The sequence below is a fragment of the Corylus avellana genome, chromosome ca7 (genome assembly GCF_901000735.1).
Source record: "Corylus avellana chromosome ca7, CavTom2PMs-1.0".
Lineage (NCBI taxonomy): Eukaryota > Viridiplantae > Streptophyta > Magnoliopsida > Fagales > Betulaceae > Corylus > Corylus avellana.
In genome coordinates, this window is record NC_081547.1 from 5,524,612 (window position 1) to 5,581,973 (window position 57,362).

The following is a 57,362-nucleotide window of genomic DNA, read 5'->3' on the forward strand; positions in this document are numbered from 1 at the left end:
TGAGTGTTTTTCGCATTTATTTTTCTGTTTTGTTGTTTTTCTGTTTTGTATTTCCTTTGAGTTCCCCTGTACTTGGTTTTATTTGCTGTAATTTCTTTTCCTGCATTAGTTTTATTGTTCACTTTATTTTCCTGTATGGTTTTATTTATGTTTGTAATAAGGCTTTCTCCTCCTGCTTTGTTGCGCCCGGTTGCTGCTCGATATTATTGATCCAAACCTTTGGGTTGTGGATGTGAAATTTATCCTGGCTTTCGAGTCGAGAAGGATGAGTATCGGCTTGTGGGTTTTGCTCTCAAGGCCAAGGAATAAGTGCTACCTATGCATTAGATGGTGTATGTTTGATGCAGATCTGAGTTTTCAACCTGATATTTAGTCATAAGTTAGCGGATGCTGTGTTTTGGTTGATTTGGTCTGTTGTTGATGACTATATCTTTGGATTCGGCTACGGTTTATTTTAGAGTTTTTTGCTCTATTTGTAAGAGCTTTAGGCTCGTAACTTTTATCAATGAATGAGTATGATATGTTTAAAAAAAGAAAGAAAAAATCTACTTGGAAGGAAAAGAAGACGTACACATGACAAACGACAGTCTACGAGCAAACTTTCTGAAGAACAATTATGAAGTAGAAAAAGGAGGAGCAATTTATGACAAAGTAAATGAAATAGTACTATAGCCCACTGCCCACGTCCCAGACATTACTATACCCTTATATTCTACGACATAGGCAGTTAGGTAAAATGTTATTGACCTCAACCACACTGATCGCAGCCGAAATTTTTTTCAAAGTGGTGGGACATATTTTAAGGTGATAGTTTGACTTTTTAAATGAAAATTCTCAATTCTATTAAATGATGTTACGATGGACATGGGTTAAGCTATGCTCTGGTCAAATTTGAAAGAGTACTTTCTTACCATTTATGTTTCTATACGATTCTTATCTATTTTATTCAATTGAACTTAAAATTGTGAATATCGAGAGAGAAAAAAAAAAAAAAAAAAAAGAGTTGAGATTATGTTTAGATTGTTTGAAGAATATAATATATAACAACAATAAATCAAATTAAAATATATCTATATATAAAATGGGGTGATTTTGAATCACCATAGGGGTGGCCAAGCCACCCCCAAGGTGTCTGGGGTGGCGCGCTGGTTTGGGGGATAGATCGGCCACCCCGAGACTCTTAGGAGTGGTCCGGTTACCATTCCTAATTTTGTTGATTTTTTTTTTTTTAATTTTTTAATTTTTATTTTCTTGATTTTAAAATTTTTTTATTAGTTGGGTTAAAATTTTTTGAGTAAAATTGAAATATTTTGAGTTGAGTTGTGTTAGTACTATCAAATCAACCTGAAAAAAGAGAAACAAAATTGAGATAAGTCGGGAAGAATGGGCTTCCCAAACAAGCCCCTCTCTCGCATACCTTTCCTATACTTGTCTAAAAAAACTCAAACCACATTTTGTTTGAGCTTCCACGTGATGCTTGGAGTTGTATGTTCGAGCTTCAATTACTCTAAAAGTGGCTTCGCTTAGTGCTTGAAACAGCTTTTTTTTTTCTCTTCTTTTAGTACAAAGTAGCTTGCAAACCAAACACCATTAGCCAGGACGTGCCAAACAGATTTGGGGCCTCCGCACGAAGCGATAAGCCATTTTGGTCGGTTATGAAACATGTCCCAAAAGCGTAAGGTGCGCAGCGCGGCGGCAAATGCCAACGTTTCTCACGTGAGATTGGTCTGGAGTGGTCCTGCATATCTATTAATTAATCCACGTGAAGTAAGCTGTAGAAGTAAAGTTTGCCTTTCGCACGACAATTTTTTCGGCTGGAGAAAGCACTATTTATGTTCACATGGAGTGTTGTGTAGGTGTGACACTGTGACCCTTTAAAGTTGGGGAAGCTAATAATAATATAATAAAGGCATGCTAGAGTATCGACCTAATTATTTTAATCCTTGATTATGTGTTTGACCTTGAATGAAAAAAAATATTGTTCTTCCATTAGGCATGGAAATTGTTTGTGAGTGCGAGACTTAGTTAATTATGTTTTGGAGTTAAATTCACTTTATCCCCTTAAGTTTTAGAGATTTTTTAATTTAAATCTCAATGTTTAAAAATTTCAATGTACTCTTTAATGTTTCAAAAAATTTTAATTCATACCCTTCCTTACTAATTTTCGTCTAATTGGACGGAAATCATCCAACATGCATCTCACATAAAATTTTGATGCCCTTCATTCCAATTTTGTCATCATTAAAACCTATGAAATTATGTAATTACTTTCAATTTCATAGATTTTAATGAGGGTAATTACGTAATTTCATAAGTTTTAATGAAGGCAAAATTGAAATAGTTGGCATCAAAATCTCACGTGAGACGCACGTGGGATGATTTCCATCTAATTAAATGAAAATTAGTAACAAAGAGTTTGAATTGAAAATTTTTGAAACATTAGAGGGGTACATTGTCAATTTTTAAACATTGGGATTTGAATTGAAAAACTTCTGAAACTTCAGGAGGGTAAAGTGAATTTTTTCCTATGTTTTAATATTTCACACGAGTGTTTATAGCAAGAGTTCATTTTCACAATAACTATTTCCTTTAATTTCCCTCCCCTTATAATTGGGGTCATAAGGTTAAAAGGCTTAATCACGGGAAACTCAATCGGTCACAACCTTTTTCCTCTTTTTTTTCACATTTCGTGAAATATAATTTTGACCCGTAATCTAATTTTCTTTTTCTTTTTTTGTACATGTTATAAGTAGCCGGCCACTGCATCGCCACCTATCCATCACTTTTTTTTTTCTTTTTTTTTTTTCGTACGATATGAGGTGGCATTTTATGACTTCTAGCCTTGTTAATGACGTGACAATCAACTTATAAATATGATGTAGCATAGCGGGACGAAGGAACTAATTTGACATAGGATTAAACCTTAAAAATTGATGAATGGTAGTTGATATCATTTAATTTCGACCCAAGTGGCCAAGTTGCTTATGACAAGATCGATCATGAAGAACCTCTCAATCACTTACTACATCGTCAGGTACCGGAAATTAGGTCAAATATCACACTCACTACTGTATATTGTAATTATCCATGTCACTTCTACATTAAATCTCAATACAACGACAATTTTTTCTCTTCCCATTGAAAGATGACACTGCAATAGAAATTTACACTTGCTTCAGCCTCATATTTTCTATTTTTGCGAAGATGAGTGCTTAACCATTCTTGTGATTGGTATTTGGGTAAAAGAACAGTCCCTAATAAATTTATCGATGACGTCTAATGACTAAATTAACTTAGATCTTCCTCCCCTGTCCTTTTCTATTATTCAATTAAAAAAAAAATTACTTAGATCTTGAGCAGTTGCATTTAGCTAGTTCTATAGCAAAAAAATTCTCAAAAAAACTCGACGATTATTCAAAATAGTTAAGGTAAGTGTTCGTAAGTGTTATTTTGGTTTTATCTCTTCTTTGGGAGTAGTGAAAGTGGATAAAATAAAACTAATATTTTAAATTGAATAGTTAAAATACGAAGTCGATATAAATGCTTTGAACAAGTTGGTAGCTAAAATTAAAAAAAAAAAAAGTGTTCTTTAGTTAAATTTTAGCTAAATATTTGCTGAGCGGGATATGAATGCTCACATTTTAGGTAACCAAAATAGCAAATTAATAATAATAAAACTATAGCTTTCAAGAATTGGTGAGCATTGTAACTCAACAATGCATAAGTTAAATTAATAATAATAATAATAAAAATCTCATTTTCTCTCTTATTTGATAATAGTGAAAGTAGAGAAAATATATATATATATATATTAAATGAAATAGTAAAAGTAGATAGTTAAAATGATCATGTAGGTACTTTGGAAAAGTTTGTAGTTAAAATAGAAAAGCGAAATGTGATATACCACATTTTTATCTTATAACTATCTCACAATGCTGATGTGACGATTCTAATCAACTCTTAAATTATTATTTTTTTAACAATGACTAATCCAAAGGTTGGTTGGGACTACCAAGTTAGTATTGTAGAATAAAAATATATTTATAACATTACTCAATAGAAAAATGAGTTACTTAGCTAAATTTTAGTTATACCTCTAAAAAAGTCCTTAGCAGAAAACATCCCCGCAAGCATATGGTGCAATTATGATTGGCTAAGTGCCATATCATGGCTCGAGGAAGAAGAGGATAAAGCTATTTTGGAATGGAAAATGACTTTTGAATCTTTCATAGCCGCTTGGCACTGAGTTGGAACCAGTTCGATCCACTATCTCCAGCTCATTATTATTATATCAGAAAAGAATAAATATAGTCCCGCCCATTAATTTGCTACATGGCCAATGGCCGCAAAAAGGTTTTTCCTAGCCCTTTTGAGTGCATCACAAGAGGTCGATCGATCATGGCATTTCCTGGCAGCTTCAGAGTCTTTGGGGTGGGGGGAGGGTCGTTAAATAACTTCTTTGAGTTTTTGTCTCTGTTATCCAATAGCTTTCCCTTTATTTATATTAAACCAATGATCATTTTGAGCATATTCCAAGAACCCCAAGAGCTTTCTCTGCATCCAAAACTTTATAATCTTTTTACTAAAGGCCTCCAATAATTGGATTAGACAATGCATTTCTACTATTTTTTGCTCCCTACTCTCATCAATAGAAGTTGGTTTGGCTGCTTCAAGCCAAACATGGGTCCACGTTGGCCTCTAATCAGAAAAAAATTAAGAGGACGAGGAATAATTTTATATTGCCCGTGGACAAGATATTGGGCATATTTATAAAGAATGGGTAACCATTTCCTATAGAACTAGTTTTATGAGATGAGTTAAGCTCACGAATTCCGCCAAAAGCAAATTTTTTTACTTTCTTTCAACAACATCCATATAGAATCCAAATTAGCATAAGTGGCCTGGTCATCTCTATTTATTTATTATTATAATTTTTTTTTATACTCTTTATTGATTACTTTTATATTTGATAGAGCCACGTAAAAAGAACCAAACACTATCTAGGGTGATGGTTCAATGACCCAATTTTTTTTTTTTTCAAATTGATTAGTGTAAATTATCTTGGTTTCATTGATGCATTAATATCTAGGTAGAGTTGGATTAAATTATGGCTCATATATATATATATATATATATATATATATATATATAAAAAAAAAGAAAAGTCCAAAAAGAAAAATTACGGGTTTGAAAGGAAAAGGATCTTATCATAGACAGAAACAATTACATCAATAAAATCGGTGGCTCTGCCATTTGGCTTCTTATAACAATATCCCTGTCCAACTCCTCGGACCCCATGTTGTGAAACATTTGCTGGGACATTTGCAAAATAATTTCCCATTTGCAGGAAGGAATTCAGCAGACAGATTAGGTGTCCATGATGAAGGACGTACATTTGATGTCAACAGAGCACTGATATATATATAGCCCAATGATTATATGAAATTATGAATCCAGCACATGTTTCACTCAACCAAAACGTTTTAAGGATAAGCCTCATTGTGAGAAGATCAGCCAATCTCAACATCAAACAGAAACACCATGTGATAAAGATGCTGATAAGGACAAAGGTTAGCTAAAGTTGATTGAGTTGTAGCCTCAGTGCTACAATGTTGTAATCTTTGTTAGGATATATTAAAATAGGAAACTATATATATATATATTTTACTCCTAAAAGTTTCACAACTTTTTTCACTTTTACCTTAAATGTAATCCATCCCTTAGCCATTTTCATCTTCTCTAATAGAAAATAACTTACATATGGCTGCATAAATCAAAGGATATATCCGTTACTAATTTCCTTATTTTATTCTCTGATGTAATGTCGTAATCTTAGCATATCTCTTAAGATCTCTCTTGCAATCAATGCAAAGATAATGAAAAGTATACATTGATCTGAAATATAGTGATCATGGAACGACAACCGCACACAATTTTTTGAAAAGAGTATTTATCTCAAAGACTTTTGATCAGTGCAAGATAATGAGAAGTATACATTTAAGTTGTGTGGGTTGGAGTAATTTTAGAAATTTTTCGAGTCTCTCCAAGAATGATATGACTATTAAAATTATCATTGGGCTTGTAATTGATCGATGTGACTATTAAAATCATCATTCGATCAAAATCTAATAATGATCAATTACGAAAAATCCCAAAACCCTAGCAGAGCTTAAGGAAGTGCCGCATAGCTGAGGGGGAGGGGTTTCTCCCCCTCCCCCCCTCCTCTCTTTCCTTGATTTGTTCCCCACTCTCTTCCCCATTTTCCTTCCTCCCCTCTCTTCCTCGATCTGTGTTTCTTTTATTTTTTGTGTTTGTTTTTGGATTTCACTTTCTTTTCCCTGTTGTTGTTCTTTGTTTGCTTGTTTATTTTTTCTTGCTAGGTGTTTGTTTGGGCACACTTTGTGGGTGCCGCTCATGGGGATTCACTCAAACTTCCCTCCAATTTTTTTGAGTGCGCCGCCGATCTCCTCCACACCAGCTTTGCCGTTTACTGTCTTCTGCTGGTTCTTTTCACGTGTCCCCACCGCGATGTGCTTCCAACGCCATCTACGCATCGGTTTTCGGCAAGCACACGATCGGCTTTTCTTCCGGCTACTGTCATCCGCCTAGTGTGCTCCTATTTTTAAATTTTTAGTTGTATTGCTTTAATTTTCCCTGTATTTTCTTGTTTTTCTTGCTGCATGTAATAAGGCCATGTCCTCTTTCCTGATCTCCTCGCTTGTTATTTTGGTCTAGACCCCTGGGGTTGTGGATGTGAACGATATCCTGGCTTTCGGGTTCAGGAGGATGTGTGTCGGCATGGGGTACTTTTGATCTCAGGGTTGAGGAATAAGAGCTACCTATGCATTAGTTTGTGTCTGCCTAACGCAGATCTGTTATTCCAACTAAAGATTAGTTATAGGTTAGTGGATGTTTGGCGTCTTTGATGCGTAATCTTTTAGTTACGACTTTGATCTTTTAGCTTCGGCTAAGATTTTTCAGAACGTTATGTTCTGTGATTATAAGAGTTTTAATGCTCTTGATTCCTCTATTAATGAGATAAGAATGATTTTTCTTCAAAAAATAAAAAATAAAAAATAAAATAATGATCAATTACAAGTCTAATGGTGATTTTAATAGCCAAATTATTCTTGGAGATACTCAAAAGGGACACAAGAGGAACTTGTAGCATTCCTCATATGGGTTGGCTTAGAAAAATAAAAATAAAAATTTGTGTGGGTTGAATTTAATTTTCAGCCTATATAAGGTCAACCAAGCTAATAAAAATGAATGAATTTAATAATTTAATTTATATTTTATCAACAAATGTCTGTCGCAGTTGGATTTAAAAGAAAATGCCCCAAAAACAGTTTAAAAAAAAAAAAAAAAAAAGTTGGAGCAAACAAAACCATCCCTTAACCATTTGAGGGTCGCCGGCCACCTCCGTTTGGCCACCCTCAAGGCATTTGCTCTCTTTTTTTTTTTTTTTTTTTCCACGTGACTGCAACAGACGTTTCAAGCAAGAAGGCATCTCATCCGCAACAGACATTTCAAGCTACATTGGAATTTGAATTTCCATATATTCGCATCTTCTTTTTCTTTTTTTCATAGTGGTAGTTTAAAGGGGAAACTTCACTTTGAATTATTGAATTATTATCTATTTGATATGTTCTCTCAAAACTTTAGAACTTTTTAATTTGGACCCTGAACTTTTAATTGCAATTAACTTGAACTATTTCATCAATTTTTTTCGTTAAAACCTTTAAAAAGACAAAATTACTGTTCAATTTTCTTGTTATTAAAAAAAAAAAAAAAAAATTTAAAAAAAAAAAAAAAAAAAAAGGTCACAAGGTGGCCCAATGTGGGTCACCTTGTGATTTTTTTTTTTAATAATAATTTTTTTAAAAAAATTTTAATTTGAAATTTTATAAAAAAGTCACGGGTATAAATGTTATTATCTAACTTTCAACGTTTAAAATTCAACAGAGGGATTTACAATGATAGAAATTGAAAGTTCAGGGATCCAAAATGAAAAATTTTAAAATTTAGGAGAAACATATCAAAACATGTGGTAATTTAAAGATTCAAAGTGAAGTTTTCCTACTTTAAACATGCATCTCCTCCCTCCTCTCTATGAAATGAACACCTGCTCTGTTTGGTTTTTCCAATTTTTTTTTTTTTTTTTTTTTTTCTCTTTGATGCTCGCAAGTATTGTTGAGAACCGCGTTGTCGTTTTCACAGACAAAGAAAAAAAGGAGGGGGTTTGTTGTCGTTTTCTCAAAAAGCCATTGACTCTGGTATAGTCCACTAATGCCCAAAATGAATAATACTTTTTTGGCCAAAAATTATTTTTTTCCAATATCCCCTTGAAGTAATTTTTATTTTCCGATCGAGAACACAATCTCTATAATTTTTATGAAAGCTCTGACGATTTTAATGAATAATTCCTTTTGCTCCACAAAATGTTGGAAGTGGTTGCTGGTGCAGACTCCATAAAAGACGCGTATAATTTGGCATGGGAATTTCTGAGCTCCACAGAATACGAGGTGGTTCCGTTCCGTGTGCGGACTCCGAAAGAGACATGATAATTTGCTATTTGAAAATATAATGGTTTGTATTTGTAATGTCACTTTCGATGAAAATTTTCAATATATTGCGTTTGATCTTCTAAAGATTCTTGCCCAAATTCATAGGTAGCCCCGACAGTAACAGTGTAGACCTGCCAACCATTGGTTGTAAAGACAATTATACTTCGTGTTACAAATAAAATATTGTATATACCTATATGCCGTCACATAGGTCCGACCATCATTTTTCAGTTGAAAATACGTGTTATATTAAAATTAGAAAACATATATATATAAAAAAAAATTAATTGACCCACCCATGCACGGCCATAGTGGGTCACAAATACCCACAATTATTATGATTTTTGTATTAAAGAGGTAACTCAATTGGTTGGGGTCATTCCTAATGAAACGGAGGTTACTAGTTCGAATCTCCTTCTCCTTCTTGTGCAGACATGTAAAAAAAAAAAAAAAATCATGATTTTTGATCTTCTTGAATTTATAAGGGTATTTGTCTTTTTGAGAATTTTTTTTTTATCTTTTTGCGAGATAAAAAATATAAGTTTTAGAAGATATTATGTGTATTTTTCTCTTTCTTTTATTATATACACCTACCATGACTGAAGGAAATGGAATGAAAGACTATTTTGATTCATTTTGTAAGCCTAAATCACTAGTAAATGCCATACCATTTTAGTAAAATTATAATACACATACATATTTGGATACTAATATTTGAACAACACAGTTCACTTCTATTTCTTGAAGGAGCCGCTTGCTATTGAAATTGAATAATTGGGGTGGAGTGAGGGGAAATGACAAATGATGTCACATCTAATGTCCATGTTTGCCATAATTTGTAGGAAAGATGCCTCGTTAAAGTTGGATCACTCTGTCTCTTACAAAAAAAATAAATAAATAAAGTTGGATCACTTTTAGTAGAACGGCCGCAAAAGATAGGAAGAATCTTTAGCAGCTTGCCTGTCTTTTTTTCTTTTTTTTTTTTGAACAGTGATTAAAAAGAAATTGCCAATCAAGCCCAGTTTTCTCCGTGAAGTACAAAGCAAATTATTCACTTGTGACTCGTGTTTAACTTTTACAACTAGTTCCAACTCAACTTTCGTGCTCTGTCTCTCTCTCTCTCTTTCACTTTCCCCTCCTTTAATTAATTTATTCATGGACTCTAAATTTAATTAATGGCTTTTTATATTTTCAACTCTTTTGATTCTTTTCCATCTCATCATTTTTTCCTCCGGGAGAAAACGACAGCACACTCGTGAAATTTGTAATGGGAGCATATATATATATATACATACATATAGTTTACATCGCAAACAGTATAAACTTGAGTTTGATTGAATGAGCTGAGGTTGATTAGAAATTTAAGATTGTTTGTTAAACTACCAGAACTTTTTATAACATGGCTTGATTTGTTTAAGGTTAGATAAAAGTCGCATAACTTTATTTATTTATTTTTTTTAATAGTTTTGTTTTTAGAAAAATGTTGGTTTTCATCTTTTGCTAATTTTTTGTTTATCTCCGTTTAAGAGATGAACAAATCTATCATTGAATTTGTAAGACTACATGTAAGTCTCATAAATTTAATGGTGGAGTTGCAAAAGAAATAGACAATAGATGAATGGGTAATATTTATTTGGTTATATTTACTTTATAGTGAGAACATCTTAAATATTTAAAAGGGAAAACTTTACAAAACCTTATGAACTTCCATGCGTTTTGAAAGTACTTCCTATAAGTTAAAAAACTCTCACTTAAGAGTATAAAACTTTCAATTAGCCCCTTCTGTTTGAATTTTCGGTTAAGTATTTTCAAAGTTTCTAAAATACCAATGTTTTTCATTATAAAGAAATAAAATAAAAAGATTTAAGTGTTTTTTTTTTATATATATAAAAAAATATCTTTGCAATTTTTTATTATTATTAAAAATTGGGTATTTTGACCAAAATTAATGAAAAATCCTAATGGAATTGAGTAAATTGAAAATTCAATACCCTTAATCGAGAGTTTTTAAACTTTAGAGGATAGTGTTAAAATAAGTGAAAGTTTAAAGAAAATTTTTTAAAATTTTTCCCAATTTAAAAAGATAAAATAAAATTCTTTCTAATAAGATAGATATAAGATTCGTTTAATATGTGAAATGATTGTGATTGTGAGTCTCGATATTAATATGTGTGTGTAAATTGGACTATTTTAAGATTTTCGATAAGATTATAAGATATAGTATAAATAGTTTTGATTAATGCGTTAGTGTATTTAAACAAAATCGCAATCAAATGTTTGATGACCCATTTGTAGTTGACGCAAATTAGTCATGCAAATAGTTGTTACCAAGCAAGGCGAGTGACGTGCTACTGTGCATTTGGGTGATCATTAATTCGAGTCAAGAATTCCAACATATTTCTTTGTTTAATAATCATAATTATGAATTATCGGCAATATTTTCAAAAAATGGCATTCCCTACTCAAGAAAATAATTAAAAAAACATAAATTGAAAAAAAAAAAAGATCGTTTTCTGTATCACGTTATCCCGGAAATGCTCTCCATGTCAGCTGACCATCAACACGTGTAGTGGCAAGCTTGGTCGTAGTCAAAGACTGACAACAGTCGCTCCCATTACCGGTCTCTTTGTGCCATCAAATAAAGTGGCCTTTATTTATTAGGGTTTTGGTTGTTGGTGATGACTTAGAAACCACGAGAGAGACTTCTATCCAATTCCACAATTTTTTTTTTTTTTTTTTTTTCACTGGTCCATAGGAGCCCATTTATTATTACTCAATAGACTACAAATAGTTTTCTAGCTATGATTACGAATTATTATAAATTATATTCCTTTACTTTCAAAAATCCGTAACGACCAAAAATTGTACGGATTTTATCTTTAATTTAAATTAGAATGGTGGACTTGTTTCATTATAAATATCACGAAATCCGTTTATTTGAGTCTTCACTAAGCCGATACACGGTTTTTGTGGATGAGGTCGTGTAAAAAACCTAAATTAGAAGAAGAATTATTGAGATAATATGATTTACTCTTTACTGTTATAACATAATATGTTGTTGTGTAGTTTATAGTCGTGTCTAATCATGTGGAGTGGTTTTTACATACGCAACTAGAGTCTGAAATTTTGTAATGTGATATTCTCTTTTAACATGCCATAGAAATTGCTTACTAGCTTTTTATCACTTGAAAAATTACTTCTTTCATAGCTTTCCATTTGAATAGTTAACGGAGTTTTTGCCCAAGTCAGTCAAGTCACGTGTAGTTACCTAGTAAATTAAGAGAAATGTTACATATACTCTTAAGTGCTCACTGGTTAATTAGAAAAACCTTCTGACGTGTCTCAACGGTTAAAAGGGCGAGTGTCAAAAAATCCAAATTTTTGATGTGGCATTTCACTACGTCAAAATTTGTTTTGACATGATGAAATTTACCGCGTCAAAATTTTTTTGACGTGGTGAAATTCACCACGTCAGAAATTTTTTGATGTGGCAATGTTGTCATGTCAAAAAAAATTTTGACGTGTCACACCATTTGACACGTCAATATATATATATATATATATAAAAAAATTTTGACGTGTCACACCATTTGACATGTCAATATATATATTCTAAATTATTTGGGTTTATATTCAGATTTACGTATTAATCTGATATCCAATACATTCAATATATATCTAATATATCCGATATACATTCAATTTATTCAATATACATTCAATTTAATACATTTAATCCAATACATTGAATATACATCTAATGTCCAATACATTCAATTCAATTTAATCCAATATCTACATTTAAATTATCCAATACATTCAATTCAATCCAATATCTACATTTACATTATCCAATACATTCAATTCAATCTAGTCCAATACCTCAAACATATCCAATACATCAAATTAATCAAATACATCAAACATGTTCAATACATTAAACATTTTCAATACATCCAATTAATGAAATATATCAAACATATCCAACCCCATTTCAAACATATCCAATTAATCCAATACATCAAACATATTCAATTAATCCAATACATCAAATCAATCTAATACATCAAACATATTCAATACATGTAGTAAGGTTATTGCATGTGAACCTATTTATAAATTGTTTAGATGATTATAATTGAGAACGCAAGAGACTGTATATTAATCTAACATGATATTATGGGTTTAGAGGAATCATGTCACTATCCCATTTTGGTCAGACAATGACTTGGTGTTCTTCACCGCCACGTGTTTTAAAATCCAATTCACAGATAACTACAAGGCCCAAGTTGTGTTTGATTCATCGTAAAATGGATTACGATAAAAAAAGGTTTTAATCAAAAATAATTTTTTTTAAGTAAAATCATTGATTTTACAAGATTTGATTGAGACCTTGAAAGTAATATAAATATTTTTTTTTTTTTCTGTGTTGTTTGCTTTGTATAAAAAATACATTTTTGTACTAAACCTGAAATCCAACCGAAAAACTATCCAAAATTATCAGACAACGCCAAATACCGCTGCCGACAACCTTTTTTGTTTTTTTTGTTTGAAAAAAAAACGCAGAAAACTTTCAACTTGGGAGAAGCCGAGAAGGAAATTCGATGGAAAAGAAAGCTAGAATTGTTGTTTTGTTTTGTTTTTTTCTTTTTTTTTGGCTGGGGAAGTGGGGTTGGGAGGGAAGCCGTTAGGGGATAGGCCCATCGTGAGGAGTGAATGGAAAATGTCGTCATTACGGTTAAGATTTTGAGTTAAATTCGGCGGTAAATGGGTAAAATGGCCCTTATATATATTCTTAGAAATTTATTAAATTATAAAATTACCTTAATTAAAAAGAAAAAGAAAAAAAAAAAAACACACAATTGTATCCCAATTTAGGTCACAAGGTGGCATGTGCATTTTTCTTTTTTCTTTTTAATAATTAGAATTTTGAGAATTTTTACCGCTTTTGTTAGAATTTAACAAAAATATCTTAATGGCGAGTGTTATTACAAACTTTTGGATCATCCTTTTCGTTGTGTGTTAGAATTTTGATCATCCTTTTTGTTGTGGGATTGAAATTTTATAGGATAAAGCCCATATACCTTCTCAAACTATTACTCAAGTGACAATGTTCTCCCAAACTTTTAATCGTGATAATGTTCCTCTCAGACTATTAAAACATTGTCAATGTCACCCCCCAAAACTAGCAAAAAGATAAAAATGCCTTTATATATTCCTCAAAAAGACAAAAATACCCCATATAAATTAATATATATATATAAAACAAAAATTTTAATTTTAAAAAAGTAATAATTTTCTTTTAAACACAGAATTTTTTTTAAATCGATTTTTTTTTTTTAAAAAAAAATTTATTATAAAATGGATTTTTTTTTTTGTAAAAAAAAAAAAACAAATTTGGCCAACCCTTGATTTTTTTTTTAGGTATTTTTTAGAAGTTTTAGTATTTTTTTTTTTTTTTACTAAAGATAGTTTCATTATTAATTAAGTAGTAGTTTGAAAGTGTACGTGGACTTTCTATTTTGTTGGTGTATGCCTAAACACCACACTTCCCATACTTCCCTTGAAATGGGGGCATGACACTCATCTCCTTCCAATATAGCCCCATAATTTCATCCTCCCCAAATCATCACTCCCAAGAAAGACAATCTTCCCATATGATGTTCTTTTTTGTTCCTATGAAGCTTCTTTAGCCTCCATTGTTGTCTTCACCAAGCCTCTATGGAACTCCAATCTTCTAGATTTTCCTCAACTTGGCGATTAGACCCTCACCATGCTTGAAATTAAAAATGACACCATTTTTGAAACTGTCTCATCAGTAGAACCAAAGTGAGCTCTTGAGTAGCATTGATTCCATTTAGTATGCTTGAAGCAATGACCCATATTAGCCATCTAACTTAGCGGCCCAGCTTCTTGCCTACTTGGCCTTTAAATGCAAATTATTTACCAAGAGAAAGCTATGCGACAACAGCCATTTTTACCTTCTAATCTCCGATTAAGGGTACAGATTAGAAGAATAAATAATATAATCAGAAATTTCTAGTAAAACAAAAAGAATCTAGAAAAACAAAACCAAAGGGGGAATCTTTGCGTTCGCACGAGGGTCCACATAAATCCTGCCTTTAATCTCGACCATTTCTGTAACTTCCGCTTTTTGTCATACAGCGATAAAAAGCCAGAAATGGTAATCCCAGACGCCAACGCACAACCACGGTCCGTAATTCCCCCACAAAACCCAAGCCCACGACCGTCATTTCACGACCGAACGCTCACGACCGGTCGGCGTTCCCGTAATTCCTGCGCAAAACCATGGGCAAAAACGGAACTTGCCGTAACGCTAATGCTGTCATGCAAATAAGTGGAAAATAAATAAATGAAATAAAATAAAATAAATGAGAGAGAAATCTGGACGGCATTGGGCAAGTGAAAGTAACGCTTATATTGTTATATATATAACAGCGACTCGAGGAAGAATCTTCATTCAGCTTCCAAATCCTCCATAGCCATATAAAGCGCATCGAGTGTCTATAAGAAGCACTTCTTCATCAACGGCTCTCTAACTTTCTGTGCATACTTGGTACTCACAGAGAAAAGAGAGGTTGGCACTGAAGTCGATGACTCGTTAACGCTCTCTCTTAACCGTTTCCTCTTCGTTGAGATCGAAACCGCTCTCTCCTTTCTTTGTCATTGTTGTGTCCTCTCTCTCTGTGCGAGTCAGAGTACGGTTTCAGGTAAAGTTTCTAGTACTGGGCTCCTAATTTTGCTAATGAACTGTCAGTGATGTTTGGAAAGGAGACGAATTTTGAATTTCAGAGCTTTTGCTTTGCTTTAGTTTTTTCCGTGTTTACTTTCCCGCGAGCCAAACGGAGCGCAAACCGGTGTTTCTTTGTTCCGGACTACCCTCTGTAATTTTCATCTGTTTCTATTCACTTCTCACAATTTGTGAATTGGGTTCATTGCTTTTCAATTTCGAAGTAGTGTTCTTTCTCCAAGAGCCACTCTCTGTCCGTCTATTTGCGAAGATCTTTTTTTTTTTTTTTTTTTGGACAACTTTCTAACTTCATCCTTGTTGCTTTTTCCCTGAATTTTTCAGTCAATTTCAAGTTTTGGAGTTTATATAAGCTAGAAGTTTAGCTTTGAGGCAATAATAAGATCAATCGATTCATCGTTCTGTTTTATTTATCTCAGTTGTGTTTGATTCAATCGACGTACTTGTTGCTTTTAATTGGTTTTCAATCTTTGGGTCTCTCTGTTCTTTCCGAGCATCTGCTTCCGAGGAAAGTTCTGGTAGTTGACCAAGTTGACTCTTGTCAAAGAATAAAAGATGAAACCTTCGAAGCTTCGTTGTGGCTTTGCGCTTTGGGGAGACTTGTTCTCAGGGACTGGTTTTCGGGTTTGGTAAAACTCCTTTCTTTCTATGTGACTTTTCAATTTTTGAGTCGACAACTTACACACTTAATCACTTTTTTTTCCAATCTTTCTCTTCCAATTTCCACGGTGTAGCTGTCCAAATATTATTATTATTGTTATTATTTTACTATTTGTTGACTTTTAGCTTTTGCTAAAGGATTGCAAATTCATTTAAGAATTTTCATTTCAACTCTGGTTTGGTTGCTTGAGAAGCCGAGGGAAGGAAACCATGAGAAAATAAATTTGTGAGTCTTAGGTTCTAAAATTTTAGATGCTATGCTTTTTTTTTCCTATTTAATTTCCACTTTCTGCAAAAAATTTAATGACCAGACCCAACTCTACCATGCCAGTTGGGAGGAGCAGTAAGCTTTATCGACTGGAGGTGTTGCTTTTCGGGAGAGCCATATGTATAAAATTGTTTTCTTTGGCTTTTTCTAACATTTCATATGCAACCAAAAGGAGGGGTTTTTCAGTCCGCTTGGATTCCTCATCGATATTTGATACACGCTTGGAGCATGTGCTGGGGCATATTCGATGAATTTTGTTCTTATTTATGCAGTTCAGTGAATGCCTTTGATGTATTATAACATGTCTTTTCATTTTCTTTTTTAATTTGGTGTAGTCAAAGCTTTGTGAGAATGTTAGAGAAGATGGCAGATTTTAACCAGGAGAAGGTGATAGAGGAATTTGAAGCAACAACAAAGGCTGCTGAGAGGGTTCAGATAGATACCCTCAAGAAGATTCTGGAAGAAAATGGATCAGCAGAGTACTTGCAGAATCTTGGTCTCAATGGAAGAACCGATCCTGAGAGCTTCAAGAATTGTGTTCCCCTTGTCACTCACAAGGAATTAGAACCTTACATTCGGAGAATTGCTGACGGTGACTCTTCTCCCATTCTCACCGGAAAACCAATCACAACCATCTCACTAAGGTATTCTGATTTGACCTGAGTTTTAAATTTATGCTAGCTAGAGAAGTTTTGAGAATAAATGTTTAATTTATGTTGCAGTTCTGGCACTACTCAGGGGAAGCCAAAGTTCGTACCTTTCAATGACGAATTGATGGACTCCACCATGCAGATATATCGGACTTCTTTTGCCTTTAGAAACAAGTAATAAACTCTTATTTAGTGAAAGGGATTCTCTGTTTATATTTTGTTTCAGAAAACCTTTTTGCCAGTTGATGAGCATAGACTGTTATACCTTATTGGACTATATTATATGATATCCGCGCCCCCTTTTAACCTTCATATTACGCTTTTCATTGCATGAAGAAGTTGAAAGAATCGTTTTCTAGAAAAAGGGAAAAAAGTTGGAAGAATCATTTGATAATAAATAAATTCATAATTTGATTAGGTATCATTGCTTTTCTGCTGATGCAAAAACCTTTACTATTATTCTGCAGAGAATTTCCTCTTGGGAATGGAAAGTCTTTACAGTTTGTTTACAGCAGCAAGCAGTTCAAAACAAAAGGGGGTCTACCAGCTGGAACTGCTACTACTAATCTCTTCCGTAATTCACAATTCAAAATGTCGATGAAGGCAATTAAGTCCCAACCCTGCAGCCCTGATGAAGTAATTTTTGGTCCTGATTTTCCTCAGTCCTTATACTGCCATCTCTTATGTGGGCTAATTTTTCGGGATGAAGTTGAATTTATATTCTCTACTTTTGCCCATAGCATCATGCATGCATTCAAAACCTTTGAACTTGTTTGGGAAGAACTATGCACTGATATTAGGGAAGGGGTCCTCAGCAGTCGAGTCACTGACCCATCCGTCCGAACAGCTGTGTCAAAACTGCTCAAACCAAACCCTGAATTGGCTGATTTGATATCCAATAAGTGTTCAGGTTTGAGTAATTGGTATCGATTAGTACCCGAGCTTTTTCCTAATGCAAAGTACATATATGGGATCATGACGGGGTCAATGGAGCCTTATTTGAAAAAATTGAGGCACTATGCAGGGGAGCTGCCTCTCTTGAGTGCTGATTATGGGGCCTCTGAAGGATGGATTGGAGCAAACGTTAATCCAAAATTGCCACCTGAGTTGGCCACTTTTGCCATTCTTCCTAATATTGGATTTTTTGAATTCATCCCACTGAGGGAGAATATTGAGGATCAGGAGCCCAATTTCCTCTGTATGGAGCCAAAACCAGTGGGTTTAACTGAAGTCAAGATTGGTGAAGATTATGAGATCATTGTCACCAATTTTGCAGGTACGAAGTTCTTCTGATAGGGTTAAATTCCTTTTTGAAAATGGTAATTGAGAAATATATAGTTTGCTCCCTCCATCTGCACAATGCAGAGAATTGCTTATAAAGTAGAAAATTAATGAAATTCACAATAACCTGTTTCGGTCCCATATCTTCTGTTATTTAGAATTTTATAGTTGGTCTCATAGAGTTTTATTATTTTCTCATGCACTGAGCCAGTGATTTAATTGACCTGTTGCCTTTTCTTCCTACCATACATTTAATAACCCAAAATTGCTTTGAATGCTCACCATGTGACTGTAGGTTTCAAGGAGAACAGCTTCTATCCTTATTCAGTATTCCTCCTCCCCATACTGTCTTTTTTATTTGATTATTTTCGTTGTTTATCTGCTGTGTCAGGAAACTTTTTTTTTTTTGATGAATATGCAATGTCAGGAAACATATTCTTCATCCACTAGTTGACAATACCAAACCAGCTGGCTAAGACATGCATCTATAATTGTTTGAATTAATCATATGATCAAAGACATATTCAATGAATTGAATCTTCCAAGGATTCCTCAGCCATAGCCCTTTGTAGGTTGTGTTGGCATCTTTATTATCCACATGTAGAGCACGACAATAGGAAACTGATTAAATCCTTGTGTACTCTACTTTACATATCAATGTTTCAAACATCAAGTTTTATTAAATATGCAACACTGTCATTTCCTCTATATATACAGAGACATTAGACATTTTTGTTTCCCTGTTCAGTATGCATGCCACTAGTTTATCAGATAATCTATGATATTGCATTTATTTACTCAACTTGTTTTTTACTTTACATGACTATTTTGTTTAATGCATTTTTGTTCTCAATGCTTTCTTCTTTCATATCTAGTTCGAAACCCAATATTTTCCTACACTGTTTAGCTATTCATCTAGGTAGCACAAGTTGGTTCTTGACGAGTAATTTGATTCATTCAATGTCTCGTAAACTCACACATGGCTCACTTAAACATATTGATTTGAAAATGGTTATTATGTTTGTGTCAAATAGTAGTTGAACTATTTGCATCTTGTACTTGCTGAAGAAAGTAGGAAAGATGGAGAAGTATTTATGGCTGTAGGACGTGTATTATGAAAAAGAAGAACCCAATGCCTTAATTTTCCAGTTGTTGGCTAATGTAGAATGGAAGTAAAACATATCTACAAAATGGTACTGTACTTAAAAGGATGTTTGGTCATCTTCTCATATGTGTGCAACAACCTCTGTACTTCTATGATATTGACACGAGGGATTAGTTATTAGCCACTAAATCCTGGATTTGCAAGATCATAATGTATATATAGTCAACTTTGGACCTTGACTTTTTCTACCCTTTTCTTTTGGTTTTTAGTTGTGATGCATTAGCATATTCCTTTTTATATTTAGTCACATAAATTTGTGCATTTTATTAAAATTCAGAGATTTGCATTCTCTCTCCCTCTGTCTCTTTCCTGTTGTCCAACTACCAAGATAGCTTTAGTATTCAGTTTCTCTGATACTTTTTGAAATGCTCCTTTGACCCTTTGGTGAGAAAACTGACTTGGATAAGTTGGAGAGACATATGAAATGCATAATTGTATATACACACACACACCCATGTGCTTGTTCTCAATGGAAATATAAATGACATTTTATTTTGAATGAAATTGCAGGTCTCTACCGGTATAGATTAGGAGATGTGGTAAGGGTAATGGGGTTCCATAACTCCACCCCAGAACTTAAATTTGTCTGCAGGAGCAATCTTCTGCTCAACATCAACATTGACAAGACGACTGAGAAAGATCTACAGCTTGCTGTGGAAGAAGCAGGCAAGGTGTTGGGGGAAGAAAAAGTAGAAGTTGTTGATTTCACCAGCCATGTTGAGTCATCCACAGAGCCAGGCCACTACGTTGTGTTCTTGGAAATAAGTGGTGAAGCAAGCGAGGAGGTTCTCAAGGAATGCTGCAACTGCTTGGATAGGTCTTTTCTGGATGCAGGGTATGTCAGCTCACGGAAGGTGAAAGCCATAGGGGCGCTGGAGCTCCGAGTTGTTCGGAGGGGAACTTTCCAGAAGATTCTATATCATTATCTAGGATTAGGGGGTGCTGTTAGCCAGTTTAAAACGCCACGTTGTGTAGGGCCGACCAACAATTTGGTGCTGCAAATCTTGTGTGGCAACGTTGTTAAGAGCTACTTCAGTGTTGCTTTCTAGCTAAGAAATCATGTTATTATATGGTTGGAATTGCAATTTCATCTTTTCCTGTTTTAAATCCATATATATACGCTTCTTGGCGGCAATTATATATATTTTATATCCACATCACACATATATATATATAGTCCAAAATCTTCGTTAGGTGCGGGCAATGGCGCTATGCTGCCCCACGCTTTGACTTTTGTACCAGCTATAGCTGCCCGGGGCTGGCCCACTCGCCCGACATCACCCCTTCTCTCTCTCTCTCTCTCTATCTCTATCTCTATCTCTTCAAAGAATACTGCAAATTACATGATAATTAAGGAAAATTTAACTACTCTTCCCTATATAAATTAATAAATCCACGGGGTGACGCTTGTTTGTAAGGAGAAAGAAAGATACAAGTAAAATAAAGTATTGGGGTGAGTGGCATTTTGTTGAAGGGAGCTAATGAATAGCAGGACCACGTCTTGGAAGAGACAAAAAAGGATGCGTAGATCGAAGAAGATGGAATCTGACAGAGATCCCACTCAGCTCGATCATATGGTTGGTTTGAGATATGAAGACCTAATATTAATAAATGTTTATCCATCCATTACGTGTTTCCATCTTTCTCTCACCCGTGCCATCAGCGCTTCATATGGTATGCATCTTTTACGTGTCATGTCATCTATATATTTTCGTTTAAACAAATCTAACGTTATCAGCTTGCGAGATCTTAAAATTTGCGTTGACGACAACCAACCAACAAAACACAAACATTAGTGTCTCCTGGTGCAGAAGTGGTATCTATCTCCTGTCAAATTTACATGGATAGATACCACTGCTGCCCCAAGAGAAAAAATGGGTGTAATAGCAAGATCACGGAGGCGCTTAAAAAATGGGTTGGGGAGGTTGATCTTGGGCTGTGGACCTGTGGTGGAGCAAACTATTTATTATTGTAGGGGTTAAACTTGATAAACACAACGGTAATACTTTTTTAAATGTCAATTTCTATTGTTTCGAAAAATGGATTAATGGTTTTTAACTTCCTTCCACGTGATTCATGAACCTAAATTAACAGTTCTGCGTGGTTAGTAAAAAAAACAAAACTACTCATTTGTTTTACACAATCGAGAAAGCATGAAAAGACGAATTGGGGTCTCTCTCTTAAAAGTAATTAAAAAAAAATAGAGACCAAGTGGGCCTTTCTCTTAAAATGACAAATATGTGAGGACCATTAGTAAAAATCCAAGTTTTTTAAAGGGGTTTGTGGAGGCACGACGCAAACTGGCCTCCATGGGCTCCCCTCAAATGAAAAATAAAAAATTAATATATATATATATATTTTATTTACCTATTAAATCATATCTACAGTGTGCTTTTACGGTTCTTTGTATCAGTCCATATTAATTTTGTTCGTATTCAATGGCGATGACGGCATGTCCAAGATATATGTAATTTCTTCCACAAATAAATCATTGCTCCATCGCGCATGCGAGAGTTCGTGGTTTGAAACTAATTTTAAATATTTTTTTTTATTATTATTATTTATCAACTTTATAATCTCATTAGTGTGGGAGTTAGTTGAACTTGAGTCCTCAACAGCCAAATGTGACACGTAATTGAGAGAGCCCATGAAGAAAATATTAACTTTTTCAACCAAATCGGGTATTTAGTGGATCCTTTAATTAGAAGGGAAAACTCTAGAAATTGAGTACTAAAAGATAGGCACTTTTTGGAGTGGAATGCTTTTTTGCACTTTGGGAAATAACTAGGCCCTTTTCTTTTTATAAGAAGCCTCTCTTCTTTCTTTCTTTCTTTCTTCCTTTTTTTTTTTTTTTTTTTTTTTTGAGTTAGACAAAGAAAACAAAAAATTACAAGGGTGAATCATTTCCGCTATTCAATGCTTTATTGAGAATATGAATAACTAACATAGAATAGGTAAATTATGAAGGCATTTGTGAGTGTCAAGTCTCATATTAGTTTCTTATTATTTGATATATATTAAGCTTTATAAGTGATTATAAAGAACTTTAATTTAATTGGTCATTTTGGAGTAATAGCACATATGTGACTAGCGCTTTTCTTCAATTGTTATAAATGATATGATTGAGGGAAAGTAAACCTAGGCTTTTAGCAAACCTTAAGGATAACAATCCGAATTCAAATAGGGCTTGTAACACCCTACTTAAACATGTGACAATTATTTTAAATTAATTACCCGTTTAAAACCATGAGACTTTTTAAGTAATTTTAAAATTGTTTTAATGTAAAAACTTCTCTAATATGAGTCTCTCTCTCTCTCTCTCTCTCTCTCTTTCTATATATATATATATAGAAAGAGAGAGAGAGAGACTCATATTAGAGAAGTTTTTTAGTGGCACACACAAATACACACATGTGCAGGTGTTCTATGACTTATGTTTAAAAAGAGCTTTTAAAACTATTATAATTAAGTACTTCGATTATTGATCAATCTATCCCACATCCGTCAATTGATGCACATGGCACCCATTGATCGATTAATGATTTTGAATGATCGATTGATGCCCTCTTGCATGTTTTTGGGTAAGTTTTCAAGCATTTGATACGTGAGAAGTGTCTTATTTAAGGATATAGACTAAACCCTGTGTCCCATTTGGATGCTCCTTGATCCTTGTTGAGGCTTTTCATCCATTCATCATTGTTTGGGTGTTCTCTTGGTTTCGTTGGGAATTTGTTTCAAAGGGTTTTTCCTACCTTTAGATAATGTAATGAATTTTAAGAAAGTTGAGAAATAAGCCTATAAAACACTATTTTATTTATATTTTGAGAATTACGTTCTCAATGAGTGAATTATGAGACACCCATCAAATAATAATCAACATGGCCCACGTCTCACCAAAATACAATACAGGTGTTTGCACGACAGAACCAAGAATTAATTACTTCACCACATCTTGGGATTCAACTAATCTCCACCGACCAAGCAAGAAGTAATTCCGCAGCTTCTTGTCCTTGATTCAAAAACACGCACAGGATAAATTAAGGAAGAAGAAAAGGAAACAGAGAGAAAGGGGAAAGAAAATCAGAAGAGAGGGAAATAGAAGAAACAGCTGAGTCCCACAGCCAAAGAGAAACAAGAGTACTGGAGTCTCACCAAACAAAGAGAAAAACAATTCTTATAAATTTCAAGTCTCATTATTCAATTGAGTGTATTACTTATATAGTCTAGGATAACACTCCTTTATTAGAAAAAGAAAAAGGAAAAATCAAATCCTTATTGAAAAATTAAATTTATATATAAAAAAAAAAAACATGCATAATACTAGAAGGTGCTGATAAGTAGTAGAACAGAATTGTTAACTTTAATTAAACGCCATAAATCCATGGATTTAAATGAATAACTATGATAAACGTATTGTTAGAAAATTAATCATATTCCCCAGAACTAGTGATTAAGAAGAACGCCAAAACAAGCTATCAAAAAACATAGAGATTTATGTGGTTTACGTCCACAGAATTTCAGCGATGTTTTACTATTTTCGAGAAAACAATAATATTTATGGAGTATGGACTAAGCCTAGGAAAAGAACTCATTTAAACCGTAAGCTTTTCAACATCGAATCGGGTTTGATACAAAAAAGCCGTCCTGAAATTTTGAAGGAAAATCTCAATCCTAAATCCGTGTATTATAAGCGAATCTCAGTCAACATGCGTGAAAAGGTAAACAATCTTGTATGTTAAACTATAACATCAAAACACTTACCATAATAAAAATATTTGTCGGAGGACAATGAGATATAGATCATAGTATTAAAATATGGATATTAGGTACAAAGAAAACATCATGCATTTGTGAATTCTGATCATTTTCGTGTATTCCCACGAGGCACTAAAAGTTGTTTTTAGCGCATTTAGCATCTCCCTGATTCAAAGACAGCTAATTTAATCAAATTCCAATTATATATATATATATATTTGGAGCTTTTGAAAATGCAGATTATTTATGTTATAGTTGGTGTCATTATGAATGTGTAGCTAAGCAGGTATTCTTGTTGAAAGCCAATATTTAAGCAAGATGGATCTGTCGTATTCAACACCAAACACTGCGAGAATTCTTTTGTTTTCTGTAAATACAGGGCACCTTCATGTTCAAGGATGACAAGGACAACATCGTCCCCACTGAATACTTATTCAGCTCCTCGCTGTAACAGGGTAATTTGGTAACCTCAAGGATTTAAATAATTAATATGAAATGGCACAAAAGAAACGTAAGGTTTTTCTGTCTCTCCGTTTCTTTAGGAAACTCCCTTTAAACCAAAATCTGATACAGAAAAGAAGTTTGAATTTTGAAACCCAGATGCAAAAAACATTGGAAGGGAAAGATCAAGATGAAGAAGAAGAAGAAGGAGATCGGGGTTTAGCCATATGGGATTGTGGCAGCCCTCTGTATGACTCTTATGAATTGGTTACACTTGGTCATATCATCGATCGTCATCTGATGGCATTGCCACATGTCGGCGGATCAAAGCGTCTCAGCGCCCCATTCCCTCACGCAAACAACGTTGTCGTCACCTCGATCGTATCGAGCCCCCCCGGAGGAAGTTTCAGAGGGTCTTCCATGGTGGGCAGAGTGAAGGAATTTGCTGTGATCAGGAAGATGTGGAAGAGGAAGGTGGTGACAATACGACGATGGAAGGAAACGAAAACATGGCTTTCTGCCCTTCGTAAAAGGATTGGTTTGTGGAGGAAATAGAAACACATATCATATGATCAATGGAACAGGTAATCATGATATATCAGTACGTATATGGAAATCATGATGATTTATTGTATAATTCGGATTTTTTTTTTTTTTTTTTTTCTCGTTTGTATGGATTGTATCGAATTGAGTAAATAATGTGTAACTATGTTTTTCAAAGAACACTCTTTTTAATAAATCTATTGAATATCAAGTGTATTGGCTTTAAACTTTAACATGACACGACAGTTTTTGTTTTTGTTTCTTTTTCCTTTCTAACCTTTTGTTCTCTGATAATTTTGATCATATCCATATGCGTGACTCAATTTGCATTTCTTTATTTGATCCCTCAGCAGTCTTAATTTTTGTTTAAGGCGTTAATCTTTATGCCTTAAACATTCAATGTTTAAATAATGATAACAAATAAAAAAAATTAAGCCGATGCGTATTAAATATTAAAATATTAATTAAATGATTAAATTAATCTTTTCTTACTAAGTTAAGCTACAAGCCTATAATCATGAATTCTAGCACTTTTTAACTTAGAATATTTTTCAATAATTTAATATCTTTGAATGTAATACTCGAGGTGGATCTCATTGAGAATTTTCTTTCGATTAACTATTTCAAATGAGATAAACAAATTAACGTCTCATCATTTGTCAAACTAACACTTTTGGCAGCTTGATTGATGATGGTGGCCACCACTATTTGATCTAATGGTAATCACCACTAGACTTGTGTCGGCCACTAGATTTGTGGTGACTAATGTCCGTCCACTTCCAAGTCCACCATTTCAGACTTGGCACGATTCAAAAAACGGTGACAAATGTCAATTATTCACAACTCTATAATGGATTATTATAAATTAAAAATCCAATTAAAACTTTTGGCCTACCTAAGGATCTGCCGCTGATCAAATCAAGATCTTCAAACTAGTATTAAACCAAATATTGCAATAATCAAACTTAATTAATTATTCCTATACCAAAGCTGCAGACAAATTCATTGAAAAATTCAGAGAAAAGAAAATATTATTATTTGGATTAATATGAAAACCCCATTCGTCCAAGGTTTTCAAATGGGTTGAAATTGAATCACAACCCAGACCCAACCCCGAGCCCATCATATCCCGCCAACCATGTCGGGTCAAAACTGTGTTGGATCATGGACAATTCTTTTGACTTGGAGCGGTCCAAATAACTCCCCCAACCCATTCTAGTGTCAACGTTTATGATTCCTAAGCTGGATTTCTTACAGCTGTGGCCGAAAGAAACTGGGCTTTGCTGAATGAGGAAAGGTCAGTGGAGATCCGACCCACTTAATCATGTATCTGGGTGAGCCCAATTGAACAAACTCGGATGGCCCAAATTGAACAGATCTTGGAAACTTTAGACTCGCAGCTTCAAGTAAGCCCATTTCGTTGTGAGCTGGGTTGAGTTAGTTCTGTGATGAGATTTTCTCAAAGCCCATTCCAATAACTCATAAATTTTATTAGTTCAGTGATTTTCTCCTTTTTTTTTTCTTCTTCAATTATTATTTTTATAAAATTTTATGCATTATTATAGTTGACTCTCTTACTGTTAATATTCCATTATTTAATATTTAAAAATAATCAATAATTTTTAGAAAACCAACTTCATGAGGGAAATCCACCTAGCTACTCTAGGTTGCAGGGTAGGTTCTGGTGCAGACGAGTACGAACCTTATGCATGCCCATGGAGACTTGATCATGGATCCTAAAGTAGCTAATTAAAGCTTGTGTGTGATATAATGGTTCCTTATTTACTTTGATACCATCATTTGTAATAAGAATGTTCATTGCATGCTTTGATGATCGATGATACCACTCAACCAACTTTTCAAAATGTAATTTATGTGTTCTTTGATCATGTGGTCAAACCTTCCATTGCCAGTGCTACGAGCTCGTTACATCCGAAGAGCTTTGTACAATCATTGCTAACATGCATGTCAAATTATTCTGTATAGTCGTTGCTAATGTACAAATCAGCAATGACAACTCAAAATTGTTGTGGCTGATAACTTGATAATAGCAACGACAAGTTGTCTCATGTAAGGTATTTTTTGCAACAACCTATAATGCTATCAATGATGAGAGATGTCGTCACCAATAGTAAGTTTTTTAGTAACGACGTAAATGAATATGTGCGGTTGATTATATGAAGTGGCAATACTTGGATCCATTACGAGTAAAGACCATCCAACTTGGTTTTGACCTTATACTTCATACGTATTTGAATATACTAGTTGCGGAACCATGCCAAAATATTAATTCCATTCAAAGTCAGAAAATTGAATCTCAATCAAGTTTCTTGCTTGGAGTGGTTAAACAATGGGTCTTCTAGATTTCTTTCCAATTTTAAATTGCATTAGAAAAAGATCATATGTTGACTTTTAATTTTTCGTTCCCAATTCAACGCTTACCTAATGGCAACTAGTTCGATCACCATCATCTTAATCTTAATAAGGCTCTTTATAACCATAATATAATAATACTTCATCCGCAGAGTATCTTTTTTAAATTGTGTTTGAGATTATATTTAAGTAATGAAAATTGCAGATATGCTTCAGGCAATATTTTAGCAGAGCCCATGCAGATAAATGATTTTGATTTTTGACAAGCTCAGCCATTGCGTAGGTTGTACCGTTGATATCAATATGAACACGAGGAGTTGAGTTGCAAAATGACATCAATGGGGGCAGTTGAACCACAAACAAAACATATAATCTGAACAGAAGAAAGAAGAAAAGCAGGGGAAGAGAGAAAGGGAGGGACCACAGCAGAGAAAAATGGTGGGTGGGTGATGGAGCGTGGTCAGAAACACAGACTTGTCAGCCTAAGATTTTAAGCGGCCACGTCTTTAACTCTTTTCACTTCTTTTCATAACGGCCAAAACCGTGCTTTTTTGGCACTAGTCGCAAACAAGAAACACCCAGGAAAACGAAAGAGAGAAGATAAAGTGAGAGTCTCGCTGAGAGAGAGAGATATGGCGAATAAAGTTAAAGAGAAGAATCAAAGAGAAACTGGTCTTCCACTTTTTTGCTTTTCCTCCCTTCTCTAAGAGTAAAGCTGGAGGCCAACGACCCTAAATTAAGGTTTGTTTTTTTTTTTTTTAACTTGGTAATATCTCATTTCCCTAAATCATTGGAAAACGATCCCCACTGTCTCTCTGTCTGTCTCCCCGAAGCTTTCTCACTTTGATAGAACAACCTCCTCGAACGTAGTTTCAGAACATTTCACAAATTCTAGGCGTTACCCCGGTCTTTTTCCGAAATATTTGTCTCCACGAAAATCCTTGCCTCTTTCTTTCCCCTTTGTTTGGTTCCTGAGAAAGCTGAGGCTAACCCTTCAAAGAAGAATCAAATAAGTTGTACGGACTTTGGATTAGATGTGATTCTCAATTAAGACAACATTTAGCTGAGCTCATACTCTGTTGTCCTTTTCTCCTGTTTTTCTCAGCTGTCAATCGTTGACTATAAATATTGCATCTTTTCTCGTTTTTAAGATTTTCTACTTGCTCCTAGAAAAAGAAAAAAAAGGGATATTTCTGCTTGTTCACTTGTTCTTGTTTGGTACGTCGTCGTATTCTGTTTGGCTTTCTTTGGGTGTCTCCAATGGCGGACTCCGGTAAAGTACGGTTGGTTCTTTGCCCAAAGTGTGAAAATCTTCTCCCGGAGCTCGCTGATTACTCTGTTTATCAGTGCGGTGGTTGCGGTGCTGTTCTTCGAGGTATTTTTCTTCCCTTTAAATGGTAATGTAAAAACTGTTTGTTTAATTTTAGAGACAGAGAGAATGAGAATGATTTTTCGAATTTTTGGAACCCTTCAACCGAAGTCGAAAGATTTTTATTATGCTTCACAATCAAAATGTTGCTTTGTTTTATATTATCTAACCCTTTCTGAGTAATCAAAAGCTGCATCGCTGTTTATTTTTTCTCGTTATGCCAATGATAATTCAAGAGTGGAATTTTCGTTATTGCATTTCACTGAGAAAATATCTTTCTAATTTGTAAAAAAAACATTAGAAACGAGATCAAAATCTGAAGCTTTAAATTTCCATTGTATAGAACCCAAGAGCAGGGAAAGCAAGCAACACAACCATTGGGCGTAGGGGTTGAGTTTTTTTAATATTTTTGGATGCCAAAAGAAATCTAAGCATGAGGTTTAACATTGCAACTAGTGACCATTTCCTTCGTTTTCTCTGCAACAAAATAGAACATCACTTGATTTTCTTACCCCCCTAGAAAGTAAAGTTCTAACTAAAATTTGAGTATAAGTATTCTTGTTAATTAAATTTGCAGCAAAAAAAGAGAATCGCGAAGGAGATGGGTTGTCCGAGAAGTCAGATGAAGAAAGGTTATGCGAACTACCTGCTAAATCAGAGAATTCCTCGAATAAAGGAATGATTGATTTGAGTGATGCTTCCGATACAGATGTTAAGCCAGATGGTGACTCTTTGAAATGTGTTCAAAGGGATTCAAAGAAGGATGATGTTGCATATGCTGAGCGATATGGGAATGAATCTAAGGTTGCAACTGATAATTGGGTAACTGAGACTGGTCTCGATATGAACACAAAAAGAGATGAATTGGGTGAAGCAATGGGAACGGAACAAGGAGAACTGAATTCTGAAATTGGATCTATGGAAAGATTCCAAAGATCGGGTCGGATGTCTGATTGGAAAATGGGAGAGAGACGTGAGATGGAGGGGTTTCGAAGAAACCCAAGAAGTGATGTCGAAGGTGTGAGGTTTTCGACTTCAAACTATCCTGATGAGGGCCCGTCAAATTACAAGTTGGATTCTTCATATAGTTTTGGGGAATCATCTAGGAACCCTGATGACCCAGATGGGGCTAATAGGGTTAAGTATCTTGAACAAGATCGAGCTGAGCTTTTGAGGAAGCTGGATGAGCTAAAGGATCAACTTAATCAGTCTTGTAATGTGGGTGAAAAACCAAAAGAGAGGGTTCCTCTTGATGGCAGGATGGCTCCTCCAGATCCTTATGTTGGCCCTGATAATTGGTTTCAAAATGGTTCTTCAGTCTCAAATAGGGCTCCAATGCAGTACTCTGGGTCCGATAAACATGGTGCAGGCCACCCTTGTTCCAATCATTGGCCTGATCTATTTCCTTATACCAACAGGCATGAAATGGCCATGCATAGCTTCTTTCCTCAAATGCATAATCCAAATCATAATCCTGGATATGGAGATCCTTTTGGACCTGAAATGCTTAGGAGAGCTCCACACCAGTTACCTGGTCAATACCCACCACAGCCATTGCATCCATACTTTTCTGGACAATATATTGACTCTAATCCGAACTCATTTGAGCCATACCCAGCTAACTCAATGTTTCACCAGCCTTCTTGCTCTTGTCTCCATTGTTATGACAAACTTCAGCGAGTCTCAGCACCAGTTCCACCCACTTCTTTTTGCAATAAAAGGTTTCCGGATGTCCCAAACAATCCTGTTATGTACCATCATCAGAAACCTGGGGCATTTGGTCCACTTGGTCATAATTCTAGGTCTGTCATTCCTCCTCCATCAAGCATTAGTGATCCACAACGCCATGCAAGATGGCCGAGTGAACTTAATTCTGAGATGGGTGGTTTTGTTCGCTGTCATCCTCGTAGGGTGGTGTTAGCCAGTGGTGCCCACTATTGCCGTCCCATAGCAAATGGTGCCCCCTTTGTAACATGTTATAATTGCTTTGAGCTACTGCAACTTCCCAAGAAAGTACTTCTGACCGTGAAGAATAAACAAAAAATGCGATGTGGGGCATGTTCTGCAGTAATCAACTTTGCTGTCATCAACAAGAAACTAGTTCTTTCAGTTCATGCACAAACAAAGGATATTCCCATAGATGTTGATGGTAGCTCTAATGAGGTGGTGAAAGACAGTGCTTCGCATTTCCTCAGCCACATGAACCTGAATAGTTCTAATTTCTCTTCTGATGATTATGATATTTCTGGTTACGATTTTCATTCAATAGATAGAGAACCTGTTTCATTGTCTACTGGCCCGGGTTTGAACTCAATCAATGCTCAGAAGATGGGAAGCTTTCTTTCTTCATCCCCCAGCACCTCTGAGGATGAAAATGGTCCAGAAGTCTTAATTGCTTCAAAAGAAGTCAACAACTCCAGTCAGCAACCAACCAGAGCTGTTCTGTCTCCACCACCTCCCGGTTCACCTCTTCAAGAACATTTTGATTATTCTTCTAATAATAATGCTGTGGACCGTCTTGGGAAGGGAAACCAAAGTAGTCGTTCAGATCAAGAGAAGGGGAAACCTCACAAGGCTGCCACACGCCAAAATTCTTTGAAAGAGGCGTCACTTGCTACTGAGATGGAGGTATCATTCAATGAGTACTCCAATACTGGGGTCTCTCAAGATTCTGGGGATGCAAGCAGAGAAGACGATCAGCCAAGAAACAACAAAGGGGGTGAATCATTTTTTGCTAACATTATCAAGAAAAGCTTTAAGGATTTTTCTAGATCTAATCAAACAGATGAACGTCACAGAAGTAATGTATCAGTAAATGGTCATCTCATACCAGAACGTGTGGTTAAGAAGGCTGAAAAGCTGGCTGGACCAATTCAACCTGGAAAATATTGGTAAGTATACATTCATAAGCCTATTTTGCATCAATCCTCCAGGCATGCTTGCTTCAAATTAACATTGCAATTTGTTATTAGTGCTATATCAAAGTTGTGTGATCAGACATGCATGCTTTAAATTCACAAGCCTATGCAGAGTGAGGTAGTAACAGAGATGCATGATTATTTACGGTAAAGACAAATAACGGTTTTGATGAAAATGAGTTCAATAGCTTTATATCAGCAGAATTTTCAACTTTGTTGTTGTAAAGAATTTGTTTTTAACATCAACCATATTTTGGACCTGATCAGAATATTTCGTGCATTTAATTCTGCTAACTGGTTTCTCATTTGGATATAGCCTCATTTGACATAAATCCATCTGCCTCACATACGTTCTTTTTAATTCTCTATATGGAAATCAGGATGTTCATCATTAAAAACTTTTGTTCTAAACTAATTGTCTCCTTTGCAACTGTGCTTTTGATAGAATTGGGTACTCATCTCTCATACTCCGGTTGTATTAATGGATTTTTTTTTTCTTTTTTTCAATTTGTTTAACCAGGTATGATTTCCGAGCTGGATTCTGGGGTATAATTGGTGGGCCTTGTCTGGGAATAATACCTGTAAGATCAACTAATTCTGACAAAAGCATTAGTCCATCACTCATGTTTTTCTATTTTCTTCCTAGTCGTGTTGCTCATGATGACTGGCATTTCTCTTGCAGCCATTCATTGAAGAGTTCAATTATCCCATTCCAGAGAATTGTGCTGGAGGAAATACTGGTGTTTTTGTAAATGGGAGAGAGCTTCACCAAAAAGATTTAGACTTGCTCTCTAATAGAGGACTTCCCACTGGTAGAGATAGATCTTACATCATTGAGATTTCTGGGAGAGTCCTGGATGAGGACACTGGTGAGGAGCTAGATAGCCTTGGCAAACTTGCTCCAACGTAAGTGCCTTTTTTTTTCTTCTTAATTCTTCCTCGGTTCTGTGTACCTGTTAATTACATGAAATGTAGTAAACTGCTAAGTGAGTTATTTATCATCCAAGTATTTTTCTTATAGCTAGATCCAATTTCCTGGTCCTTGTGGAAAGGAAAACGAATTTCAAGTTCATCCTAAATCAATAACTTTGCATATTCGTCTGCTGTTGCATGTCAGTTCTTATTCCACAGATCAATTTTTAGTACTCGAAAGTCCATGTAGCATTCATTTGTTTCATATACTAGACAATAGCTAGAGGGTGTCCTAGGTTAGAGAGAGAGGCAGGTAGCAAAGTAATGGGCAAATGATTATTGGTTAACCAGGGATAAGCATTACATGATGACCTCAAGGGCTCTGGAGATGGCTTGTGTAATATGATGTGTGTTGGGGGGGGGGCCTTAAGGTGTACAAGGTTAGTAAAGATGGGTTGTGCATTGAAATGGGTACTAGAGACAAATTTATCACTGTTCTATACTATAATCTTCTATATTCTTGCAAGAATTTTGCCTTGTTTGAAAAAAAAAAAGCAAAGCTGGGGGATATACATTTTCTAGAAGATACTGTTAGCATGCATGCCAATAAATCTGTGCTGTATATGCATTTACCACATGCTGCATCATCTGTACTCAACTACTCCGTAATCAGTTAGCACCCACGGCTAGAAAACCAATTCCACTTCCCCCTTTTGATGTTCGTCAGCCATGTCCTGGGCTGAGGTGTTGGAGTATATATTTCTTCTCACAAAACACTCTTTCTATGTTTCGATTATATGGGAAAAAAAATAGCTTTTCTGTTTCTTCTGTCTTTGAAATGAGTCTTTTCACAGAATGACCTCCTCTCAATTTCTATGTCTTGACAAAAATCTATTTTACCCTTGATTGTGTTTCCAGTTATCATGATGTTTTCATTCATCTAATATTTTAATACTCAGTTTGTAAGCATTAATTCATTCATCTAATACCAAATCATTATTGACATTTTGAACAGAGTTGAGAAGGCAAAACATGGATTTGGTATGAAACCTCCAAGAGGAGCCACTGTTAATCAATAGAAATCACGAAGTTCTATCATCAGTTTGGACATGCTGGAAATATTAAGACATCCTGTCCGAGAGTTGGAAAAACCATCTTAACAAATTCATTTAGAGGATCTACCCTAAGTTTTCTCACCTTGACGGATATGAATAATATGATGTTAGATGGTGGGTATGCCGCTGATGTCCGAAAGCTATATATCTGTTACTAAACATACCCTGATTCATCTGAAAGGGATTGTCCTGTTGCACACCCAAAGTAAATGTGTGCCAATGTTTTGTATTTTTATATGTAAATCAAGTAATTTTTTTTTTCCTTGATCTGATTCCAGTTCTTACTGTATATGGAATTATGTTCTTCGTAGTTATTGAGGTTGAAATTTATTTTGAACTAATATAATAGTATGGTTCATAGTACTCATCCTGTTGCCTAGTTATTTAATTAAAAGCTTTGTTCTAGCAGCTTTTATTTTTAATCTTGCAATTTGAGTTTTGGTTTTTATTGGCGTCAAAGTTCAGAAACTATATGCCATTTGCATCAAAACCCAATTGAGACAATTTCTTCCACTTTAATAACCCCCCCTAATTTTAGACTTTCTCGCTTATTTCCTGGCCTCTCTGATGACAAGTTTATTAATATTTTTCACTTTCTGTATGTATCCTTTTCTAAGGGGCAAGAATTATCAATGGGGCTAAAGCTTCACTAGGAAAATCATTTTGGGTGGCCCAGGAACCCAAACTTCAAAGTGCTTGAGTGAGCACTGAGCCTCCCGAATATTAGATTACATATTTTTTCTCTATTTATTTATTTTTTCTCTTGTCCATAAATACCTTTCGGATATAAATTCAAGTTTGTAGTATATTCATACAAACCAATCTAATAAAGTAACATATATGCCTTAGCTCAGATGTCCGCCTCTGCTGGAGTTAGGAAGTATCGGAAAACCGCCAACTGGGAGTCTTTAGATTCCGTCTCAAATTATATACAAATTTCAAAATTTGGGTCTCGACTTCCCAATTTCGTGTATGTCTTTAAACAATTTGAAGTATCCTTATCATGCATGAAGTTTTTCTCTTCGAATTAAGGTTCCCTATAATTTCTTTAAACTTGTAGATTATCAAATTAGTGATTTAGGCTGTTTTTATGTATCAAGGAAAAAAAAAAAAAAAAAAATTGCCGCAAAATAAGAATGTAGCTAATTAATAAGTCAAGAGTATTTTGGATCGAATTTCTAAGGAGATTGATCCGACCAATCATTACCGTATATGGTACAAAAGCACAAAGACGTGCGCTTCGGATGGAGGGCCCTAAAGTTTTATGGACAAGCGTTGGTCCACAATCAATTCATGAGGGCCACTTACAATGGGCCCATACTTTCTGAGCCTAGTGCCCTCTGGAAGGGCACCTGGGCCACTACAAACTGAAAAACTGAGATTGGGTTTGGTATTTCTTTTAGTTTATTCGTGACGTTTTTATAATATTTCACTTGCTAAATGAATAATTTTTTATTTATTTCTTTGCTTGTTTTTCCAACTATTTAGAACGAGGCCGTTCAATATTAGAGTTAGTAATTTTTGTCACAACTTATAATTTTGACATGAAATTAAAGAGTTACGGTTGATAAATCTAACTCATTTAATTAAATTATCGAATTAAAATTTATTTATATAATTTTATACCTCTACATTAACACAATTTGAAACCGACACATAAACACAAATTACTTTTAAGTCGCCTTATCTATTATTGTAGAAAAACACGTGAGTGGGCTCAGCTTTTTTTTTTTTTTTTTTTTTTTTTTTATATCTGAGCCTTTTTGCTATTGTTTCTTTGTGATAAATAAATGGAGGAAGCTAAAAATAAATAAATAAATGGAGCACATCTCTTCCAGGAAAAGACAGTGGGTTGCCTTTCCCTTTCAGACTGAATACGTGACTCATGAGGCTACAGGCCAATAGACATTTCTCACTGAATAATAGATCCAATTTTTTTTTTTTTTTTTCTGGTCAAATAATAGATCCATTTAATAAATGTGATTGAGACGGAAAGCCTTTCAATTCAAAGCTTTTGCGTTCCCATTAGGAAGATAGGACGGGAGTCCCTGTCACACAATGCCCTTAATAATAGCATTCATATTTACATATTTTTACATAAATTAAGAGCAATTTAGCCCAGTTCAAGTGTCTTAATCAATTAATAAGGATGCTTAAGCCCTCAGATTGTTTCACTTTCCCTTCCAAATATAATTATGTCGGTGGGAGGTTGGTTTTTCATTTTGACTGATATGAACATAATACCAAACGTTGTACCTTAATGTACATTAACATCTGGTTAATCTCCAAACAGGTGTAATAATTCGACACAAATCACATACTTAATAATGAAATAAACATTTGGAGTGATCTACGTAAAAGGGGAGTCTCAGCTTCCACCTACCTCTTGAAGAAATGGAATCCCCAAAAGGAAGTAAAAAGGAAACAATGATTAAAGTAGGAAATTAGATTTGGTTAAGCACAGTATTTAATCACCATGATGTGACTAATTGCACAAGTCCCACTCAAGAATGGAACATCATGCAAAAAAACAGAGAAAGCACAACAAATTCTAGAGAGAAGCTTTTTCCTTTTTTTTTTTTTTTTTCTTTCTTTCTTTCTTTCTTTCCTTTATTTTGCTTTCTCTTTTTCTTTATTTTAAATACAAAATATGAGTGGATAACACTGCAAATATTCAAAGAAAATAATATATGAGTCATTTATTTTGCGGATTGACTAGCTATTTTCTTTAAACAAAAAACAAGTATTATTGAAAATGAGAATAAGTGAAATAAAATAATTATTCATATTTTTTAGTTTGATAACTTAACTATATATATATATATATATATATATATATGCTTTTATTAGAATTGAACCAAAATAATTTTTTTTTTAAAAAAAAAACACTACATTGTTTTTTTTTTTAAATACTCAAATAAAATTTTAAAAAGCAAAAATATGAAAATGCAGTGGGGTGACCGGCTATCTGTTAAATGACCAGTTATCTTAAAAGCTTAAGCTAGTAGAAAGAGATAAATTTAATCACTTAATCATTATTTTAACACTCATCATCACGTGTAAGCTCAAACTCTCTTTTAATAGGTGAGGTCCAACACGTAGAATTTTTAATTTAAATGGGGTGAATTGACGAAGTCAAGGTTCGATCCTAGTCCTAAGACCTTTGACTCTGATACCATATTAAATTACCAGTTATTCCAAAAACTTAAGCTAGTAAAAAGAAGTAAATTTAATCACTTAATCATTACTTTAACACCACCTATTACAAAAACTAGGTGTGGCCGAGACCACCCCCAAAACCTTTTGGGGGTAATCTTAGTCACTCCCAAATGCGTCAGGAGGTGATTGCACCACTTCTAGAACGCCTTAAGGGCCTACTATGAGTGATTTGAGCACCCCAATTTCACCGATATATATACCAAGTGGGATGAGGAACAATCTTGAAAGCCATGACAAGAAAAGGGTATTGAAGTATTAGAGTTATTGGACCGTACTAATTCATTTGTTAATGTTCAATTTTTTTTATGGTACTGTGTTAATAGTATTGTGCTTTGGTCGGGACTTTTTCACCCCTTTCTTGGTGTATTTTTGTTTTTATCAAATTTATGTTGCCTAGAAAAAGTTGTGAAGATATATGTATTTTCTTAATTTATTAGCTGGCCAAGATTTGCATGTGTATGTGTGAGTGTACTTGAGAGAGAGAGAGAGAGAGAGAGAGAGACAGGTCGCCACATTAGCATACGATGTAACAGCACTTTAAAGCATGATGAGTAAGTAAAGTTCGAGCCAGCTGTAATTGAGCTATCCATCCGGTACTACCCAATAGAAGTTGAAGGAGAAGCACAGGGCATGTGCTTCAGATCCATTTGTGTTCTCTCTCCAACTTGCAACCAAAATCTAAAATAATCAGAGCTTGAAATGTTCAAATCTGGACCGATTGACATTTATTCTCTTTTCTCCCCTGCACTCTGCACATGTACCCCATTACCTTACACCAAATATACATTTTTGTCTTTCTTTCCTATTTCTTTTTCACTTGGATTTGGAGTCCAACCATATTTTAAGGTAAGATTTCAAAAAAAATATGTTTATTGAGGCGACATATTTCCGTCACAATAATAATAAAAAGGTACAGACAACACGTACCTGTCTGTAATAAACTTCTATATTTATATCCACACGGCTACTGCCGCAAGCAAGCGTATAGAGAATAGACAACAAATAATCTTCTCTTTTACATTCCACCTTTAATAATTTTCATGCTAAAACACCGTTTTGTGTGTGTTGGGACGGGAGAAAATTAAAAACAAAACAAAAAAATGTTATTTTAAATTCGTCCTCTAATCTTTCTCTTTTCTCTCTCACCGCTCAGAGATTTTCTTGGTCTCTTTTGACACCAAAAATGGTGAAGGAAATGAGGTGGGATTCGAAGCTGTCGTCACTTCACAAACTCAATCATGTCTTTGTGAAGTTTGCTGTCTCATTTCTCTTATTGGGTCTCGCTTTTCGCCTTTTCTCCTCTGATTCATTCAGAATTTCTTCAGTGGTAGAGACAGCCCCTCTTGCAGAGCAAAATGCAGAGTCCCCTGTAGTTTCTCTTCCTATTCAAGCGTCCGTTTCTTCTGTTGATCCTGAAAATGAGACCCAGACATCTGACAACGGTGAGAAATTTTCCATCTTTTTAAAGTTTGTTTATTTGAAGCCATGTTGATGTTGGTGTTCTTTAATCTATTTTTCTTGTTCTTTTTTCCTTTGAGAAAAAATCAGCCTACCATTTTTTTTATTTATTTATTTTTTTTTTTGCTATTTAGGAATGCTTGAATACGCAAATTCATAACTCACCATGGGAGATTTCGAATCTAAAGAGTTTGATCTTTTTCACTTTGTCGTCTAGCTAGATCTTTCAACTCAGCTACTTCTTTGCTGTTCAGTTGTTGGGCACTCAGAAACTTTTCTAGTTTGAAGCTTGAAAGCAATATCGGAGAATATATACAATGTTCGTTTTCTACACTAAAAAGCAGATCGATAAATAAGCATAGTGAATTCTTTTTCAGTTTAATTTTTTGTATTGTGCTTCCTTAGTTCTGCTGACCACTACCTACCACGATCTTCCATCATATTGATCATCTTGTTTTACACAAAAATAGTTGCAGCAAAATGTGATATATTTACGGGAGATTGGATAGCTGACCAATCAGGTCCAGCATACACAAATGAGAGCTGCCACGTGATTGAAGGTCATCAAAATTGTCTCAAGAACGGGCGGCCAGATTTCGGTTACCTTTACTGGAGGTGGAATCCGAGGGACTGTGAATTACCCAGATTCAATGCTGAGAGATTTCTACATCTTATGAGGAACAAGTCATGGGCCTTTATTGGTGATTCCATCTCTCGTAACCATGTGCAGTCATTGCTTTGCATCCTCTCTCAGGTACACTTTAAAAATTATAGTTTTTAAGTATGTTTAGAAATCTCAGATTCTTTTTTGGACAGGATTTGGTTTCTTTTTTGTTTCTGTCTGGAATTTTGTGTGCCATTTTTTCTTCAAATCAGGTTTTGCAATTGTCTTGATTGTTCATGTATATGCCTTTTTCTCTTGCTCAAGAACTGGAATCATCAATGTGTGCTTTATTCTATGTCTTGCAAGGTTATGAGTACAAACTAAGCATCCTTGATTCAGTCAATTATTACAACTTTAGCCACTTTTTCGTTGCTAATTAAATAGGTGACCCCTATGGACTGAATAGAAATGGTGGGGCATCAGTTGTTCATGTGCCAGCCCATAACTAAGATTTGCCTCTATGTACAGTACCTATAGCACTTCTACATTGACTTTCTATCATGTACATTGTGGGGGCGAGGTCCCAAGTATGAATTGGGATCCACAGCAATTCGGGCAGGTAATGTAAAAGAGCCTATATGAGATCCATTTGCCCAAATAAATTTTGGGTTGTTCAGCTACTTACCCAACATGTGAATCCCATTTCAGTTTTTTCAAATTATCTATCCAAATTGCTAGCAATTCGAATAGGTAATTGCCGTGGATCCTTATCTAGTAACTACTCCCATAAGGTTCTGGTTAAAATACGGGTACGAAAGCATGCTGGCTTGTACCCCATTTCTTAGCGTAGTTCTTTTTGGTGCTGCTAGATCAATGGGGGAGGGAACTCATAGTACAACTTCAACCATCAATTTTTATTTCATCTGTGGAGGAGAGCTGCCACTTCTATGGTTAGACTACTGCCCCTGAAGAAGTTGTAGTGTCTTGTCTAAGCAGGTTTAGCTACCAATACCATATGGCTTCTCTTGAACGTTAATAATTAGTAAATAGATACCTTACTTACTGTTGTTGGCTTTTTCTATGTTTGTGGTCTAGCCAACACCAATTAGTGTAGTTTGTCTTATCACCAACAAGTGAATTCTTGCAGTAAAAAAGGGGAAGAAAGAATGGGTAACAGTGTTCTATTTTCACCAATCGCAAATATGAGAAAAGGAATGTTTGCTGCAATATGTGGACAATGTAAATGGATAAAATTAATTGTCTTTGTCATGTTCTGTTTTGTTCTTATCATATTCTCTTGCATCAGTATACCCAGCTAGGGAGAAAATGCCTAGTGGAACAGGTTTCTATAGTATTTTTATTCTAAATCTAGACCCTCCGGTGGTACCCCATGACCTCAAATTTTAGAAAGTTTCAGTATAGATATACTAGGGCGTACCGCCACCTGACATGCTTAATTAAATTCTTTTGTTTGAAATTGTTTCTTTTGGAGCATTGTATGTATCCTCTGTCGGTATTCAACAATTTGGTCCTACATATGGTGTTATCAATCAAATTTTGGTGATTATGCCCCACAGGTGGAACAAGCTGTTGAGGTCTACCACGATGAGGAATACCGATCCAAACGATGGCGCTTTCCTGCTCACAACTTCACCCTTTCAGTAATTTGGACCCCATTCCTCATAAAAGCAGCTATCTTTGAGGACATGAATGGAGTTTCGTTGTCGGAAGTCCAGGTTTATCTTGATGAACTTGATGAACAATGGACCGATCAATATAAGGATTTTGATTACGCGGTAATTGCTGGTGGAAAATGGTTTCTCAAGACGGCAATTTACCATGAGAACAACACCGTCGCAGGCTGTCACTACTGCCCTGGAAAGAATTTAACAGAGCTAGGATTTGACTATGCATATCGCAAGGCACTTCGTCTTGTTCTCAACTTTGTCACACGTAACAACCATAAGGCGTTCGTTTTCTTGAGAACCACCACGCCGGACCACTTCGAGAACGGAGAATGGTTCAGCGGGGGGTACTGCAATAGAACAGTACCATTCAAAGAGGGTGAGATTGATATGAGAGATATAGACTCTACAATGCGTAACATTGAGTTGAATGAATTTGAGGAGGCTGCGGCCGTAGGATCCAAAAACGGGGTGGTCTTGAAGCTATTAGATACAACCCGCCTTTCGGTATTGAGGCCTGACGGGCACCCTGGACCATACAGGCAATTCCAACCTTTTGCAAAGGATAAGAATGGCGTAGTTCAGAATGATTGTCTACATTGGTGCTTGCCTGGGCCAATAGACTCTTGGAATGATTTGGTGATGGAATTGCTGGTGAATGGTGAAGAATACAGATGATCAATTTTGTTGGCCTTGGGTTATCTGGGTTGTCAAGATCCTTGACTCGTTGATTTTTGAAAATTCAAGGGGATTGTCTTCTTGCCGTCTGAAAATATCCTCTAGTTGTGTCTTCTACGGAAATTTTTTCTCTGCAGGCTGATTTGTATCTGCAGCTGCATCGACTGTTGCGGAGCGAAGTATAAAAAGTAGGTTGTAATCATTTTATTGTATTACAGAATTAAATACTTTTACCATAACTTAAAAAGTACAGTACATATCATCGGAGTAAATTGATGTGAATATTTCTGGTTCGTTGAATTTAGAATGTTGAAGGTTGACAATCAAGACCTCCAATCATATGTTGCCTGCGTGAGAAGCTCCACACTTTTTTTTCCACGAGCAGAAGCTCTTCACTTTTTTTAAATACAGAATGATGAAGGCCAACTCTCCACCTCCTTTCTTTTGAATCAAAAGACCATGTAATTGAGTTTCTTTTTTGTTTTTGTTTTATTTTGTCTTTGTTTTTTGAGAAAAAAACAAACCTACGAAATCAAAACTTACAAGACAATTGCTCACATTTTATTTAAATCTCAAAACTATTCGAATAAGAATTTGGGCCTCAAACTGCAACTTCCATACAAGTCTCTTTTTTTTGTTCTTTTTTTAATTTTAAAATAATAAAAAAACACTTTATCCTTGAGTTAACCAACTTGAGATACAGTACTTGATCAGTACTCACATTTAGCTTCAGAATAAACTATTATTTGAACAAGAATTCATGACCCAAACTGCAACTAGAAGTTAAGTTTGCTTAACAGACATACTCAACAAAACAGACCCCGATACAGCCTTAAAATCACATCAATGCCAACTTCCACCTCCTTTCCTTTACTTGGTTGCTGGTGGTGCATCTAGCTTCTTTTGTTCTGTTTTACGGAATAGATCCTGCAATTTGAAATATATGAAGATAAAAGAATTGATACTGAACACTATCTCCCAAATCAAATTCAGCAGGAGTAAAGCATCATCCAGCATAAATAACGGTACAACAAATAAAATGAGCAGGTAGGTAAACTGTGCATAAACAGCCATTCCAGTTCAAATGCAAAGGGAACACATTTCGAAGATTGTTAAAACGTTTGTAAGAGGTCATCGCAAATGATTCCTGACAGAAGGAAACGGAAAGTACTTACCATTTGAATGTGGTATCTTTGTCCCTAATTCATCTTTCAGAGTTCTCTCACGGTTGTTAGCTGAAAAAAGTTCGCTTTTTTTGATATATTTTCAATCTAATTCAAAAATCAAAATCTGTGAAATAGTGAGTTCGATAGGCTAACAATGACCTCAGTTAGGTGTGACAAGGTAAGAAAAAGTAGAATAGAAAAGAGAGGAAGAGAGAGACAGCAATTTAAATCTTGGAATTCAAGAAACAACCATAAAGTTGAGCGCCTGAGCCAGATGTAACTAGCTGACTTTTTTTTGGACAAGGAAAGTACTATGTCCAAATAGAAATCTGTACAACCACACGGGCATACCCAAGACAACCAAATTACAAGAGCAACCGGAAGGAATTATAACGACTCCTATCCAACACTACAAAAGAAGAAACAACCATAACTAGCTGACTTCATTATTCATAGTAAGGAAACTACAACATGCTCATAGTTTTAATTTCTTCCAACTTTCTGAGGTTTTCCAACAACCAACAGAGCATATGAGGCTCCATTTGCTTCCATGGAAGCCAAAAGTTTGCAAAACAAATGTGGTCGGCAAGCCAAACAAGATTGGTCACTAATTTGTCATTCTAATAGAAACGTTGGCAAGCCTTATAATCAAGAAGATCTTAGAACAGAAAAAAGGACATGGTTAGGATGCACAGCCTGTCTCCAAATTAAAAAGGTAACACCCTAAACATATGAAACAAAGGTCACTTTCTATTGTTTCCAAACCGGTGCTCCTATCAAGAAAATACCTATCCTTTACAAAATCCAATACTCTTAAGCACCAAAGGAAATTCAAAAAACTTTTCCAACGCATTTTTTCATCCTATGTTTGTGAGGAAACCAAAATGACATGGTATAGCTTATAATTCAACTAAACTACAATATCCATTTACAAAGTCGTGCACAAATTTGAATACATTAAGAGCTCACTAGATCCTACCAATCCCTGGAGCTTCTTCATCTATGTAGATAAATTAGATGCAACAATTGTTTTTTAGGGAAATACAAAGAGCCCAACTCATTTTTTGCATAATCATCAAAATTAACACCAAAAAATGATCGAATAAGATATTCAAGTTCATCATAGCAAGATGCAAATAGTCTGGTCATCGTCAGGAAAAAATACTCTAGTGCTACTCCATAAAAGTGTGAAGCTTTTACATTTCCAATGACCCAAACACTGAAAATCAAACAATCCAACCCTAATTTTTCTTTTCCTCTCGATCAAAAATTTCGGCACTCGTCGAATAAACGGTACTAAATTTTAAAACCCTAATTTTCTAATCAACACTTGTAATCCCGATCTAACCCAGTAATAGCAGAACCTCAGGCACACACACCAATTTATAGAATCAAGCAAAAACTCAAAAATCTGAAAAACAAGCAGAAACATAAGATTTACACTAAAAAATAAAAAGTGATAGAGCATTTACTTTCTCGATGAAGAGGATGTCGGCAACGACCACAGCGCCGACTATGCCGCCGAAAATTGCAGCAGGACCAGTAAGAAGACTCCATTTCCTGTAGATCATCTTGTTCTTCTACTTGTTCTTTGCGATTTCTCTTATTCTGAGATTTGTGTGTGTACGGTTCGTTCAGGTATTCTTTTGTTTCTTAAAAAATCCTGGAACGAATAATTAATTAATTAAACGACGTAAAAGGGCCAAAGGCCCAACGTAAGATTTGGGCTTTTCTTGCTGGATAGCATGAAAACTCTTCGGCCCATCTAAGACAAGTGATGAATGGAGTAGCTCTAGAGTTTAACCCTTAACGACTGCTCTCCTTTTACAATCACTCTCTTTTTATTTTATTTTTCTTGGGGTCTAATTATATAATAAATCTCATAGTTTGAGTCTAATTGGAAAATTTCATCAATAATAAGTTCAAAATATAAGAAGTTTGAGATTTAAAGGGGTTGCGGATTATCCTATTTCATTATTTATAACGGATTTTTCATAATATTGTAACATGATGAATGAGTCGGTCGCACAACAAATCCTAAATCGAAAGAACCTGCAGATATGGAGATGTCGTTTACTTATGGTTTATGAATGAGCTAAGAAATCCAAAACTTATTGTTTGGCTTAATATTTATAATCGCCAAATCTTAGTGTTTTTATCCATCTCAAGGATTTTCCAGAAGTAATGAACTTTCTGTATCTTTCAAAAATTAGCTTTTCTATTTTAGAGAGTTGTCCTGTGTACTGCTAATGTACAGGATTGGGTTGTTCCCATTTCAAAAGAAATGCTATGAATCTGGAAACCCAAGAGACAAATTATATGATTCTATGTATCCTGAAGAGGAATTTTTATAAAGCAAATTTCACGAAAAAGAAGAAATTAAGAAATTAAGCTGATTCTAGTGATTCTTCCACTGGAGCACCAACTCAGAAAGAGATTTTGTGGAAGAACCGTCTTTACTTATGGCCTTAACGGCAGCTTCCTTAAAGCGGTTCATCTGGTCGCGAATCCTTGTCCCTTCTTCCCCTTCCATGAGAGCCTTCACAAGCTTCGCTATCTCCATCCGCCCCACCAGCCCATATTCATTTCTTTCTGGTCTGAGCGCTACCTTCAGAACCTCGGTTAACGAGACCGCGTTCAACTTCTGCTCCGCATAGAGAGGCCAAGCTATCAAAGGCACGCCATTCACAACGCTCTCGAGGATCGAATTCCAGCCGCAGTGAGTTATGAACCCACCCGTCGAGCCATGGCTAAGGATCTCGATTTGTGGTGCCCAGGATGGCACCACTAAACCTCGCCCTTTGGTCCTCTCCAAAAACCCTTTCGGTAAGAAATTGAAAGGGTCTTCGTGACTCTGGGCGCTGAAAAATGAGGCGCTGACGGATCCATCATCTGGGTCTGGGCTTCTCACAACCCACAAGAATTTTTGCCCGCTCATTTCCAATCCCAGAGCTAATTCATTCAACTGAGCATACGGCAGAGTTCCGCCACTCCCAAATGAAACAAACAAAACAGATCCGCGTGGCTGAGCATCCAACCATCGCAAACACTCTGACCCACCAACCCCACTACTCGAACCGATTTGTACAAGTGGTCCGATCGGGTATACCGGCGGTTCACTGGCGTCTTGCAAGGCTTGTATACACTCTGCTTCTAACTCCACGAAGCTATTCAACACGATTCCCGCTGCTAAACTGCAACGTTTTGAATGGTGAACGAACAACTTGTACGCATCATTCTTCCGGTCTTGTAAAGGTTCCGGAAAGTCTCGTCCGTGGACAGGGGAGTCCACGCATCCTGGCAAACTAACCGGTTCAGGCATGTCTCTGTATTCGCAGGAAACCGCCTCGTCGAGGCTTGGCAAGTAAAAGAACAGCGATACCGCAACAGCCATTGTCGGGAAAAATAGGTAGGAAGAAATGTCGAATTCCTTTGCGACATCAAAAGCATCGGTGCCAAATAAATCAACAACCAATCCCACAAGCCTAGTAGTTGAGACTAACGAGTTGAGCGCATCCCGTATAGAAGAAAGAGAACGAGTGACAGACAGAAAGATTTTGATTTCTTGCTTTACGCCATGTGCAGGTAAGTCGTCGAAGCTAACTGGGGAAAGAAAGATGTGGGTTATGGTAATGGGGAGGGATTGAAGGAGTTCCAACTGAGCTTTAGGGGGAGGGCCGAGGCTGGGAAGGATCAAGGTGACGGTGAAGTCATGGTGGAGAAGGAGGCGTTTGGCAAATTCAACGAGTGGGATGAGATGACCCATCCCTGGACTCGATATCATGGCTATGTGGGGTGTTTGTGTTTCTTCCATTGTTGAGAATTATCTTTCTTTGGTGGAAGCTTTGATTTTAATTTGCTTTGGTTGAACGGTCCGTGGTAGCTAACAGCCAACTCTTTGCTCCATTATGGCTATTTTATTTTATTTTTATTTTTATATTTCGTGTGAAATCTAATCGTTTAGTCCGTGGTAGCTAAAGAAACTAACACGTTTGTGATGGAAAGTAATAAATGCTACGCTCACTAAATTGTTTACTTAAAAGTTAATTTTCAAGTGACGTGACATTATTCTTATTCTATAAGATGATAACATATATTTTAAATTAATAGATTTTATAGACACATTATTTAAAAATTAACTTTTTGAAATAAAAATTAATTTATAAGTATAGCGTTTTCCATATAAGTAATGTTATTAATTGCCCCATTATCTTTCAAAGTATATATACTCTTTTCTTTTTCTTTTTTTTTGAATAAAAGTATATATACTCTTGTGTATACTGTATAAATATAATCATTTATTTCAAAAATTTAAATTGATTAAAAAAAATATTAATTAATTATTTAATTAACATTTTTCCCGTTGTTGACTTTTTGAAATTTAAATAACATTTAATCTCCAACAACATTATGACGTCTCATATTGTCTGGGCATCGAAAAGATGATGTGTTTATATGGAATATACTCTTTCTAAATGGTATGCGGCCTTTTGGAGGTAAATCCAATAATAAAATCGTACAGGCTTGACCCAAAACAGACAACATCATACCACTTTAAGCAAATGTGTTACATATGGTATCAGAATCATAGTCCAGCCTAAAATGGGGGGAGCATACATAAACCTATGAGGGTTACTAGCGAGGACGTTGGATCCTAAAAGAGGGTGATTGTGACGTCCCATATTACCTGGGCATAAAAAAGATGATGTGTTTATATTAAATATACTCTCTCTAAATGGTATGAGGCCTTTTGGGGGTAAATCCAATAATAAAACCGTACGGGCTTGACCCAAAGTAGAGGTGTTACAAACATTGTTAGTTGTAGGGGCGGCTCATGCAGGCTTAGGCTAATTAGGAGGTGGCCTAAGGCCCACAATTAATAATTATGTAATAAATATTTTTTTTTAAAAAAAAAAATTAAGCTCTAATATGGTAAAAACTTCTTCCATAAATATTTATTGCTTGAATATTATGGTAAAAAAAAAAATCTATAATTAAGGCCCACAATTATGATAAAAGTAATTAAAAGTCTCATATTCACATTCTTTGAAAGTCTCACACTTGTGCACTTTTTTTGAAAATCTCATTTTTACGGATAAAGATCTCCTACAATTTTTTTTTAAATTGTAGATTTTTAAATTACGTAATTAGATAATTTTTAGGCATCGAAACACTTGAAAAATACTACCTATTAAAAATGTAGCATGTTATCGAGGTAACAAAAAAGATTCTCTCAAAATGATTCATCTTCACTTTTGTAGTGGCGCTTATTCTTTATAAAATCAAAAGAAAATTTGTGGCTCAAAGCTTTTTTACAACATAAAGAGAAATAACTATATGAAAATATACTCAATTTCTCAACCGTATCATACCATATTTTTAATATGTGACCATTTTCAAGCGTTTTGATGCCTAAAAATGGTTAAAATTACGTAATTTGAAAATTTACTATTTCTTTAAAATTGTAGGGTGCCTAATTTTTTTCCCATCATCCATTTAAATGCTTAGAAGGATATGAAAAGTCTTCAAAGTGCATAAATTCTCATTATTTGAAATTTGGATTGTGCATTACAGATACAATTTTACAAATAGAAAAAAGTGCTATAATTGACAGTAAATTATTAGGGTAAAGTCCACATACCCCCCTCAAACTACCACCCAATTGACAATGTCCCCCCCAAACTTTCAATTGTGACAATGTCCCCCCCAAACTACCAAAACATTGTCAATGCCCCCCCCAAGACTAGCCATAGGACAAAAATGCCCCTATAAATTTCTCAATAAGACAAAAATACCCCTATAAAGTCAAAAAAAAAAATTGATTTTTTAAAAAACGAAAAATTTTAATTGAAAGATAATATTTATAAAAAAAAACAATTTTTTTTAAACAAAATTTTTTAATTTTTTTTTAAACGGAAATTTTTATTCTTAAAAAAAACTAATTTTTTTATTTAGTTTTAAAAAACAAAAAATTTCATTTTATTAAACGAAAATTTTATTTTTTTTAAACGTAAATTTTTATTTAAATAAAATTATAAAAAATTAAAAATTAAAAAAAAAACGAAAATTTTCAATTTTTATAAAAAAAAAATCGAAATTTTTTTAATTTTTTTCTTATAAAATTGATTTTTTTTTTAAAAAAAAAAAAAAATTAATTGGCCATCGTTTGGATTTTTCTTTTCTTTTTTTGTTAGTTTAGGTTTTCTAAGAGTTTTAGTTTTTTTTTTCTTTCTTTTTTAATTTTCTTTTAAGGAGTAATTTAGGTCGTTAAGAACGTTGTGATTTTGGTGGTTGGGGGGGGACGTTAGCCATGATGAAAGTTTGGAGACGTTAATCGATTGAGTGAAAAGTAGTTTAGAGGGTTAATCGACTTTCCCCAAATTATTATTTAAAAAAAAAACCGCTTAATTATTCTCCAAATGCATGTGATTGGAATAAACAAAAAGAAAGAAGCTTTGACCAAAAAGACCAATTGTCTTTAGCTTGACAATCACACATTAATCGAGTTCGGTAAGCCTTAATATTGTACTTTTTGGTAGATGCAGCTACCTGCACGGCTGACGGCAGTAAGAAATCTCGCACCCGTACGGCGAGAGAATTGCTGCACTTTTTTAATTTATTATTCAAAAGTTGCTTTTTTAAATAATATGTTACAATTTTATGAAATTTATTATTTTAAAAAATATGTTATGCTATCATTTTATTAAATTGTGACACATTATTAGAATATTAATTTTTTTTTTAAAAAAAAATGAAAAATATAACATATGTGATTAAATATAGGATAATACCTCCTAAATAAATAATAAATATGAGAAGATATACTTGATAAAAGTAATATAACTATTGTTTTTTGAAGAGACATGTTATACATCTTTTTATGACCATTCTCTCATTATTTTATTTTTAGGGGTTCATATGTAAGACCCACATGAGCTGATAGATCAAATAGTAATTTTGAAAAGTAAAAAGATGAGAAAAAGACCATGGGAGCTCATGGTCTCATTTAAAGCTCTATGATCTCTATGTTTTTTTCTCAACGAATTGAATGAAAGTTTATTCTTAGATTAAAAAAAAAGAGACTCAATTAGTGATCTCATCATTAGGTGTTCAAGATTATGATCTAATTTTGATGTGGCTAATAGGAGATTTATTGCGGTGGCTGCTGTTGTGATTAGTAATTCCATGGAGAACATTATTCAGGCAGCTACTCTGAAGCTCCCCTCCACGAATGCCCTTCTTGGTGAAGCCTTCGCAGCCCTCTTAGGCTCCCAGGTGGCTGCCTTCATTGGTTCTAGCAATTTCTTCCTGGAGGAAGATGCTATTTTGATGATTTCAGCTATTAATATTTAATAGTCATCTTCTTTCTTTTTTTCTTGGAACTTTACTAATTTTATTTTTGATATTAGCCTAGTTTTAGCATCTTTTCAAAGTTGGAATGCCTTGAAAGTTTTTCAATGTGCCAACTTTAAAGCACATGTTTTAGATCAATGGCTCACTTCTCATCTTATATTCGAAAGCATTCTCATAAGATCTCTTATTATTTCTTCTATTTGAATCAATAATGGAAAATATCCTCCTATGTATTTTTTTTTCCCCCTTTTCTATTAGAAGAAAAAAATGACTACAAGTAAACCGGAGCGAGTAAACCATCACTAAAAAAAATGCCATAAAAGTAATATAACCATTGTTTTGTTTTGTTTCATTATTATTATTATTTTTTGGAAAAAAAAAAAAAATCAAACAGGCTATCTTTTCCAAGTAAATAACTAGATTCCTGATTCTCTTTATTTTTAAATGACAAATGTGCCAAAATATGATACTTAATCTACTCTAGCTTTCTTGTGGTTGACACATACACATTGGGTATTTGAGCACTCTACATCCACTACAAAAAAAAGGACATTTTCTGACGTGGCTATAGTACCTACTTTGTTGCCACGTCAGAAAATTTATGACGTGCAAATTTTAAAACGTCAGAATTTTTTTTTTCTGACGTTTTAGATGTTGGAGCGTCAGAAAAAATATTACAAATTTTAAAATTTTAAAAATGATATAATTTCTGACGTGGCAAACCACCACGTCAGAATGCTATATATATATATATATATATATATAGAGAGCAGTTGACGCAAGCCACGCGGTCACACGCCGAAATTTCACGCAGGACACGTGGCACGTCAGAAAACTACTTTAAAAAAAAACTAATATATATATATATGTGGAAAATTTTTGATGTGTGAGTTTGGGGCGTCAGAAAATTTCTGACGTGCCAAGTCTGGCGCGTCAGAAATTTTTTGACGTGCTAAATATTGCACATCAGGAAAAGGAAAAAATTTCTAAAAAGGCCGAAATTTTGAAATTTTTCCCCTTACTTATTTTTCCTCCACTTTTTTTCTCTTTTTATTCTTTCCTCCTCATTTATTTTTCCCACAGTCTGTCTGTCACCTCTCCCTTCTTTCCCCGGCAGATGCAAGAAATTAGGCAGAAGAAGGAGAACCAAAAAAAGGAGAAGAGAAGAAGAAAAAGAAAGGGAGAAAAGAAGAAGAAGAGAAGGTGCAGAAGAAAAAGAAAGGGAGATCAAAGAGAAGAAGGAGAGAAGAAAAAGAAAAAAAAAAAAGAGTAGAGAAGAAGAAGAAGATCGAGGAAGAAGAAGCTCAAGGAAGAAGAAGAAGTGCACCATCTCTGCAGAGATGGCAGAGATCACCATCTCTGCACACCATAAACACATGTACGTGTTTATGGTGTGCATCATCTGCACGGCAGCTCCTCACGCTGCCGTGCAGAGGAATTCTCAAAAAAAAAAAAAAAAAATTAATTAATAAATTTTTAATTCAAAAACAAAATTTCAGAAAAATTTTTTTAAAAAAAAATTAATTTTTTAATTTTCTGATGTGTGTTAGAACTACCACGTTAGAAAATTTTCTGACGTGGTAATTCTCACACGTCAAAAAATTCTGACGTTCTACCCACTGGCACGTTAGAAAATTTTTTTTCCTGTCACCTATGTTTCTGACAATCAACATGCGTCAGAAACGCCACGTCAGAAAAATTTTCTGACGTGTTAGACACCCTGACACGTCAGAAAACGCTAGTAAAAAAAAAATTGTTTTTTTGTAGTGATCGTACTCTCCCTAGTTTCTTCTTTGCGAAAGAGGGGGAAAATGGTGAATTTGCAGTTTAGGCTCTATTTGATTTGGAGTAAAATAATTTTTGTAAAGTATTTTGAATATTTTTCAGTATTTATACTACGGAAAATACTATTCAATCGAAAATATTTTTTATTTGATCAAAAATGTTTATTTAATTTTTGTAAAATGTTTTTTCTTTTTTAAAACTAAAAATCATTTTTCGAATTTGAACTTATCATTTTCAAATCGTTGGAGTTTGGCAGATCTCTGCCAAACTCCTGTTGGAATTCAAATTTTTATGTTAATTTTTTTTTTTCAAATATTTTTATGTTGTGAATACAAATTAATTTTTGAAGGTTAATATGATTGAATAAAAATATATAAGATATTTGTAATTTTTCGCACACACCAATCATAAAACATTTTCACTAAAAGTGATTTCTGTTAAAACATTTTACGAAAAAAAACAAAAAACTAGTAACATTCCTTAAGTAGGCATAGGTTAAACCTTAGAATAGCCCAATACGTTGGGCTTAGAGTGTGCAAGCCCAACGTAACCGGTCTCTTATTCCATCGGTACGTAGAGGAGACATCATTCATGACTTCTTTAGACAATATTATAATATTTTCTTAATTAAATTAGCTTACATCCGGATAATCTTTTGGTTGATTGTATGAAAAGTAAATAATAATTATCTTATTTTATTATTAAATAATTTATTATGAAGATCATAGAATTTTAAGATAAAAATTTATAATTTTCTAATAAGTTATTTAATCTTTTAATTAACTATTTTGGGTTATCTAATTTCAGCTATATGAGAAATCATCGAAGGGGAGAGCTAGTGTGATATATAGGTAGAAGTTCTATTCTCGTTTCTTAAGCTGAAAAGTTGGAAGAGATCTACCTGACACGTGTGTTGAATCTAATGGTGAGGTTAGCCATGATGAATCTTTACTTCTTTAGTGACGCCCAAGAGATCAAACGGAGTTTTCAATCATCCATCATCCAAACTTCATTAAATAAAAATTCAAGTTTATTGCCTTAGTTTGATTACGACCCATTATCTAATTAATATTCATATACGATATCTTTTTATTATCATTGCCTCTTTGGTCATCATTCAATATGTCAAACGTTGACTATGACTCTTAATCTTTATTTATGTATTTTTTCTTGCGTCATGCTTTCGTCATAAAAGTGTCATTCGATCTTGTTCGGATTGTTTCATTATGCACGGATTGCTACGTCTGCAAACATCCCTAAAGATTAACTAAGAGTGCATAATTTTGCGGGTATGCATGTGTAGGTAGGTTAAGGGTACAGCTCTAATTAATTTTATATTAATTTGATCTCATTTTTATTGAGATTTCCGTATGGACCGTATCATTTAAAAGTATGACAGTGTTCCCCCAAATTTGGGATTTGAAGACAATGACGCGTCTGGCCGTCAGCTAAAGGATTCCTTAATTATAGCCGGCTGGAAGACAACTTAGGTATTTCGACTTTCCGCTATATATATATATATATATATATATATATATATTAACGAATTATCTCTTCATTATTGATATAACAATTAAATGGAGTAAAATGCTCCCTACAATGCTAAAAATATAATTTAGAATCCTCACAACTCAAACATTATTTATGATATATACAATATTCATAGATAATATAAGACAATATCTGTTAAAAGTCATAATCTCAATCAGTTTCAAATCTACAGCAAATTCCGATGAATCATGTCTTTATCTACTGTTAGGTCCTTCATTCCCTTGTTTTTTTTTTTTTTTTTTTTCCCCTTTTTTTTTTTATCTCCGCTACTAGTACTTTTATCAATCACAATTCTCTTCTATGCCTTTACTATAATTATAATTTTTCGTTATACTTGATAACTCATCAGTTATCGGTCCATGGTTTACAAAGAACAATAAGAAAACAAAAGACCGACAAAAAACTAATTTTGTTATTTTTAAAATTCGTGAAAACGAAACTTAAACAAATGAATAAAACTTTACCTCATAGGTCGCTATTAAAAGCAGATCTAGAGATAATACATTCTTATTTAAAAACAACGAAAACACAATAACAAAAACTCAACACACCCTCACGCGTTTCACGCGCCACCGTTAGCCAACCACACGCCGCCAAAAAACACCCCGAGGACCATTGACATACGCGCTCTAATCAATCTATGGTGGAGGCAGGAAAATTAAGGGGGAAGGGAGAACAGAAAGGGGGTGGGGAGGAGGGAGTCGTAACTCCCTCCCCCCACTCTACTATGCTCTCTCTCTCTCTCTTTATGATAGGAAGAGATTTTCATATGCAATAACATTTCTATTGAACTCACTTTTTTTATTTTTATAATTTGAAGAACTATTTTTATAAATCAACCCTTGTATGTATTGATCTAAAGATTGGCTAGTACTACCATATCAACATTGTTTGATAATTATGGGAGAAAAAAAATGTAGTTTTTAGCATTCTTCTTCTTTCTTTTTTTTTTTCTTTTTCTTTTTTAAAGAAAAAATGTTGGTTATGACTGTAGTAATATTGTAGGATAAAATTATAGTTCCTATCATTACTTTTTTTTAAAAATATATATAAAAAATGCTTAACAATCCACTAATCCACTTTGATTTAGGCTCTTTGACAAAGGTGACATCTATAAGGAATCATATCGAGCAACTCTTCAGGGAGTAGGTCGTTGTGTTCGCCATGGAGTGGAGGAGGAGCGTCTGATAGCAGGATGCATGACCGCTAGATTTTGGAGGAGGTGCAAATTACTGTGGTTAAATTGTGGAACTATCCTTTTTTTTTTTTTTTGAAACTGGGTATTCTTCATTCAAAATGAGAAAGAAATACAGAGAGCCTTGGCTCTATAAAGAGAGGTCATTACCCTCTAACTGAACAATATTTGAGATACAAGACGGGATCTCCTCAATCCAAATATTATCCATAATAAGCTTTAACGCCTCCTTCGCCAGTCCATGTGCTGCATTATTTTCTTCGCGCTTGGCGTGGCGAATCTTCCATTGTCGAAGGGTTCTTAGCACTGTCTTTATATCCTCCACGATATGCCCATACCTGAGCCAGTTTGGATCTCTCTCTCCGATTGCCTTCACCACAGAAAGTGAATCCCCTTCAAGAATTATGTCATAGAAACCAAGGTCCCTGCATAGGTCGACTGCATGCAGAGCGGCCAAAGCTTCTCCCGCAGCTGGATCATAGACAGCCATGAAGGATTTACTTTGGGCCGCTAGAACTCGACCCGCTGCATCTCTAATAATCACGCCGATTCCCATACATTTCCTTTCAGATGAGATTGCAATGTCCCAATTAACTTTGTAGAACCCGGACGGAGGGGCCTGCCATTTCATGCCCGTTTCTCCTCTCCCTACCTCGGCCTGGGTCAGCTCCTTTTCATTTGCCTGTGTGTATTGTAAGAGGCCTTCCCTAGCTGTATTAGCTATGACACTTGGGTGAATGAACTCACCTCCATGCACAACGGAGTTCCGCCTCCTCCAAATTCCCCGGATTGTTAGAGCCAATAGATTTAGATCTTCCCCAGACAACTGGACCGTCATCTCCTCAAAGAAATCCTTGAAATCACTATAGCTCCTGGTACATTTTTGGAGCTTACGGCTACTGGTACCCCAAACGTCTTGAGCTGAAGGGCATGCCCACAGTATATGATGGACCGTTTCTTTCACTCTGCAGCAGAAGATGCAACGATCCTCCTCAATAAGCCCTCTTTTTCTGAGGTTTTCCTTAGTAGGGAGAATGTTTTTACAGGCCCTCCATAAGAATACTTTGGAAGAGTTTGGTACATTTAAACCCCATATGGTTTTCCAGTTGCTAACCTTCTGCCTTGACTTGAGCTCTCCCCTTTCCCCCTCTCTTGACGTTCCTTCTCAAGGTGGTAAGCACTTTTGACAGAAAATTCCCCTGAATTTGTTGGATACCATATCAGTTTATCCGGCTGATGGTATTTGCTAAGTGGAATATTGCAAATTAAATCTGCCTCCTCAGGATCGAAAATTGTCCTCACCAGAGTTTCATTCCATCTAACCGGATTCTCTTCTAAGAGTTCCACCACTTTTGCTTCCTCTGACAGCAACGTGCAATGGGATTGGATGGAGAAAGTGGATGGTCTTGGGAGCCATCTGTCTCCCCAGATTGAAACTGATCGCCCGTCACCAATCCTCCAGAAACACCCTTCTTGGAATAAATCCCTGCCTGCTAATATACTACGCCAAGCGTAAGAAGGCTTATTCCCCACCTTTGCCGACATAAAAGTTCCCCGATAAAAATACTTAGCAGAGATAATCTTCCCCGCCAAACTCTGCGGGTTCTGCATTAATCTCCAGCTTTGTTTTGCTAACATAGCTTTATTAAAACAAACAATATCTCTGAACCCCATCCCTCCTTTTTCTTTAGCAAGGCTCATTTTTTCCCAACTTAGCCAGTGAATTTTCTTTTCTTTCTCGGTATGTCCCCACCAGAATTGTTGCATTAGCCTATTTAAATCCTTGCAAAGCTCTTTGGGTAGCAAAAATATGCTCATGCTGTACGTAGGTATTGCCTGCACCACTGCTTTTAGTAAAACCTCCCTCCCAGCTTGTGAAAGGAAATTAACTTTCCAGTCTGATAATTTTCTTTTCACCTTATCCTTCAAAAACAAAAACTCCCTTGTTCGAGATTTCCCTACGAGAGCGGGTAGTCCCAAATAAGAGTCATAGCGTTGTGATGCTGGTATATTTATCAGAGACAGGATACTTTCACGTACAACCTGGGGCGTATTTCTGCTGAAGAACACTGCCGTTTTATCCATATTCAGACGTTGCCCCGAGGCTCGCTCATAGGTATCCAATAATTTTGCTAACTGTCCCCAATCCTGCGTTGTAGCCTTACAGAAAAGGAGACTATCGTCAGCAAAAAATAAATGATTTATCTTCATACCTCGTGGAGATGTTGGGACCCCCCCCTAATAAACCAGTGCTCTCGGCATGCTGGAAATGTGTGCTTAGGACCTCCGCACAGAGGATGAACAGGTATGGAGAGAGTGGGTCACCCTGGCGAATTCCTCTGGATGGTGAGAACTTGCCCACTGGTACTCCATTAATCAAAATGGAGTAAGATACTGTCGTAACACATTGCATCACCATATTGATCTATTTTCCAGAGAAACCCATCTTTCTCATTACCTTCTCCAAAAAAATCCACTCCACCCTGTCGTACGCTTTGCTCATATCCAATTTTAGCGCCATGTATCCCACACGACCATACATCCTAGAATGCATAGTGTGTAGTGTTTCATAGGCAACTAAAATATTATCCGAAATCAGCCTGCCTGGAATAAAGGCGGACTGATTACTCGAAATAATATGAGGGAGCAGTAGCTTTAACCTGTTTGCCAAAATCTTAGAAAGAATTTTATACAGGACATTGCACAATGAAATAGGTCTATAATCGGAAACCACAACAGAATTTGATTTTTTTGGAACAAGAGCAATATACGTAGAGTTTACAGTTGGGGAAAGAACACCTGAGGAGAAAAAATTCTGTATAGCTTCAAATACCTCCTCTCCCACAACAGCAAAATTATCTTGGAAGAAACCTGCTGGAAAT

The 57,362-nt window shown here is 35.0% G+C and overlaps 5 protein-coding genes and 1 long non-coding RNA gene across 7 annotated transcripts; 4 read left to right on the forward strand and 2 right to left on the reverse strand.

Moving 5' to 3' along the window:
• Window positions 1–15,049: 15,049 nt before the first annotated feature.
• Window positions 15,050–20,502, forward strand: LOC132186572 (jasmonoyl--L-amino acid synthetase JAR4). The gene is made up of 5 exons (XM_059600554.1): window positions 15,050–15,298; window positions 16,600–16,908; window positions 16,987–17,088; window positions 17,382–18,190; window positions 19,871–20,502. The coding sequence occupies exons 2-5, from the start codon at window positions 16,616–16,618 to the stop codon at window positions 20,407–20,409; spliced, it is 1,743 nt and encodes a 580-aa protein (XP_059456537.1). The 5' UTR covers window positions 15,050–15,298; window positions 16,600–16,615; the 3' UTR covers window positions 20,410–20,502.
• A 3,991-nt stretch (window positions 20,503–24,493) lies between these two features.
• On the forward strand, window positions 24,494–25,220 carry LOC132188616 (uncharacterized). The gene has a single exon (XM_059603130.1). It carries the CDS (start codon window positions 24,611–24,613, stop codon window positions 25,109–25,111), a length of 501 nt encoding a protein of 166 aa, XP_059459113.1. The 5' UTR covers window positions 24,494–24,610; the 3' UTR covers window positions 25,112–25,220.
• A 2,823-nt stretch (window positions 25,221–28,043) lies between these two features.
• LOC132186330 (protein ENHANCED DISEASE RESISTANCE 4-like) lies at window positions 28,044–34,044 on the forward strand. Of its 2 annotated transcripts, none has more exons than XM_059600245.1 (5): window positions 28,044–28,847; window positions 29,419–31,732; window positions 32,280–32,340; window positions 32,442–32,665; window positions 33,687–34,044. In XM_059600245.1, exons 1-5 carry the CDS (start codon window positions 28,733–28,735, stop codon window positions 33,748–33,750), a joined length of 2,778 nt encoding a protein of 925 aa, XP_059456228.1. In that variant the 5' UTR covers window positions 28,044–28,732; the 3' UTR covers window positions 33,751–34,044. The 2 variants fall into 2 exon arrangements, with proteins under 2 accessions (XP_059456228.1, XP_059456229.1); XM_059600246.1 differs by lacking the exon at window positions 28,044–28,847 and adding an exon at window positions 29,215–29,279.
• Window positions 34,045–38,055: 4,011 nt separating this feature from the next.
• On the forward strand, window positions 38,056–41,730 carry LOC132186331 (protein trichome birefringence-like 25). The gene is made up of 3 exons (XM_059600247.1): window positions 38,056–38,447; window positions 38,934–39,217; window positions 40,645–41,730. Exons 1-3 carry the CDS (start codon window positions 38,189–38,191, stop codon window positions 41,428–41,430), a joined length of 1,329 nt encoding a protein of 442 aa, XP_059456230.1. The 5' UTR covers window positions 38,056–38,188; the 3' UTR covers window positions 41,431–41,730.
• Window positions 41,731–42,108: 378 nt separating this feature from the next.
• LOC132187552 (uncharacterized) lies at window positions 42,109–44,383 on the reverse strand. Its single transcript, XR_009440836.1, has 2 exons — window positions 44,069–44,383; window positions 42,109–42,357 (listed from the first exon to the last, which is right to left on the reverse strand). It is a non-coding gene; the product is annotated as an uncharacterized LOC132187552 (long non-coding RNA).
• Window positions 44,384–44,903: 520 nt separating this feature from the next.
• LOC132187351 (hydroquinone glucosyltransferase-like) lies at window positions 44,904–46,485 on the reverse strand. Its single transcript, XM_059601640.1, has one exon. It carries the CDS (start codon window positions 46,408–46,410, stop codon window positions 44,995–44,997), a length of 1,416 nt encoding a protein of 471 aa, XP_059457623.1. The 5' UTR covers window positions 46,411–46,485; the 3' UTR covers window positions 44,904–44,994.
• Window positions 46,486–57,362: the final 10,877 nt, after the last annotated feature.

Coding starts and splice junctions, on each gene's coding strand:
- LOC132186572 (XM_059600554.1), top strand. CDS start 16,616: ATGTTAGAGAAGATGGCAGATTTTAACCAGGAGAAGGTGATAGAGGAA. Junction 16,909..16,986: donor ATCACAACCATCTCACTAAG/GTATTCTGATTT, acceptor TTTATGTTGCAG/TTCTGGCACTACTCAGGGGA. Junction 18,191..19,870: donor CATTGTCACCAATTTTGCAG/GTACGAAGTTCT, acceptor ATGAAATTGCAG/GTCTCTACCGGTATAGATTA.
- LOC132188616 (XM_059603130.1), top strand. CDS start 24,611: ATGGCACAAAAGAAACGTAAGGTTTTTCTGTCTCTCCGTTTCTTTAGG.
- LOC132186330 (XM_059600245.1), top strand. CDS start 28,733: ATGGCGGACTCCGGTAAAGTACGGTTGGTTCTTTGCCCAAAGTGTGAA. Junction 32,341..32,441: donor CTTGTCTGGGAATAATACCT/GTAAGATCAACT, acceptor TTTCTCTTGCAG/CCATTCATTGAAGAGTTCAA. Junction 32,666..33,686: donor CTTGGCAAACTTGCTCCAAC/GTAAGTGCCTTT, acceptor CATTTTGAACAG/AGTTGAGAAGGCAAAACATG.
- LOC132186331 (XM_059600247.1), top strand. CDS start 38,189: ATGGTGAAGGAAATGAGGTGGGATTCGAAGCTGTCGTCACTTCACAAA. Junction 38,448..38,933: donor GACCCAGACATCTGACAACG/GTGAGAAATTTT, acceptor ACACAAAAATAG/TTGCAGCAAAATGTGATATA. Junction 39,218..40,644: donor TGCTTTGCATCCTCTCTCAG/GTACACTTTAAA, acceptor TATGCCCCACAG/GTGGAACAAGCTGTTGAGGT.
- LOC132187351 (XM_059601640.1), bottom strand. CDS start 46,410: ATGGAAGAAACACAAACACCCCACATAGCCATGATATCGAGTCCAGGG.